Source organism: Nuphar pumila, chromosome 6 (genome assembly GCF_984573655.1).
Source record: "Nuphar pumila chromosome 6, dmNupPumi1.hap1.1, whole genome shotgun sequence".
Lineage (NCBI taxonomy): Eukaryota > Viridiplantae > Streptophyta > Magnoliopsida > Nymphaeales > Nymphaeaceae > Nuphar > Nuphar pumila.
In genome coordinates, this window is record NC_143254.1 from 78786790 (window position 1) to 78858878 (window position 72089).

Genomic DNA, 72089 nt, shown 5'->3' on the forward strand with positions numbered 1-72089 from the left:
TCTAGTGTAGAATTTGAAAATGTAATTTTGAAAGAAATCTAGATTGTTTTTCTCGAGAAAATGCTTCCAACAAAATGAGCTATTTTTGGCAGTTTTTGAAACGAGCTCGGATTTTGAAGTTCAATACTCCGTTGCGAAGCAAATCCAGTGTAGAATTTGAAAATGTAATTTTGAAAGAAATCCAGATTATTTTTCTTGAGAAAATATTTCCAAATTTAGACTCCTGGGGGTAAAATGTCAATTTTGGAAACCCAGAGTTTGAAATTGATTTCTGAAAGCTTTTAAAACTCGATCTGGATTGAAATTTATAAAACTGGAGTTCTGGACTTCGAAAATGAAATGAAATGTGATGAAATGTTATGAAATGCTGAGAAATGATATGAAATTATGAGAAATGACATGAAATGCTATGCGAAATGCTAACCTTGAATAAAGAATTTTGGATGTCAGACCCCAATTGACACTTGTATCAGTTTAAAAAGCATTAAAATTGATAAAATTTGCAAAATAGCTCAAGAAATGGTTTTCGGGACTCTATTGGGTCAGAGTGACACTGAAAATTGGGTTCGAGCTGGATTGAACTGAGATGAACTAGATTGAGCTGGGTTTTAGAGTTTCAGAACTCAAATAAAATGACCAGGCACTGACTCAACTGACTTTCCGACTGAATTTTCAAGAAAAGCTGCCATTTTTTAGAGAAATGGTACGGAATGGTCACTAGAGTGAAGTGAATTACGAACTTGAGCTGACTTTGAGCTAAAAAAAAACGTCAATAATACTGACATGAACTAAAATCGAAGCTTGAACACTAGCTCAATTGGCTGAACTCAGCTCAATTTCAGCTGAAAGAGCTGAAATGGACTAAAATGGACTCCTGAACACTTAGAAATGGTTTTGAACTGAAGCGGAAGCACTCGAACTCCTGGTGAGCTCAAGTTAGACTCTGGGGAGTATGACTGACTATGAATGACTGACTCAGAGATAATTGGCTTGGATTTGAGTGAGAAATGAGCTTATTTCTGAAGAAATGATCCCATTTTGGCAGGAATTGTCAAAAATGAAAATGACTTTCTCACTGTGAGCTCAAATGAATTTGAAATGACTGATATTCTAAATGTTCTGAACTAACCAATGAGCTTAATTGACTCCGACTGACTGGGGTTCAGGATGACCTAGGGGTAAAATGGTAATTTTCCTAATGAAAGTAAAGTGGTGATTTTCTAAAACTGACTCGGGGTTTGACTCCTACACTAACCTAACAGGGTTGGCACTGCACGAGGAGGGTTATTTGAGAATGGATGAGGAAAATTTGGGGTGTTTACAGATGCCCCTCTTTGCTACTAAGCCGGCTTGAAGACGAGCTTAGTGGCAAAGAAAAACACACCAAATTTAGGCTATAAAAATGCCCCAGTTAGAAAGATCTGACTGGATATGAAAATATTAGCCCTTATGAAAATGATAGATATGAAATGGAGAATGAAGAAGAGAAATTTACTTAAACAGAAGATTCAGGTTTTCCCCTTAACCTGGATGGGACGGGAAATACCTCATGTAGAAACAAAGCTCAGGTTTGACCCTTAACCTGACCGGAAAAATGAAATACCTTATCAAAGGAGGCTCAGGTTTGTACCCTTATCCTGATTGGGAGGGAAATGTAATACCTCATCAAAGGAGGCTCAGGTTTGTACCCTTATCCTGATTGGGCAGAAAATGAAATACCTCATCAAAGGAGGCTCAGGTTTGTTCCCTTATCCTGATTGGGCGAAAAATGAAATACCTCATCAAAGGAGGCTCAGGTTTGTACCCTTATCCTAATTGGGAGGAAAATGAAATACCTCATCAAAGGAGGCTCAGGTTTGTACCCTTATCCTGATTGGGCAGAAAATGAATGGAATCCTCGAAGGAAGAAACCATGATGGAACCTTCGGATTTTCGCACAATGAATCCGATAGGGGTTTTGCAAAAGGATGAAATTGGGGTCCCTAAAGCTTGAAAAGGGGTTTGATTTTGGGCGCCTCATTGCTGAGACTAAATAACTTTTGAAATTGATGACCTTTTGCGAGAAAATTATTGATGGCTTAACCTCAAGCCGAAATTGGACTCTCTATGGTGGGACAGTGGGGACACAGGGAAGTGTGCGAATCTGAGAGCCCATGCGCTCAAATTATACCAACAGAAGGGAAGGAATCTTGAAAACTCCCGTTATCAAGTCCTTAAAAGGGATAACAACTAATGTCAGAATGCGCCAAAGAGGAACCTCAAACTCGCGCTTCACGTCAGGATGGCTAGAAAATATTGTCAAAATGTTGAAAATTGTTGTTGATTCAAAATAATTTAAAATGATGCACATTGTTTTGAAAATATTCCCTCTTTTCTACCTGAAGTATTACCTCCAACTGGGCTTAACTCCGTAGAATCAGGATTCAAATTCAAATTTCTTGCAATTGACTTTCTTTCAAGGAAGCTATCAATTTCCTTGATATGAGCAGAAAAGAGAGTATTCTTGATATTGTGAAAGCAATTGGCGAAAGAATATTAATAATAGAATTTCACAAAATTTAAAGAGGATTCTTTGGCAAATTTGGCGGTCTGATATCCTGGGATTCTTTCCTCATGATGATCTTTCTGCCCACTTTTTTTTTTGGCAGAATTGGAGCTCTCTTGGATTTTTTGGGGATTACATCATCCTTCATTTTGAATATGTCCTAACTTTTCTCTCTCTTTTTTTTTGGAAGGGTACGTCACAAACTCCTTCATCTCAGAGATGCTTCGATCCTTCTTTTCTCTCAGGGATTATATTGACGGTTATTGGCTCTTTGGTTGGAAATCTCTTTGTGATAGCAGAAATTAAATATCCTTTAGGGTTTGTCGGGAGGCTCATCGCAGTCGCCTTCATCTTGACGGTGCTTTAAACTTTCGCTGGAAGGATCCGTCACAAACTCCTTCATCTTGGAGATGATCCGAATCTTTTTTGGCCCCGGGGGTCTACTTGCCTAATTCGCCTTCATCTTGACGACAGTTGAGAGATCCCTTTTACAGATATTTAATTGCAGCTTTAGGTGATTGAGGAGATATAGGGATTGAATGGATTTTTCTGTATCACCCAGGATATTTCGACTGCTTTATTTTCCAAGAATGATCTTTAAAAATGTGTCATTGACTGTGATCAATACCGATCACTTATGGCTTTGCAACAACATTGATTTTCCTTTGCTGGCCATATCGAGGATTTATTCTTCATCCTTTTGGTCGGCCAATAGAAAGATTTTGAATTTTAAATCCTTTTTCGCGAAAGCTTTGTCCTTTCGGAAGTAATACTGAAGGTATTCTGAGGTAATGTTTTTGTGCAATAAAGATTTTGAAATCAACAAATATTTAATGACAAATTGACAAAATTTTCCTGAAATCCTTGGTGAGAGCGAGCATCTGAAGCACTACACAATGCATCCATGAGAGAAATTTTCTTCTCCTTTCCCTAAAGGAGAAGATTTAGAAATTGGAAATAGAAATTACTCCTCTCTTCCCTGAAGAGGAGGTGTTTGCAAAACGAACTTTCGAAGAGAAATTAAGCTTTCGTCAAAACTTCCTAACATTAGGCTTCTCTTATGGAAAGGGGGCCGGTAATGGTGAGGTCGGTAAATTGGTCATGAAGGAACGAGTCCATCACACCCTCCCTGAAAAGAGGGTCCTTCATGATGAAATGACCTAGTATGAAATTGTGATCACAAGAAAAGCGAACTTCCGTCGAAGCTCTCCCTGAACTAAGGGTTCCTTGTATGAAATTGGAATTTTGTTTTGCAAGCGGTTCACATAGACACGAGTCCCTTCAAACTCTCCCTGAAAAAGGGCTAGGTGAACAAAGGATAGCATGCGAAAAGAACGAGCTCCCTTGAACTCTCCCTGTAAAAAGGGTCTCTCGCAAAAAGAAATGATTGGAATTGGTATTGGGTGACCAAAAGGTCGAAATTGGAATTTAGAAAATTTGAAATTTTAAAATTTGAAATTGGAAATTTAGAATTTGGAATTTGGAAATTGAAAATTGATTGACCCGAAGGTCGAAATTGGAATTGATTGACCCAAAGGTCGAAATTGAAATTGGTTGACTCAAAGGTCGAAATTAGAATCTTGGAAATTGGGTGGCTTGAGGGCCAAAATTGGTAATTGGAATTTTGAAATTTTGAAATTTGATATTTGGAAACTGGAAATTGATTGACCCGAAGGTCGAAATTGGAAATTTGGAAATTGTTTGACCTGAAGGTCGAAATTGGAATCTTGGAAATTGGGTGGCCTGAGGGCCGAAATTGGTAATTGGATGGCCCGAGGGCCGAAATTGGAAATTGGATGGCCCAAGGGCCGAAACTGGTAATTCGAATTTGAACTTTGATGAATTATCAACACAAAGACTGAACCCGAGAGGTTGAGTGATACGACCAACCAGGGAGACACTAACCACGAGTGCTCAACTTTGAAAGAACACCAGCATGAATACCGGGTTTTGAAACTATGTCAACATAGACATTGGATTTTGAAAATGTACCAGTTCGAGCACTGGATTTTTAAAAACACACCAGTTCGAGCACTGGATTTTGAAAATATACCAGTGCGAGCACTGGATTTTAAAAAAACCTACCTTGTTTTTAAATTGAAATTTGAATTTTTGAAAGAGACCTATGCTATTAAAATATTTGGGAATTGTAACGAGAATGATTGTTGGGGTCTCAGGATTATCCCTTATTCTGAATGAGTAACAAACTTGATGCAAATGCATGCCAATGAATGCAGATGTATGCAAATATGAAAATGATATAAATGAGTGCACATGCATGCAAACTGAGAGATTTGTTTATCCTGCCTGCATATAGGATATTTGTAGATAAAGACAAAGTTTTTTTTTTTTTAAATGCCCCAGTATAACTGGGAAAGGAGAATCTGATCATTATTTGAAGAAAAATTGAGGAATTACAAAGAATAATTTAAGTATAGAATTTTTTCAAATGTCGAGCATTGATGGGATCTGGTAATTCCACTCCGTCGGCATTGATGAGCCGATATGAATTACGAGGTAATGCCTCTTTGACAACATAGGGACCTTCCCAATTTGGTGACCACTTGCCACCTGGGCGGTGCTTGAGATAAATCGTTGATCTGAGCACTAGATCATTGACTCGAAATTTTCTTTCAATGACGGATTTTGCATATTGTCTGGCTATCCTCTGACGATATGATTGAGCGTGCTCTGCTGCTCAGAGTCTTCTTTCATCTAGCAAATCAAGTTGTACTAGCCGCTATTGCTGATACTGATCAAGAGGTAATTCGAGAAGTGATGCAAATTTCAGAGCAGGTTTCTGAACATGTAGAGGCAATACTACTTCGGTTCCGTAGACAAGTTGTGACGGAGTAGCATTAGTTGGAGTTCGAATGGTGGTTCGATACGCCCACAATGCATCATGAATCTTCTCATGCCAGTCACGACCTGTTTCCAAAGTTCGCTCCAGGATTCGAATCAAAATCTTATTGGTGGCCTCTGCTTGGCCATTTCCTTGAGGATAATAAGGAGCGGAGAAATGATGATGGATTTTGAACTTCAAACAGAAAGTCCTCATTCTCTCATTCTTGAAATGACTACCTTTATCTGACACAATATCATGTGGTATGCCAAAACGACATAGGATATTCTTATGGATGAATGAGACCACATGTCGACCTTCTACTGTGCGTAGAGTGACTGCTTCTACCCATTTAGTAAAATATTCTGTTGCAGCAAGAAAATATTTATGGCCATTTGAAGCAAAAGGGGTAATGGGGCCAACAACATCAAAAGCCCACATAGAAAATGGCCATGGCGAGATGACATATTGCAAATATGTCGCTGGCGCATGAATGGAAGGTGCATGCATCTGTCATTGAACGCACTTCTTCACAAAACGATAGCAATCTTGTTGCATAGTTCTCCAGTAATATCCTGCTCGGATGATTTGTTTGACAAGAGTTTGGTAGCCAACATGACCACTGCAGATACCTTCATGTGCTTCTTGCACAACTTCTTTGGCTTCTTCTTCGTCCAAACATCTGGAATATTCAGAGTTGAATCCACGACGATAAAGGGTGTCAGCAAGAATAAAATATCGAGTAGACATGCGCTGAATTGCTCGCTGCTCTTTCTTTGAGAGTTCTGAAGGAAATTCGTCAGTTTCAATGAAATTCTTGATGTCATGATACCAGGGCTTCTTCTTTTGCTCAGTCTGGTTTATCTGCTCTACTGATACGAAAGCAGGTTGATCAAGTCTACCAATTTCAAAGGAGCGACAAGATTCTCCGCTCTTGAAAGACATGATGGATCCCAGATTGGCTAAACTGTTTGCAATTTGATTGAAGTCTCTCTTGACATGAAAAAGTTGGAATTCTTCGAAATTGCTGACAAGAGCTAAGACGATCTTCTGATAAGGAAGTAATTTCTGATCCTTCACTTGCCATTCGGCTAAGACTTGATTGACGACGAGCAAAGAGTCGCCATAAGCATGCACTCTTTTGACATTGAAGTCTTGTAGAATTTTCAGACCTTGTATCAAAGCTTCATACTCGGCCATATTATGATTGCACTGAAAATCTAATTTGAGAGAAAAGGGGATCATCTTCTTCTCAGGTGTGATCAACAGAATCCTGATTCCTATGCCTGCCATATTCTTGGAACCGTCAAAGAAAAAATTCCAAATTGGGGATTGTTGAATATTGCAGATCCGCTCATCGGGGAAATCATCCTCGGCTTTAACATCCTCTGCTAGAGGAAAATCTGTCAATTGATCTGCAATTGCTTGGCCCTTGAAAGATTGTTGAGAGACATATTCTAAATCGTATTGCATCAATAGAACCTGCCATTTGGCAATCCGTCCACTGAGGAAGGGTTGCTCTAGAATGTACTTGAGATGATTTAATTTGGATAGGATCTTGACTTCAGATGCCAACAGATAGTATCTCAATTTCTGACACATCCAAACCAGAGCTAGACATGTCTTCTCTATCTGAGAGTATTTCTTCTCATAATCAATGAAGGTTTTGGTTACATAGTAAATGGCATGATCTATCAGGTTGCCTTCTTCGTATTGCGCCAAGAATCCACCACAAGCCACTTGATTAACTGAAATGTATAGCAGTAGGGGTTTCCCCAATTCTGGCGGCTTTAACACAGGAGGTTTGAGCAAATATTTCTTGATGCGTTCAAATGATTGCTGACACTCTGGTCCCCATTCGAATTTCACTCCTTTTCTGAGCAAATGATTGAAAGGCTCACATCTCATGGCCAAATTGGATATGAATCGCCGAATTGATTGCATACGTCCCTGAAGGCTACGCAATTCTTTCAGATTAGTCGGGGGAGACATGTCAATGATAGCTTTGGTCTTAGCGGGATCAACTTCTATCCCCTTTTTGCTAACTAGAAAGCCTAACAATTTGCCAGATTCGACTCCAAAAACACATTTTTGTGGATTGAGTCTTAGCTTGTAAAGAATGAGCCGCTTGAAAACTTGATTGAGAGCTTCGATGTGATCTTCCTCTTCTTTGGACTTTACCAGGATATTATCGACATAGGCATCCATGATTTTGTGCATCTGATCATGGAAAATGACGGCCATAGCATGCTGATAAGTGGCTCCAGCATTCTTAAGCCCAAATGGCATGACTGTATAACAAAAAGTGCCCCAAGGAGTAGTGAAAGACGTCTTGGACTGATCACGAGTGGACAACTTGATCAGATTATATCTGGAATATCCATCCATAAAAGAAAACATAGCGTGACCTGTTGTGCTATCAATCAAAAGATCAATATTAGGAAGTGGATAATCATCCTTAGGAGTCGCTTTATTGAGATCTCTGAAGTCGATGCAAATTCGAACTTTACCATTTTTCTTGGGAACAACGACAATATTTGCTAGCCAATCTGGATAGTCAATGGTTCGAATGAACCCTGCTTTGAGTAGGTCTTCCAGACATTCCTTAACTTGTCGTTCCACTCGAGGATCCATCTTTCTCAGTTTCTGCTTAACCGGCTTGACATCTGGTTTTAAAATGAGACGATGCTCAACCAATTTGGTATCTAGACCTAGCATGTCCTCATACGTCCATGCGAACACTTCTTCATGTTGCTTGAGAAAATGGGTGAGCCTTTCTTTCTCTTCCGGGCTCAAACTGCTGCCAATCTTGAGAATTTTAGGATCGTCTTCTGATCCAATATTGATATCCTCAGTCGGATCCTGAACTAAGGATGATGGCTCATCTTGTTTCTGAATTGCTGCAAATTCTGGTAATTCTTGAAGAGCTGAATCAAATTCTGCAGGTTCTTCTGACTGCTTTGTAATCTAAGTACATTCTGCTCTTATTTTAACCTGATGAATCACTGTTGGCTTCGAAAAGGCCTCTGGATTAAGAACGAGCTTATTGATAGATCGGGAAGACATTCTGAAAATTTGAAGAATAAATCGATTCAGGGAAATTTCCCATCATAAAACAAACTGCTTTTATTGAGAAAATAATTGGAAAAATAAAAGAGCAAAATAATGGCAATTTTGTAAAGATTTGATAATGAGAAGTAAAGAGACATATGGCATCTAGACAAACAAAGGAAATTTGCAACTTTATTGAAAGATTGAATTGAGGACAATGATTGAAATGAAATAGGATATCATCCTAAATGTGAAAACAAAAGAATAGAAATGAAAGACAAGCAGATGCCCTTAGTGGGTTCCTTTGACAAAAATAGTGCCCTTCTGAGATCTTCTGCCATTAAAGCCCAATCCGGCCCTCTGAGGATAGTGCTGAGGAATTACTAGCTCGAGACGACCATCTCCATTTTTTCCCAGGCCTTGAAAAGGCTGATAGCCATGCTTACCAACAGATCAAATCCCTTTTTGGCTTTCATGAATTGAGAGAACAGAGGATGATCTTTGAATGTGCTATAATCAATTCGTCCTCCAATCTTGAAAAACTGATGGCCTCTCCATCGAGTCATGGCCACTGTATGCTCTGGCTGTTCTATCATCTGCAGTATTCCTGAGTTTTCTTTGAAACTGGTCTCATCAATGCCCCTAATGCTAGGGATATCAGTAGTGAAAGTGAGCCTAGGAACCATGGGTTGTGCAAGCCTCTGTTCTAGATCCTCGCCCAAGACTGTTGTGATCATTCCACCTTTTGACCATTTGACACACTGATGCAGAGTAGATGGCACAATGTTCGTATTGTGAATCCACGGTCTCCCGAGAAGCAGATTATAGGTGGGTGGCATGGCACATTGACCACATGAAAAAGGACAGAGTGGACTGAATAGTCGATGAAAATCTCCAAGAAAATTTTTCCTTTCGCTGACTGACCATGATTATCAAACCCGTAGATAGTGATCGAGTCCGGGATATATTCCTCTTCTTTGATGCACAAAGCTTTGGCTGTCATTTCTAGGCATATATTGAGGTTGTTGCCTCCATCTATCAGCACATGAGGAACCGTCATTCCTCGTGCTCAAATCATAACGTACAAAGCATTGTTGTGAAATACATGAGGCTTGGGAAGATCTTCATCCGAGAAAGTTATCAGAGCATTTGTCATGGCCTGATTGACTATCTGGGCCATGTCTTTTGGAGTTATGCTCGGTTTCACTTTGATTTTCCGCAACAGATCATTCAACACCTGCTGGTGTTTGGTGGAATCTTGAGCTAAGTCCAAAATTGAGACATTGGATAATGTTGTTATCGGCTTTGGTGTGGATGTCTCACTTTTCTCCGGGGCGGGCTTAATAAAGTGTTTGGGGAGCCATGGCATTCTTTTAGCCACCTCAGGAGATACCCCAGCGGGTTTATCAGATACTTTCATTTTACCAAAAGCTGCAATGAGATCCATTTTCTGAGCTTTGGACTGAGCCTGCTGCAGTATAAGGACCTGATGTTGGATTTGCATATCCCTTCTAGAGCATGGCCTAATATGCTCCTGCGGCTGAAAAGGCTGTTCAGAGATGACTGTCGTAGAATAATGGGGAAAGGGTTTCTTTAGAATATCCATATTTTCATCTTCGACACCCTCTACCAGAAGATTCTTGTCGATGAGATCCTGAACAATATTCTTGAGAATGAAGCAGTTCTCAGTATTGTGCCCCACTGTTCTGTGAAATTTACAAAATTGATCTTTGAATTTCCCCATGGGAACAGAGGGATCAGCCCACCTAGGCAGTTTGACCATCTCCTTGGTCAACATATATTCGAGCACAGTCTCGAGTGATTGGTCTAGTGGAGTGAATTTCCTGTCATAACTCCACCCTTCATACTTTACTTTTTCTCAGGGCTTCAGTCCCTGCTCTAGTTGAAGTGGCTTATTGTATTGAGGCACTGACTTGCCTTTTTGGTCATTCTTGTTGGAACTTCCTGCCCCACAACAGAAATCTTTGTTTTGCCCCTTACGGTGATTCCAATTATTATTTCTGACAGAATGAGTGAAGTGAGTCTGTTTCTTCTACTCAGTTTGGCCGTTGCTTTTAGTGAAGGTGAAACCTTCATAGAAACCATTTTCCATACTCAATTCGAGCCATTCGGCTCGCTCTGTCAAATCAATGAATGTCCTTGATGGTGCAGTAGAAATGAGACCTCTTAGAGGCTGTGAGAAGTTACTCAGAATTAGGGATATAGCATGTCCTTCTGATATGGGGTCCCTCATCTTGTTGCAAGCTGACCTCCAACGGTGAATGAAATCTCTGGCCTTCTCATTTTCTCTCTGTTTGAAGCCACATAGGTGACTGAGGGTGGGAAGCGCCTCGGCATTAAAGAGGAATCGCTCGATGAACATGTTCACCACTTTGTCAAATTCTTTCAGTTCGATAGGATTGACATGTTCTGAATACCATTTTGCTGTTGTTCCCTCCAGACTGCGAGGGAAACAAAGGAAAAGTGCCCGGTTGTCTCACTTGAATTTGGAGCATTCAGCGAAGAACATGGCGAAATGAGCTTCAGGATCGCCAGAATTATCGAATTTGATGAACTTTCTGGGGAGATTCTCGAGATTGTCGTCCCCATCCAAACCATCATAGAAGTCTTCACTGGTGAAGACTTTCTTGCCCTTGTCGCGGGCCTGCAGGTCTCGAAGCATTCTGACCACATCTTTGAACTGCGACTGGTCAGAGTCATTGACAGACTACTCTTTGAATTTGTGGGCTGACCCCTGCCCCTGAGTAGATTTGTGGAATGCCTGATGAGTCTCAAACTCTTCATCTGAATCCTCTGCTAATCCCTCTTCATCAGTTGTATCAATATTCTGGGTAGGCTTTTTAGATATCTTCGCGGCTTTCTTGACTGCCCGACCTTTTGTCTTTTGCTTTACCTGTGTTTTCTCTGTACTGGCTTCAGTTTGCTCTGCCAGCATCTTGGTCATCATCTTCTTGAACATGGCATACATCTGAGGATCAATGTCATCCTCAACCTGCTGCCCCTGATTTTTGCCCGAGCGCGGGGATTTCATCTCTTTGTCCGAAGCTGTTGAATATGCGATGCCTTCAACTGGTGCAGTTTTCTTCCCTGACCTTGTCTGAACCATTGAATGTCATGAATGCTCTCTGCAGAGCAAAATTGAGGGTTAGGCTTTCGAAAGAGATTTTGACTGGAAGAAAGATATTTGCTGAGAATTTTGGTAGACAATTGAAAGAATATCCCATTACTAGGGATTGAGTCATCGTTGGGATTACGACAATTGTGTTGTCATTCCTTTGCAAAGAAAATAAACAACTGAAAATCATGCCTTGTTACCTAGGCGAGGTCGTCAAACCAAGAATTGAAGAATTTGCAAGATTTTTATTTATTGAAAGAAAAACATGATTGCATCAATAATAAACTTGGGAAAGAGGGGGCAGACAGATAATTTGCCACGACTTCTTATAACTGGCAAAGACACGAGGACCGGAAAAAAGTGGAAGAGTAACAAAAGAGTCCCAGCCATATCTGGCAGAATGGTATGTTCCGGACCACTGTGCTGATATAAGGTCGAACTCTGGCACGACTCCTGATAGCAGCCGCATCTCAATGTGCTTCTGTCTCTGAGAAAACTGTCGAACACACCACTCCGGATGATAGTAAGCACAGAAGAATGGACCAAGCAACTTGAATCTCTTGCCATATGCATAGGTGTATCTGGGAGGCGATAATTCTCGATCAAAATAGTCCCATACCACTTCTTCTTCCTGCAGATAATCGATCATGAATCGGTACCGCGCAACTAGAAGAAGTTCCTTGCCATTGTATCTGAACGAACTAACTCTGGCCGGTACATGCTGATGGAACCAAGACTGAAGAGCATAAGTACATCCCTCGACTAAGATGGACTCTCCAAGTGTGAATCGGGTCAGTCCTCTATATAGAAAAGCAAGCGCGGCCATGGCTATCGAAAGACGGCTGGTCTGTCGACTTCCCCATCTCCTCAGAAGCTGATATATTCTCACATCCACATAGTTTTGTCCGTCTGGAAAGAAAGCAAGTCCCACAGTGCACAAAACCATCGTATGCTGAATTCTCTCTCGAGCTGTTTTGGACAGCGAGCTGACTTCTGCAAATTCTCCATACTGTCGGTAGATCTCGATCAGGCTCACGTACTCATTCCCATTTTCTTCAATCAGTGGCCAAGACTTGCGCCCTGTCATGCGAGCTACGGCATCTTTGGGGTCCAGACCCTTGACATTGATCAGAAACTGCTGCTCTAACGGATCTCCAGGCTGACCGGCTGGCTCAGGCAATCCCATAATCTCTGAAAATTCATCCATCAGTAGTGTCATCTCGCCCCACGGGAACCAGAACGTGCAAGTGCGCGGATTCCACCGCTCTGCCAGTGCATGAATCAGATTGTTGTTGACTGTCAACTTTCCCACTGCAGATGCCAATTCCAACCCGCAATCGCTCAAGTGGTCTGGAAACATACGAGAGAAGTTTTTGAACCAGACATAGTACCACCGGGGGAAGAAGGGTCCGGTGCTAAGAGATCGATGCTCAGGAAGACTTTGTCGCACCTCGTAGGAGATGTGACCCTCAGGAAAAACAGAATCGAGCTGACTGGATGCCATTGGACTGAAAGACAAGAAGACTGGAATTAAACTTTGGAAAAATACAAGAATTTTGAAAATTGCAGGCAGGATAAAATGAAAGCTGGAAATCCGAAGTCTAGAGGAACGAAAGAATGGAAAATCTCCTGGAGTTTTGAAGGAAAAGGTGGATAATTTAGAAAAATCGTCCAGGGTTTTTAAGAAAAAGGAGATATTTCATAAAAGATGAAAAATGAGGTATTTTGGAAAATTGTTCGGTATTTTGGAAAAATTGGGAAAAATATGAGAAAATAAGGCGAAAATGAATATCATACATTCAATTACAAACAATTATGCACATACAACAATCCCTAAGAAGCCAACCCTAAATGCATTGATTTTGAAAGAGCTTTAGGACCCTAATCCTGACTCTAGGCTCAGATCAACTGTGTCCAATCATGCTATGCCGATATACTCGAGCCGAGGCTCGATGTACGTGGCATAAAACTCATCTTCGGGTCTAGGCTTGTGTTTTCCCAACATCCTTGAGCGCCTGCCGATATACGTTGGACTATGACCCTTGGTACGTGGCAGGGGGGCGTTAGCCCAAATAAGTGGCCCAGTTGTGAGGCTCTGTCCCGAACTATGGTTCTGGAAGAGAGCCCAGCAACGTGAAGACCGGGTAGACATAGGTGGGGTGGTTTTTGAAATATGATCACATGCAGGCAAACAGAGGGCTCTAAGTCCTAAAGAGATAGAATTTTGAAAACTTTTGAAGAAGCAAACATTGTTTTCATACCAGTCCTAGATTGAGGAGTGTTGTATTTCAGACCTAAGTCTATGTGAGCATGAATAATTCTCCTCAATATGGTCCTACCAAACCATGCCTAGTCTACATGCAATCCATGTCAGCTGGGTTCAAGTCTAGGCTCCTAGGTTCACATGATAACAGGAATTAAAGTTGACATTCCATAGAACATAATTTTGATAATTGAGCTAAGTTAAAGCACATAATTGATCAGGCGAAGACAGGTCCCATCACGGTCGCCAAACCTGTTATCATCGCAAAAATTTTCCCCTCCCTTGCGAGAGAGAAACGAATTTTGCGAGTCAAACTCGACCAAAGTTTTGAAAATTGTTTTGAAAATTTACTCGCCTCCGTTTTGAAAATTTGTGGGAAAATTCCATGGAATGGGATCTGCCTGTCGGTACGAGGTTCAACCGTTCCTGGCGCTTTTACTAGGGGTAATTGAACCAAGGACCAATTATGTGCTTTAACTTGACTCAAATATCTAAATTCTGCTCTATTTTTCCTAGAATGCACAAAGAATCAGGCTTGTGCTATGGAATTTTGAAAAATGCAAGTTTGAGAAAATATGATGTTTGCTTTGGAAAATTGAAATGCATTTAGAAAAGGACTGGAAAATGCTTGAAAATGGAATTCCTGGGAAAATCATTAAATTTTATTGGAAATCAAAAATTTGCATTGGAAAGTGATTTCTCAGGAAAATTTGAACTTTAGAAAATCGATTTTGAAATTTGGAATTGCTTTTCTGAGAAAATGGATTTGAGAATTCTGAGAAAATCTAAGAAATTCATTGGAAAATGACTTTTGAAATGGAAAATGAATTCTCAGGAAAACTGGAAAATATGAGAAAATCGATTTATGAAAACTTGGGATTTTGAAATTTGAGAATTTGAAAACATAGGAAAATCTTGATTTGAACTTGGGAAATGCTTTGAAATGTCATTTGAAAACTTAGGATTTTGAGAAAATCAGATCCTGAGAAAGACTTGGAAATTCTTGAGAAAACTGATTTTTTTTTAAATTGAAATTGAAAAATGAATTTGAAAACAATGCAATTTGAATAATTATGAATGAATGAATATGAATTTGAAAAGGGAATTTCATTGAGGAATTGAGAAATCCTTTTGAAGTTTTAAAAAAAATGCAGTGCATTTTTGAAGTTAGCCTAAGTGTGTAGGCTGAATGTGGCTAATATGAAGATCATAAATCTTGGTTTTCTTCGTATTCTGACTATGGCCATAAATACGAATCCCACCGAGTTTATAAACTCCATAAGAGCTTGTGCACGTGTCATTCGTGTAAACCATAGTGAATTTGAAATAATGTGCATGAATCATACATCACATATTGAAATTTGCATAAATTAAACTATATGCAATGCAACCCTATTCTAAGCAGAAAAGTAACTCTTATTCCAAATTATTACATTTGAGGTTAGATTGAATTGAAATAAAAAAAATAAAAGCTAAGTCTTCTTCTTGAATGTTCCTGCAAAACTAGAAAACAAGGTTAGCACAAAAATGTAGGTTTTTCTGAATTTATCCGAAAATATGAGAAATTATCGGATATTATTCAGATATAAACCCAAATTCATACCCCCTTTGATATAAACATGATAAATAATGAATAAATTTCAAAAATAAACTTGAAAATTCGAAATTGGGGTCAAAATGACCAAAATACCCCTGATGACCTTGAAATCAGGGTTTTCTGAAAGAATTTTTCTAAATTTTAGAATTTTGAAAATCAAATGAAATAAATCAAACATATTATGATAAAATATGATGATATGCATGAAATTTTGGAGAATTAGAAATTGAAATTTCGAAATTTAGGTCAAAATGATCAAAATACCCCCGATAACAAGACTATGGCTTTGAAACCAGGGTTTTCTAAAATAAATTTTGCAAAATTGAAAAATATGAAATGCAAAGGAGATTAAAATTAACCCTAATATGATTCTACATGCTTATGTACATGATAAAAACCCTAAAATGGCGAAAATATCATAAAATATCGAATTTAACCTGATTTTCGCTTCTGAATTTAAAGATAAACTAACACATGGAACAAATGTACTTGGAATTAAACAAAATTTAGCATGGACACCTAAAATAACTCTAGAAACATAATGGAGCTCGAAAATCTATTTTTTTTTGTATTTTTAAATATGGAAATTCAAATAAAAATCCTAAATTTTGTGATTTTTGCCTAAAATGTTGATTCTAAAGGGGATTTAGGATATCAAATTTCCATAACAATTTCCCAACTTTTATGAGGTGACAGAGGACAGTAAGGCAAGGATTGTTTATTTTTACACTTTCTGGTTTTGACCTATGGTCGGAGCTGTACCACTCCGGCAAGTCGGATCGGAATCCGGCGACTCTAGTAAATGAAGGAAACAGACAGGTTTCGGTAGAAAATATGAGAAAAATAGTAAACAGATGGGAAAAAGGATGAAATTGTGGTAAAATGTTTCTGACAAACAGAGGAAGATTTTATCTTTTTACACCATTAGGATTCGGGTTATGGTTTGGAAAAAGTCATACTGTTATCAGAGACCTAAATCTCTGAGATTTCTGGACATTGGAATCTGTTAGACAGAAAAGGAAAATCCGGTAAAAATAATGAAACAGATCCAAAAATTCCCAGATTTTGGGAAATGATAGGAAATTATGTTAGAAACAACTTTCATGTTAAAAGTTTTTTCCAACAAGCTACAGATTGGGCAGACTTGATGCATTAGGGTCTGTCTATACCCTGACAAAAGAGAATCAATATTTTCCCAAAGGTCTGAAAAATCCAATTTTTTACAGAGACCAAAACTGCTTGGAAAAACCTAAACATTTTCAGATCATTAGTAGATTCAATCATAAATCCACTGTGATTTTTGTAGGACAATTCAAATCTTTCATGAGGGTAAATTCTAAGGTTCTTGTCTGCTAAAGCAGAAATTGGAATTTCTGAGAAGTCCAAAACCCAAATTAGGATTTTGCTTTGTTCATGGGGTTACAAAACTTGAATGAAACCAATTTTTTTACAGGAAAGTAAGAACATATAAATCTAACAATATTAAAATTTCAAAAATTTATTGATGGAATGTTAAACAAGAAATGATGACTGGACTGAATGCTTAAGATTCAAACCTATAGACTCTAGTCAAAGCACTAACAAAATATGCTATATGAATAAAACATTAATTAAAATAACAAAATGAACTTAAATGCAATGTAAAAACTATATGGGAAAAAATAAAACAAAAATGTAGAGAGGCATAAAGTATTTCATTGATTTTGGCTATTGAGAGGAGGGACTTGATCCATTCGTCGGACATATCCCTTCCTCTATGCAGCCCACAATCATGAGAAGCCCATGGAGTTCTAATAAAAAAAAAACAATAGAGCATATGCAGGCTTACCTTAGATTGGTTTGGATCAGCTGGAGGTCCTGCTGCTATGGTGAAGGTGATGAAGGCTGAACCTTAGCCATATGATGTGGTGTTGAAGTGGTGGCTGGATCGGTTGAGGGGGAGGCAGCTGCTAAAGGAAGGTTGCCGCCATGCGTGGAGGTTGCTGCTGGTGGTTGGAACCGATGGAGGAAGTTGCTATGCTGTTGGTGAAGGCTGTTGTGGGAGCCTTTGGAAGAGGTGGCACCGGCTGTAGCTGCTTCCAAAAGGGGGCTGCTGGAGGAGCTGAAGGAGAGGAGCTTCACTTGCTGCACCGGCTGGAGCTTGAAGACTGCTTTGATATGGAGGTAGTAGCTGTAGCAAGGAGATGTGGCAGTGATGGTTGGCTGTTGTCCAAGTGAAGGAGGCTGGAGGTGTTCCTTGGTGGCTGCCAAAATAATGGATGTTGTTGTGGCTGCAGCAGCCAAGGGGAGGGAAGGAGAGAGATAGGAAGAGATAGATGATCAGCCGTAGGTTTCTCCTTTTTTTTCCAAAAAATCAAAACTTAGCCCCTCATGTCCCTCCACTTAGGTCTTAATAGCTTAATGAAAAAAAGAAGCTCCCAACAGCCTACGTGAATGGGAAAGGGAAGTGCGTGAATGGCTCTCTTGGGCAGCCATAGGTTTCCTCTTTTTTTGTTTTTTGGACTTAGGGCTTAATAGCCATTTGCCCTAAGCTTTCTAGGTTTAATTTTTCTAGGAATGAGAGAGTGAAATCATCTTTTACGTGAATGGTTGGCAGCCATACGGCTGTGGAGGGAAATGGCAAGGGAGTAAGGAAGAAAGGGGAAAGAAGGAAAGAAGAGGAAGAAGAAAAAGAAAGAAAAGGAAAAAAGAAAGGAAAGAAAGAAAAGGAGGGAAAAAGGAAAAGGGAAAGAAAAAATGAGAAAAAAATGGAAAGTGGGGCTGGAGGTTTGGGTGACCACCTTGTGGGTCCCACCTCTCTAAAATGAAATAAATAAATAAAAATCAATAAAAACAAAAAAAACAAATAAAAAGAATCTTTTTTTTTGTTTTTCTAATAAAATAGAAATGTAAATGAATGGGCCATCTCAGAGCGGGTCCAAATTTCAATTTTGAAATTCATTTTGAAGATTAGAGGGGTAAAATAGTCTTTTCAAAAAGTTTCTAGACGAAACGAGCTATTTTTGGCAGTTTTTAAACGAGCTCGGATTTTGAAGTTTAATACCCCGTTGCGAAGCAAATCCAGTGTAGAATTTGAAAATGTAATTTTGAAAGAAATCTAGATTGTTTTTCTCGAGAAAATGCTTCCAACAAAATGAGCTATTTTTGGCAGTTTTTGAAACGAGCACGAATTTTGAAGTTCAATACCCCGTTGCGAAGCAAATCCAGTGTAGAATTTGAAAATGTAATTTTGAAAGAAATCCAGATTATTTTTCTTGAGAAAATATTTCCAAATTTAGACTCTTGGGAGTAAAATGTCAATTTTGGAAACCCAGAGTTTGAAATTGATTTCTGAAAGCTTTTAAAACTCGATCTGGATTGAAATTTATAAAACTGGAGTTCTGGACTTTGAAAATGAAATGAAATGTGATGAAATGTTATGAAATGCTGAGAAATGATATGAAATTATGAGAAATGACATGAAATGCTATGCGAAATGCTAACCTTGAATAAAGAATTTTGGATGTCAGACCCCAATTGACACTTGTATCAGTTTAAAAAGCATTAAAATTGATAAAATTTGCAAAATAGCTCAAGAAATGGTTTTCGGGACTCTACTGGGTCAGAGTGACACTGAAAATTGGGGTTGGAGCTGGATTGAACTGAGATGAACTAGATTGAGCTGGGTTTTAGAGTTTCAGAACTCAAATGAACTGACCAGGCACTGACTCAACTGACCTTTCCGACTGAATTTTCAAGAAAAGCTGCCATTTTTAGAGAAATGGTACGGAATGGTCACTAGAGTGAAGTGAATTACGAACTTGAGTTGACTTTGAGCTAAAAAAAAAGGTCAATAATACTGACATGAACTAAAATCGAAGCTTGAACACTAGCTCAATTGGCTGAACTCAGCTCAATTTCAGCTGAAAGAGCTGAAATGGACTAAAATGGACTCCTGAACACTTACAAATGGTTTTGAACTGAAACGGAAGCACTCGAACTCCTGGTGAGCTCAAGTTAGACTCTGGGGAGTATGACTGACTATGAATGACTGACTCAGAGATAATTGGCTTGGATTTGAGTGAGAAATGAGCTTATTTCTGAAGAAATGATCCCATTTTGGCAGGAATTGTCAGAAATGAAAATGACTTTCTCACTATGAGCTCAAATGAATTTGAAATGACTGATATTCTAAATGTTCTGAACTAACCAATGAGCTTAATTGACTCCGACTGACTGGGGTTCAGGATGACCTAGGGGTAAAATGGTAATTTTCCTAATGAAAATAGGTAAAGTGGTGATTTTCTAAAACTGACTCGGGGTTCGACTCCTACACTGACCTAACAGGGTTGGCACTACACGAGGAGGGTTATTTGAGAATGGATGAGGAAAATTTGGGGTGTTTACAATATACTACTTTTATGGAAAAAAGACTTTTTCGTAAAACCATAAAGTGTTGTTTTAAATGACTTGACATCTCACATCCCAAAAGAACAATCATTTCAAAAAGGCAACGACTATTTTTCTACAGCTATATAAACACAAACAAATTACTTATTTCACATGGACATGTGAGCCTACAACGAGAAAAATTCTTATTCAATATTCGAAAGAGAGCCTTGAAAAAGAAAAAGAAAAGAAAGAGAAAAAGTCAAGAAAAGCTCTTTGACAAAGAGTATCTTCTGAGTGAAAAGAACAGAACATTCTGAGAATCCTTCATTCGTGCATTCATATCATTCTGAAGGTTCTATAGGAAGTATTGTAACCTTCTGTTGTTCACGGTTTTCCTTCTTTGTTGAAAGAAGTAGACCTCTGAGAAAGAGGGTGTTGTCCTTCTCTGTTGAGAGAAGAAGACCTCTGTGGAAGAGGGTGTGCCCCTTCTCTGTTGAGAGAAGAAGACCTCTAAGTTAGACGGTGTTGTACTATTTATCCGGTAACTCGGATGTTATAGTGGATAGCTCAAGTGGTTTGCTTGGGGACTGGATGTAGGTCTGGGAATTGACCGAACCAGTATAAATTTTGTGTTTTATGTGTTGTGCCTTATTGCATTTTATTTTTATTTTATCGATCTTTATCGTATTTCACTATTCACCCCCCCTCTAGTGGAATTTCATTTGGTATCAGAGCAGGTTTGCTGGTTTCGACATAACAAGTCTTCTGGCACAAATGGGATCTACCTCTTATGCTCGTGATATTGAAGGTCAACACGCATCTTGTTCTCCTTTCTTTAACGGCTCCAACTATTGATACTGGAAATGCAGAATGGCTATATTTCTCAAGTCCATAGATTTTGCTATATGGAAGATTGTTGAGCATCCATACACATCTCCATCCGCAGACTATAGCTTATGGTCTGATGAAGAAAAGAAAATGGCAAATTTAAATGCAAAGGCTATGAATGCCTTATATTGTGTCATTGATCAGAATGAATTCAATAGAATATCTATTTGTGAATCTGCTTATGATATTTGGCATTCTTTGGAGGTTATTCATGAAGGAACCAACAAAGTGAAAGAAGCCAAAATCTCATCTTTTGTCAGAAAATATGAGTTGTTCAAAATGAACAAAGATGAACCCATCATAGAGATGTTCACCAGATTCACCAACATCACCAACGATCTGAAATCTCTAGGTGTAACCCATTCCCAGACAGATAAGGTGAAGAAAATCTTGAGATCTCTCACAACTGATTGGGAGAAAAAGACTACTGCTATTGAAGAAGCTCAAGATTTATCCAAGCTTACCCTGGACGACTTAATAGGCAATCTTATGGCTTATGAAGTCCATATGAAAGAAAGAAGGAAAGAGGAACAACCTTTAAAGAAAACTCTAGCCTTCCCAGCTCTTTCTGAGAATGAGGACTCAGAAAAAGAATATGAAATTGCGCTACTCACCAGAAAATTCCAACGCTTTATGAGAAAGAACCGTCTTCCAAATAAGCACAAGGAAAGAAAAGACCCTTAGGAAGACTCCATGTGCTATCAGTGTAATAAGCCAGGTCACTTGAGACGTGATTGTACTCTTCTCAAAAGAAAATCCAAGACTGAGGAACCAAAGAAGAGGTTCTTCAAGAAAAAGGCTCTGCATGCTTAATGGGATGATTCAGAACCATCCACAAGTGAAGAGTCAAGTGATGATGAAGCAGAAACCGCCAACATGTGCTTCATGGCAGAAAGCTCTGTAAGTGAATCCCTTAATTTCTCCTTTGAAGAACTTCAAAATGCTTTTCAGGAACTTTTTGAAGAATCGAGAAAAACGATTCTTAAAAATAAACATTTGAAATTTGAAAATCTAGAGCTTATGTTGAAAAATGAAAAACTCAGTATTGAAAATTCTGAGTTATAAAAGAAAAAAATTTTGATTACTTCTGAAATCTCTTCTACTAGCTTAAAGACTAAAAATCTGCAAGTAAAAATTTCAGAATTAAAAAGTAAAACTGAGAACCTTATGAAAACGGTTTTCAAGTTTACTAAAGGAAAAAAGAACCTAGATAAACTCCTATCCTCTCAAAAAGTCTCTTTCTACAAGAATGGTATTGGCTACTCTCATTTCAACAAATCTTCTTGTATGAATCAAAAGATCATTTTTGTCAAAGGTTCTTCTGAACCTAAAAAGGAGTATTATATTTTTAATTCCTTGAACACCTCTAAAGTTATAGAAAAACCCAAATCAAAATGGATATGAGTTCCAAAGTCTAACAAAAAGGGACCCGACTGGGTACCAAAAAGAAGTTTTACTTAATGTTTTGCAGGCTCCAAAGAAGAAGAACAGATGGATATTAGACAGTGGATGTTCAAAACACATGACAGGACATCCAGATCTTTTTGCTGTTCTTCATCATAAAGAAGGAGGAACTGTCACCTTTGGAGATAACAACAAAGGTTTGATAATTGGTAGTGGTAATATTGGTAATATTGATAAACCTCTTATCAAAGACGTTCTTCTTGTTAAAGGCTTAAAACATAACCTTCTGAGTATTAGTCAAATGTGTGACACAGGTTATAATGTTAGCTTTAATCATGATGCATGCCTTATAGCAGACACCAACGAAAACATCATTTTAAAAGGTATAAGAAGAAATAATATATATGAATTATACCTAGAAAACATTACTGAACATTGTCTTATAGTTAATAATGACACTCAACATTTATGGCACATGAGAATGGGTCATGTCAACTCCAAATACATGTCTAAATTAGCTAAAGATAATTTAGTACGTGGGTTACCCAAAATATCTTTTAAAAAGGATTACTTTTGTGATGCATGTCAACTAGGAAAACTGTCAAAATCATCTTTCAAATCAAAAAATATCATTTCAAGCAAAAGATCCTTAGAGCTTCTTCACCTGGATCTTTTTGGTCCTTCTAGAGTAGCTAGTCTTAATCATAATAAATATGCTTTTGTCATTGTAGATGATTACTCAGGATTTACTTGGGTAATATTTTTGAAAAACAAAAGTGATACGTTTTGTCAATTTGAAATTTTATGTAAAAAATTACAAAATGAAAATCTTGTTCTATTGTAAAAATTCGTAGTGACCATGGCAGAGAATTTGATAATGAACTTTTTATAAAGTTTTGTAACTTGCATGGTATTTCTCATAATTTTGCCTTTCCTAGAGCTGCACCTCAAAATGGTGTAGTAGAAAGAAAGAATAGAACCCTACAGGAATCTGCTAGAACTATGCTCCAACATAATAATCTTGCTAAATCTTTTTGGGCAGAAGCTGTTAATACTGCATACTATATAACAAATAGAGTTCTTATCAGACCCTTATTAAATAAAACTCCCTATGAATTATTCTATGACAGAACTCCAAGAATAGACTATTTTAAAGTCTTTGGGTGTAAGTGCTTTATCCTTAACACAAAAGATAGCCTAGATAAATTTGATGCTAAATCTGTTGAAGGCATATTCTTAGGATATTCAAGTCATAGTAAAGCATACAGAGTTTTTAATAAGAGTTCATATACTATTGAAGAATCTATGCATGTCAGTTTTTGTGAATCTATTGATCAATCTGTTCTTAAGCAAACTAACGATGATGATATTGAAAGTACAGATTTGTTCCTAGATAACACAGCTAAATATAATGAAGATGATCATCAAAGAACATTTGTTGAAATCAGAGATCATCCTCAAAAGCAGATTTTGGGAGACCTGACAAAGGGAGTCCAAACTAGAGCTCAACTGGAACGGATTGCAAACATGGCATTCGTTTCTCAACTTGAACCAAAGAAGATTGATGAAGCCATCATCGATGAGTTTTGGATGCTAGCCATGACTGAAGAACTGAATCAATTCCAAAGAAATGATGTTTGGGATCTTGTACCAAGACCAAAGGATCATCAAATCATTGGGACAAGATGGATCTTCAGAAACAAGCTAGATGAAACAGGTAATGTTATAAGAAACAAGGCAAGACTAGTAGCTCAAGGATACAACCAGGAGGAAGGTATTGACTTTGATGAAACATTTGCTCTTGTTGCTAGACTTGAATCTATTAGGATGTTTTTAGCATATGCAAGCTATATGGATTTTAAACTATATCAAATGGATGTTAAAAGTGCCTTTCTAAATGGTTTTATAAATGAAGAAGTTTATGTAAAACAACCTCCAGGCTTTGAAAATGAACAATATCCAGATCATGTTTTCAAACTAAAACGTGCCTTATATGGACTAAAACAAGCTTCTCGTGCTTGGTATGATAGACTCAAAACTTTTTTATTAAAAACTGGTTTTTCTGTAGGCAAAGCAGACTCTACTCTATTTGTGAAAATAGTGAATAATCATACCTTAATTGTTCAAATTTATGTGGACGATATCATCTTTGGATCTTCTAACAGCACTCTTTGTGAAGAATTTTCTAAGTCCATGCAGAAAGAATTTGAAATGAGTATGATGGGAGAACTCACCTACTTTCTTGGACTGCATGTTAAGCAAACCAAGGATGGAGTTTTCATCAATCAATCCAAGTATGCTCATGAACTTCTAAAGAGGTTCAACATGAACTCAACTGCATCAAAAACCACTCCTATGAGCACAACCACTGTTTTGGACAAAGATGAAGATGGTAAGTCTGTTGATACAAAGGTATACCGAGGTATGATAGGATCACTACTCTATTTAACTGCTAGCCGTCCAGATATCATGTTCAGTGTTTGCTTGTGTGCTAGATTTCAGTCAAATCCAAAAGAATCACATCTTAAAGCTGTAAAAAGAATAATGAGATATCTAAAAGACACAGTTGAGTTTGGATTATTTTATTCAAAATCATCTACATTTGATTTAATCTCATACAGTGATGCTGACTTTGCTGGAAGTAAATCTGACAGAAAAAGCACAAGTAGAACATGTCATATGCTAGGGCACTCACTAGTTTCATGGTTCAGCAAGAAACAAAACTGTGTATCATTGTCAACTACTGAAGCTGAATACATAGCTGCTAGCCTAGCCTGTACACAAGTCATCTGGATGAAACAAACTTTGAAAGATTTTGGTTTAAATTTTGAAAATACAACTATTTTCTGTGATAATACTAGTGCTATAAATCTATCTAAAAATCCTATTTTACACTCACGAACTAAGCATATTCAAATAAGACACCACTTCTTAAGAGAACAAGTCTTCAACAACATAATTAAACTCGAATTCATACCCACTAATCAACAGTTAGCAGACATCTTCACTAAACCATTGAAACATGAAGACTTTACACGAATTAGAAGAGAATTATGAATATGCAAACTAAGTGACTTATAAATTAATCACACTTATTAAGATTAAAACATCTTATAAGTTATGTTTTTCCTTCTTATCGATTTTTTTTTTATACACTCTTTTTTTTTGTTCCCACTATTCAAAGTCAAACTATGTTTCTATATTCACGTATACTCTAAACACTTATAAGTACACATTAATAATGATTCCTTGTCCTATTTCCTTTCACTCATATCCATAAGAACTATTTATATTAAGTAAAAGCTATCATGACATTGTTAACATCACTCATCTCATAACACCTTTTATCACTTTTGTCCTCTTGTGAAAATCTCTCTTACAATAAGCTAGCCGAACTTCAACATGATATTGTGTTCATCACTTATTTTATCATACCTTTAATCATTGTTCTTCTTTTCTTATATTCAAGTGATATATCCCTTTTTCAGGACTTCCTTCCTCAAGACACCTCATTAAACCGTATGTAAATTCAATTGCCTATATGTAACTTAAACAAAGAATAGTATGTAATAATGATGAAACCACACTTAACCACTTTATGAGAAATCTTGCTTATCAAATTTGAGTCATAATCGAGTGTTTATCCTTCTTAGTTTTTCACCACCTTCTTCAAAAGTTAAGTTGTTGTATTTCACGTATAGTTTTACTATATCATCTGTAATATGATATCTTAAGTGCAATCTATTTTTTATCTTGTCATCCTTCACACCTTTTTATAAAAAAATTATTATAAAAACTATTTTTCGAAAACTTGTCCTCCATTCTTTATTCTCATAAGTACTATTAAGTACCACCCCTTCTTTTTTCTCTCTCTCCATCTAATTTGAAGTGAGCCTCCATCCATGTTCACTACATATTTTAAGCTTATATTTTTTAAAATATACCATGTCCTCTAAAACAAAATATCAAGTCATATCAATCATAACTTTACTTTATGTCATACATCAAGTGATTGTTGTCCTTTATGACCTCTATGATCTCTCTCTACAAATTTGTATATTGAATCACCCTTCTTTATGACTATTCACACTCCTTCCACGCATACCTATAAAAATACTTCTTAAATAAGAAATTATTGCTTCTCACTCATATGTCCTTGTTTGTCTTATTCACATCTCATTCTTCACGTATTTAGAATGTTTTCTCAGAAAGTAAAATTTTGTATGAAAAGTTGCTTGTTTTATTAGGCCATTATTTCCTTCACTCCATAACTATTCTTACATCTCTTAACTTCACAAAAATCTTTAGAGTATTCACCTTCTTGACTTTATTCATTCATCACACGTGAAGTCCAATAGGACACTCCATACTCAATACATGACACATCTCACAATTTGATAACTTCTCCCATAGAAAATTTTTCCTCTTTATAGAAAAGTTATTCAAATCTATGTCCTTCTTGTCATTTACACTAATATAATACACTATCTTCCAAAATTTGATTTGATTTATCATTCACAAGTTTCTCAATCCACAACTCACGAATTTCTTCATTCAACTACAATCTAAAAATCATTCACTTCAAATGTCATTCATTTTTTATCACAATTATTTTCACCCTTCTATTTAATAGATCGATTCATCCCTCACCAAATTCCCCACGAATTTCTCTTACAAAGTACTACTCCTTCCAAGCTCTTCTTTCTTAGCCTTTTTTTTCTAAAACTCTTGTAATGGCTTCTTCCTCAAACAATGTGATCACTACCGCCGATCTAAGGTTTCCAGATCTATTTCATCACTACAACTCTCTTTGCTCACGTCCAATTCATGAAAGTGAATTGGTTCACTACGAAGACTTCGCATCATTTGACCTCGAAAGATCTCTCCCCAAATTTAAACACTAACTAAGATCTTCATCACAAGCTGCCTACTATCCCGAACTTGTCCGACTCTTCTACACAAATCTTTCCACCAATCATAACCAAACTACCATCACCACCAAGGTCCGAGGACGCATGATTTTCTTCAATGCTTCCTCACTAGGCAACATTCTCAACCTTCCTTCCACCGGCACAGATCTAACTAACATAGTACCACTCGACCACTCGGTACTTCCGAAAATTCTTCTTTGTAACCACTTCACACACCTTCCCTGGCACATGAGCAATCTCCAACCTCATGCTCAACTGCTTGTCCAAATTCTTCTCCACAATCTCTATCCCAAGCCTCCTCACAAGGGATTAGTGCCAAGAAAAATCTCTCTCCTCCTCTACGCAATTTTCTGCTCCACTTCGATAAATTGGTCCAACATCATCTTCGCCCACTTTATTCGCTATAAAAAATTCCAGCATCTTCTTTTCGGGTGTTTTATAACTCCCATTTTAAAATTCTTCAAAGTCCCCCTTTAAAATGAAGTTATCCTCTATCCCAAGCAGATCCTCAATGCTACTTCCTTCAATCCAAGGTCCCTGCACACTGCCAACCACGGCTCTGATGAAGCAGATCCCTCATCCGAATTTGATTACCTTTATGCAATCATGGATGTTCAGCAAACTCAAGAGCTTATACTTCAGAATCAAGCCTCGATGCAGCAGACCCTACAAACCCTCCAGCAGGATCACGACGCCCAAACACATCAATCATCTCCACCTTCGGAGTAAACTTATTATTTTGGAATGTAATAACTTTATATTATTTTGGCCTGTAATAACTCTGATAAATCTCCTTTAGAATCAACATTTTAGGCAAAAATCACAAAATTTAGGATTTTTATTTGAATTTCTATGTTTAAAATACAAAAAAATAGATTTTCGAGCTCCATTATGTTTTTAGGGTTATTTTAGGTGTCCATGTAAAATTTGGTTTAATTCCAAGTTTATTTGCTCCATGTGTTAGTTTATCTTTAAATTGAGAAGCGAAAATCAGGCGAAAATCAGGTTAAATTCGATATTTTATGATATTTTTGCCATTTTAGGGTTTTTATCATGTACATAAGCATGTAGAATCATATTAGGGTTAATTTCAATCTCCTTTGCATTTCATATTTTTCAATTTTGCAAAATTTATTTCAGAAAACCCTGGTTTCAAGGCCATAGTCTTGTTATCGGGGGTATTTTGGTCATTTTGACCAAAATTTTGAAATTTCAATTTCTAATTCTCCAAAATTTCATGCATATCATCATATTTCATCATATTATGTTTGATTTATTTCATTTGATTTTCAAATTTCCAAAATTTACAAAAATTCTTTTAGAAAACCCTGATTTCAAGGTCATCAGGGGTATTTTGTTCATTTTGACCCCAATTTTGAATTTTCAAGTTTTTTTTCGAAATTTATTCATTATTTATCATGTTCATATCAAAGGGGGTATGATTTTGGGTTTATATCTGAATAATATCCGATAATTTCCTATATTTTCGGATAAATTCAGAAAAACCTACATTTTTGTGCTAACCTTGTTTTCCAGTTTTGCAGGAATATTCAAGAAGAAGACTTAGCCATTTTATTTATTTATTTTATTCAATTTAATGTAAAAATCAATGTAATATTTGGAATAAAAATTACTTTTCTGCTTAGAATAGGGCTGCATTGCATATAGTTTAATTTATGCAAATTTTAATATGTGATGCATGATTCATGCACATTTATTTCAAAATCACTATAGTTGACACAAATGGCACGTGCACAAGTTCTTATGGAGTTTATAAACTCGGTGGGATTCGTATATATGGCCATAGTCAGAATACGAAGAAAACCAAGATTTATGATCTTCATATTAGCCACATCCAGCCTACACACTTAGGCTAACTTCAAAAATGCACTGCATTTTTCAAAACTTCAAAAGGATTTCTCAATTCCCCAATGAAATTCCCTTTTCAAATTCATATTCATTCATTCATATTATTTAAATTTCATTATTTTCAAATTCATTTTCTAATTTCAATAAAAAAAAATCAATTTTCTCAAGAATTTCCAAGTCTTTCTCAGGATCTGATTTTCTCAAAATCCTAAGTTTTCAAATGACATTTCAAAGCATTTCCCAAGTTCAAATCAAGATTTTCCTATGCTTTAAAATTCTCAAATTTCAAAATCCCAGGTTTTCAGAAATCCATCTTCTCAGAATTTTCGTTTTCCTGAGAATTCATTTTCCTTTTCAAAAATCCTTTTCCAATGAATTTCTTGAGTTTCTCAAAATTCTCAAATCCATTTCCTCAGAAAAGCAATCTAAATCTCAAAATCAATTTTCCAAAGTACAAGTTTTCCTGAGTATTCATTTTCCAATGCAAATTTCTGATTTCCAATGAACTTCAATGATTTTCCCAGGAATTCAATTTTTAAGTACTTTTCCAATCATTTTCCAAGCATATTTTCTAAAGCAAACATCATATTTTCTCAAACTTGCATTATTTTCAAAATTCCATAGCACAAGTCTGATTCTCTGAGGATTCTAGGAAAAATAGAGCATAATTTAGATATTTGAGTCAAGTTAAAGCACATAATTGGTTCTTGGTTCAATTACCCCTGGTAAAGGCGCCAGGAATGGTTGAACCTCATACCGATATGCGGATTCCATTCCATGGAATTTTCCCGCAAATTTTCAAAACGAAGGCGAGTAATTTTCAAAACCAATTTCAAAACTTTGGTCGAGTTTGACTCGCGAAATTCATCTCTTTCTCGCAAGAGAGGGGAAAAATTTTGCGATGATAACAGGTTTGGCGACCGTGATGGGACCTGTCTTCGTCTGATCAATTATGTGCTTTGACTTAGCTTAATTATCAAAATTGTGCTTTATGAACTGTCAGCTTTTAATTTCTTATATCATATGAACCTAGGAGCCTAGACTTGAACCCAGCTGACATGGATTGCATGTAGACTAAGCATGGTTTGGTAGGACCATATTGAGGAGAATTATGCATGCTCACATAGACTTAGTTCTGAAATACAACACTCCTCAATCTAGGACTTGTATCAAAACAATGTTTTCTTCTTCAAAAAATTTCAAAATTCTATCTCTTTAGGATTTAGAGCCCTCTGTTTGCCTGCATGTGATCATATTTCAAAAACCACCCCACCTATGTCTACCCGATCTTCACGTTGTTGGGCTCTCTTCCAAAACCATAGTTCGGGACAGAGCCTCACAACTGGGCCACTTATTTGGGCTAATGCCCCCCTGCCACGTACTAAGGGCCATAGTCCAACGTATATCGGCAGGCGCTCAAGGATGTTGGGAAAACACAAGTCTAGAACCGGAGATGAGTTTTATGCCACGTACATCGAGCCTCGGCTCGAGTATATCGGCATAGTATGATTGGACACAGCTGATCTGAGCCTAGAGTCAGGATTAGGGTCCTAAAGCTCTTTCAAAATCCATGCATTTAGAGTTGGCTTCTTAGGGATTGGTGTATGTGCATAATTGTTTGTAATTGAATGTATGATATTCATTTTCGCCTTATTTTCTCATATTTTTCTCAATTTTTCCAAAATACCGAACAATTTTCCAAAATACCTCATTTTTTATCTTTTATGAAATATCTCCTTTTTCTCAAAAACCCTGGGCGATTTTTCCAAATATCTCCTTTTTCTCAAAAACCCTGGGCGATTTTTCCAAATATCTCCTTTTTCTCAAAAACCCTGGGCGATTTTTCTCATTTTTCTTCAAAACTCCAAGAGATTTTCCATTCTTTCATTCCTCTGGACTTCGAATTTCCAGCTTTCATTTTATCCTGCCTGTAATTTTTAAAATTCTTGTATTTTTCCAAAGTCTAATTCCAGTCTTCTTGTCTTTCAGTTCAATGGCATCCAGTCAGCTCGATTTTGTTTTTCCTGAGGGTCACATCTCCTACGAGGTGCGACAAAGTCTTCCTGAGCATCGATCTCTTAGCACCGGACCCTTCTTCCCCCGATGGTACTATGTCTGGTTCAAAAACTTCTCTCGTATGTTTTCGAACCACTTGAGCGATTGCGGGTTGGAATTGGCATATGCAGTGGGAAAGTTGACAGTCAACGACAATCTGATTCATGCACTGGCAGAGCGGTGGAATCCGTGCACTTGCACGTTCTGGTTCCCGTGGGGCGAGATGACACTACTGATGAATGAATTTTCAGAGATTATGGGACTGCCCGAGCCAGCCGGTCAGCCTGGAGATCCATTAGAGCAGCAATTTCTAATCAATGTCAAGAGTCTGGACCCCAAAGATGTCGTAGCTCGCATGACAGGGCGCAAGTCTTGGCCACTGATTGAAGAAAATGGGAATGAGTACGTGAGCCTGATCGAGATCTACCGTCAGTATGGAAAATTCGCAGAAGTCAGCTCGCTGTCTAGAACATCTCGAGAGAGAATTCAGCATGCGATGGTTTTGTGCACTGTGGGACTTGCTTTCTTTCCAGACGGACAGAACTATGTGGATGTCAGAATAGTTCAGCTTCTGAGGAGATGGGGAAGTCGACAGACCAGCCGTCTTTCGATAGCCATGGCCGCGCTTGCTTTTCTATACAGAGGACTGACCCGCTTCACACTTGGAGAGTCCATCCTAGTCGAGGGATGTACTTGTGCTCTTCAGTCTTGGTTCCTTCAGCATGTACCGACCAGAGCTAGTTCGTTCAGATACAATGGCAATGAACTTCTTCTAGTTGCGCGGTACCGATTCATGATCAATTATCTGCATGAAGAAGTGGTGTGGGACTATTTTGATCGAGAATTATCGCCTCCCAGATACACCTGTGCATATGGCAAGAGATTCAAGCTGCTTGGTCCATTCTTCTGCGCCTATTATCATCCAGAGCGGTGTGTCTGACAGTTTTCTCAGAGACAGAAGCACATAGAGATGAAGAGTTTGACACTACTGATGAAGAGGGATTAGCAGAGGATTCAGATGAAGAGTTTGAGACTCATCAGGCATTCCGCAAATCTACTCAGGGGCAGGGGTTAGCCCACAAATTCAAAGAGCAGTTCGTCAATGACTCTGACCAGCCGTAGTTCAAAGATGTGGTCAGAATGCTTCGAGACCTGCAGGCCCGCGACAAGGGCAAGAAAGTCTTCACCAGCGAAGACTTCTATGATGGTTTGGATGGGGACGACAATCTCGAGAATCTCTCCAGAAAGATCATCAAATTTGATGGTTCTGGCAATCCTAAAGCTCATCTTGTCATGTTCTTCGCTGAATGCTCCAAATTCAAGCGAGACAACCGGGCACTTTTCCTTTGTTTCCCTCGCAGTCTGAAGGGAACAACAGCAAAATGGTATTCAGAGCATGTCAATCCTATCGAGCTGAAAGAATTTGACAAAGTGGTGAACATGTTCATCGAGCGATTCCTCTTCAATGCCGAGGCACTTCCCACCCTCAGTCACCTATGCGGCCTCAAACAGAGAGAAAATGAGAAGGCCAGAGATTTCATTCACCGTTGGAGGTCAGCTTGCAACAAGATGAGGGACCCCATATCAGAGGGACATGCTCTGTCCCTAATTTGAGTAACTTCTCACAGCCTCTAAGAGGTCTCATCTCTACTGCACCATCGAGGACATTCATTGATCTGACAGAGCGAGCCGAATGGCTTGAGTTGAGTATGGAAAATGGTTTCTATGAAGGTTTCACCTTCACTAAAAACAACGGCCAAACTGAGCAGAAGAAGAAGACTCACTTCACTCATTCTGTCAGAAATAATAATTGGAACCACCGTAAGGGGCAGAACAGAGATTTCTGTTATGGGGCAGGAAGTTCAAACAAGAATGACCAAAAAGGCAAGTCAGTTCCTCAATTCAATAAGCCACTTCAACTAGAGCAGGGACCAAAGCCCCGAGAAAAAGTAAAGCATGAAGGGTGGAGTTATGACAGGAAATTCACTCCGCTGGATCAATCACTCGAGACTGTACTCGAGTATATGTTGACCAAGAAGATGGTCAAACTGCCTAGGCTGGCCGATCCCTCTGTTCCCATGGGAAAATTCAAAGATCAGTTCTGTAAATTTCACAGAACAGTGGGACATAATACTGAGAACTGCTTCGTTCTCAAGAATATTGTTCAGGATCTCATCGATAAGAATCTTCTGTTAGAGGGTGCCGAAGATGAAAATATGGATATTCTGAAGAAACCCTTCCCCCATCATTCTACAGCGGTCATTTCTGAACAGCCTTTTCAGCCACAGGAGCATATTAGGCCATGCTCTAAAAGGGATATGCAAATCCAACATCAGGTCCTTGTACTGCAGCAGGCTCAGTCCAAAGCTCAGAAAATGGATCTCATTGCAGTTTTTGGTAAAATGAAAGTATCTGATAAACCCGCTGGGGTATCTCCTGAGGTGGCTAAAAGAATGCCATGGCTCTCCAAGCACTTTATTAAGCCCGCTCCGGAGAAAAGTGAGACATCCGCACCAAAGTCGATAACTGCATTATCCAATGTCTTAATTTTGGACTTAGCTCAAGCTTCCACCAAACACCAGCAGGTGTTTAATGATCTGTTGCGAAAAATCAAAGTGAAACCGAGCATAACTCCTGAAGACATGACCCAGATAGTCAATCAAGCCATGACAAATGTTCCGATCACTTTCTCGGATGAAGATCTTTTCAAGCCGCATGTGTTTCACAACAACGCTTTATATGTTGTGATTTGAGCCAGAGGAATGACTGTTCCTCATGTGTTGATAGATGGAGGCAGCAGCCTCAATATATGCCCAGAAATGACAGCCAAAGCTTTGGGCATCAAAGAAGAGGAATATATCCCCGACCCGATCACTATCTACGGGTTTGATAATCATGGTCAGACAGCGAAAGGAAAAATTTTCTTGGATATTTTCATTGACTATTCAGTCCACTATGTCATTTTTCATGTGGTCAATGTGCCACCCACCTATAATCTGCTTCTCGGGAGACTGTGGATTCACAATACGAATGTTGTGCCGTCTACTCTGCATCAGTGTGTCAAATGGTCAGAAGGTGGAATGATCACAACAGACTTGGGCGAGGATCCATAACAGAGGTTTGCACAACCCATGGTTCCTAGGCTCACTTTCACTACTGATATCCCTAGCATTAGGGGCATTGATGAGGCCAGTTTCGAAGAAAACTCAGGAATACTACAGATGATAGAACAACCAGAGCATAAGTGGCCATGACTCGGTGGAGAGGCCCACAATTTTTCAAGATTGGAGGACGAATTGACTATAGCACATTCAAAGATCATCCATTGTTCTCCCAATTTATGAAGGCCAAAAAGGGATTTGATCTGTTAGTAAAGCATGGTTATCAGCCTTTTCAAGGCCTGGGAAAAAATGGGAATGGTCGTCTCGAGCTAGTAATTCCTCAGCACTATCCTCAGAGGGCCGGATTGGGCTTTAATGGTAGAAAATCTCAGAAGGGCACTATTTTTGTCAAAGGAACCCACTAAGGGCATCTGCTTGTCTTTCATTTCTATTATTTTGTTTTCATATTTAGGATGATATCCCGTTTCATTTCAATCATTGTCCTCAATTCAATCTTTCAATAAAGTTGCAAATTTCCTTTGTCTGTCTGGATGCCATTTGTCTCTTTACATCTCATTATCCAATCTTTACAAAATTGCCATTATTTTGCTCTCTTATTTTTCCAATTATTTTCTCAATAAAAGCAGTTTGTTTTATGATGGGCGATTTCCCTGAATCGATTTATTCTTCAATTCTCAGAATGTCTTTCCGATCTATCAAGAAGCTCGTTCTTAATCCAGAGGCCTTTTCGAAGCCAACAATGATTCATCAGGTTAAAATAAGAGCAGAATGTAGTCAGATTACAAAGCAGTCAAAAGAACCTGCAGAATTTGATTCAGCTCTTCAAGAATTACCAGAATTTGCAGCAATTCAGAAACAAGATGAGCCATCATCCTTAGTTCAGGATCCAACTGAGGATATCAATATTGGATCAGAAGACAATCCTAAAATTCTCAAGATTGCCAGCAGTTTGAGCCCGGAAGAGAAAGAAAGACTCACCCATTTTCTCAAGCAACATGAAGAAGTGTTCGCGTGGACGTATGAGGACATGCCAGGTCTAGATACCAAATTGGTTGAGCATCGTCTCATCCTAAAACCAGATGTCAAGCCGGTTAAGCAGAAACTGAGAAAGATGGATCCTCGAGTGGAACAACAAGTTAAGGAAGGTCTGGAAGACCTACTCAAAGCAGGATTCATTCGAACCATTGACTATCCAGATTGGCTAGCAAATATTGTTGTTGTTCCCAAGAAAAATGGTAAAGTTTGAATTTGCATCGACTTTAGAGATCTCAATAAAGCGACTCCTAAGGATGATTATCCACTTTCTAATATTGATCTTTTGATTGATAGCACAACAGATCACGCTATGTTCTCTTTTATGGATGGATATTCTGGATATAATCAGATCAAGTTGGCCGCTCGTGATTAGTCCAAGACGTCTTTCACTACTCCTTGGGGCACTTTTTGTTATACAGTCATGCCATTTGGGCTTAAGAATGCTGGAGCCACTTATCAGCGTGATATAGCCATCGTTTTCCATGATCAGATGCACAAAATCATGGATGCCTATGTCGATGATATTCTGGTAAAGTCCAAAGAAGAGGAAGATCACATCGAAGCTCTCAATCAAGTTTTCAAGCGGCTCATTCTTTACAAGCTAAGACTCAATCCACAAAAATGTGTTTTTGGAGTCGAATCTGGCAAATTGTTAGGCTTTCTAGTCAGCAAAAAGGGGATAGAAGTTGATCCTGCTAAGGCCAAAGCTATCATTGACATGTCTCCCCCGACTAATCTGAAAGAATTGCGTATCCTTCAGGGACGTATGCAATCAGTTCGACGATTCATATCCAATTTGGCCATGAGATGTGAGCCTTTCAATCATTTGCTCAGAAAAGGAGTGAAATTCGAATGGGGATCAGAGTGTCAGCAATCGTTCGAACGCATCAAGAAATATTTGCTCAATCCTCCTGTGTTAAAGCCGCCAGAATTGGGGAAACCCCTACTGCTATACATTTCAGTTAATCAAGTAGCTTGTGGCGGATTCTTGGCGCAATACGAAGAAGGCAGTCTGATAGAGCATGCCATTTACTATGTGAGCAAAAACTTCATTGATTATGAGAAGAAATACTCTCAGATAGAGAAGACATGCTTAGCTCTGGTTTGGATGTGTCAGAAATTAAGACACTATTTGCTGGCATCTGAAGTCAAGATCCTATCCAAATTAAATCCTCTCAAGTACATTCTAGAGCAACCCTTCCTCAGTTGACGGATTGCTAAATGGCAAGTCCTATTGATGCAATACGATTTGGAATATGTCTCTCAGCAATATATCAAAGGACAAGCAATTGCAGATCAATTGGCAGATTTTCCTCTAGTAGAGGATGTTAAAGCCGATGATGATTTCTCCGATGAGCGGATCTACAATGTTCAACAATCTCCAATTTGGAATTTATTCTTTGACGGTTCCAAGAATATGGCAGGCATAGGAATCAGGATTCTGTTAATCACACCTGAGAAGGAGATGATCCTTTTTTCTCTCAAATTAGATTTTCAGTGCACTCATAATATGGCCGAGTATGAAGCTTTGATACAAGGTTTGAAAATTCTACAAGACTTCAATGTTAAAAGAGTGCATGCTTACGACTCTTTGCTCGTCGTCAATCAAGTCTTAGCTGAATGGCAAGTGAAGGATCAGAAATTACTTCCTTATCAAAAGATCGTTTCAGCTCTTGCCAACAATTTTGAAGAATTCCAACTTTTTCATGTCAAGAGAGACTTCAATCAAATTGCAAACAGTTTAGCCAATCTGGGATCCATCATGTCTTTCAAGAGCGGAGAATCTTGTCGCTCCTTTGAAATTGGCAGACTTGATCAACCTGCTTTCGTCCCAGTAGAGCAGATAAACCAGGCTGAGCAAAAGAAGAAGCCTTGGTATCATGACATCAAGAATTTCATTGAAACTGACGAATTTCCTTCAGAGCTCTCAAAGAAAGAGCAGTGAGCAATTCAGCGCATGTCTGCTCGATATTTTATTCTTGCTGACATCCTTTATCGTCGTGGATTCAGCTCTGAATATTTCAGATGTTTAGACGAAGAAGAAGCCAAAGAAGTTGTGCTCTGAAGGTATCTGCGGTGGTCATGTTGGCTACCAAACTCTTGTCAAACAAATCATCCGAGCAGGATATTACTGTTGAACTATGCAACAAGATTGCTATCGTTTTGTGAAGAAGTGCGTTCAATGCCAGATGCATGCACCTTCCATTCATGCGCCAGCGACATATTTGCAATCTGTCGTCTCGCCATGGCCATTTTCTATGTGGGCTTTTGATGTTGTTGGCCCCATTACTCCTACTTCAAATGGCCATAAATATTTTCTTGCTGCAACAGAATATTTTACTAAATGGGTAGAAACAGTCACTCTATGTACAGTAGAAGGTCGACATGTGGTCTCATTCATCCATAAGAATATCGTATGTCGTTTTGGCATACCACATGATATTGTGTCAGATAATGACAGTCATTTCAAGAATGAGAGAATGAAGACTTTCAGTTTGAAGTTCAAAATCCATCATCATTTCTCTGCTCCTTATTATCCTCAAGGAAATGGCCAAGCAGAGGCCACCAATAAGATTTTGATTCGGATCCTGGAGCGAACTTTGGAAACAGGCCGTGACAGGCATGAGAAGATTCATGATGCATTATGGGCATATCGAACCACCATTCGAACTCCAACTAATGCTACTCCGTCAGAACTTGTCTACGGAACCGAAGTAGTATTGTCTCTACATGTTCAGAAACCTGCTCTGAAATTTGCATCACTTCTCGAATTACCTCTTGATCAGTATCAGCAACAACGGCTAGTACAACTTGATTTGCTAGATGAAAGAAGACTCAGAGCAGCAGAGCACGCTCAATCATATTGTCAGAGGATAGCCAGACAATATGCAAAATCCGTCATTAAAAGAAAATTTTGAGTCAATGATCTAGTGCTCAGATCAACGACTTATCTCAATCACCGCCCAGGTGGCAAGTGGTCACCAAATTGGGAAGGTCCCTATGTTGTCAAAGAGGCATTACCTCGTAATTCATATCGGCTCATCAATGCCGACGAAGTGGAATTACCAGATCCCATCAATGCTCGACATTTGAAAAAATTCTATACTTAAATTATTCTTTGTAATTCCTCAAATTTTCTTCAAATAATGATCAAATTCTCTTTTCCCAGTTATACTGGGGCATTTTTAAATTTTTTTTTTTTTATCTACAAATATCCTATATGCACGCAGGATAAACAAATCTCTCACTTTGCACGCATGTGCACTCATTTATATCATTTTCATATTTGCATACCTCTACATTCATTGGCATGCATTTGCATCAAGTTTGTTACCCATTCAGGATAAGGGATAATCCTGAGACCCCGACAATTATTCTTGTTACAATTCCCAAATATTTTAATAGCATAGGTCTCTTTCAAAAATTCAAATTTCAATTTAAAAACAAGGTATGTTTTCAAAATCCAGTGCTCGAACTGGTACATTTTCAAAATGCAGTGCTCGAACTTGTGTGTTTTTAAAAATCCAGTGCTCGAACTGGTACATTTTCAAAATCCAATGTCTATGTTGACATATTTTCAAAACCCGGTATTCATGCTGGTGTTCTTTCAAAATTGAGCACTCGGGGTTAGTGTCTCCCTGGTTGGTCGTATCACTCAACCTTTCGGGTTCAGTCTTTGTGTTGATCATTCATCAAAGTTCAAATTCCAATTACCAGTTTTCGGCTCTTGGGCCATCCAATTTCCAATTTCGGCCTTCGGGCCATCTAATTACCAATTTCGGCCCTCAGGTCACCCAATTTCTAAGATTCCAATTTCGACCTTCAGGTCAATCAATTTCCAAATTTCCAATTTTGATCTTCGTGTCAATCAATTTCCCAATTTCCCAATTTCCCAATTTCCAATTTTCAAATTCCAAATTTCTAATTTCGACCTTTGAGTCAACCAATTTCAATTTCGACCTTTGGGTCAATCAATTCCAATTTTGACCTTCGGGTCAATCAATTTTCAATTTCCAAATTCCAAATTCTAAATTTCCAATTTCAAATATCAAATTTCAAATTTCAAAATTTCAAATTTTCCAAATTCCAATTTTGACCTTTTGGTCACTCAATACCAATTTCAATCATTTTCTCTTGCGAGAGACCTTTTTTATAGGGAGAGTTCAAGGGAGCTCGTTCTTTTCGCATGCTATCCTCTGTTCACCTGGCCCCTTTTCAGGGAGAGTTTGAAGGGACTCGTGTCTATGTGAACCGTTTGCAAAACAAATTAATAATTTTATACAAGTAACCCTTAGTTCAGGGAGAGCTTCGATGGAAGTTCGCTTTCCTTGTGACCACAATTTCATACTAGGCCATCTCATCATGAAGGACCCTCTTTTAGGGAGAGTGTGATGGACTCGTTCTTTCATGACCAATTCACCGACCTCACCATTATCGGCCCCCTTTCCATAAGAGAAGCCTAATGATAGGAAGTTTTGACGAAAGCTTAATTTCTCTTCGAAAGTTCATTTTGCAAACACCTCCTCTTCAGGGAAGAGAGGAGTAATTCCTATTTCCAATTTCTGAATCTTCTCCTTTGGGGAAAGGAGAAGAAAATTTCTGTCATGGATGCGTTGCGTTGTGCTTCAGATGCTCACTCTCACCAAGGATTTCAAGAAAATTTTGCCAATTTGTCATTAAATATTTGTTGATTTCAAAATCTTTATTGCACAAAAACAATACCTCAGAATACCTTCAATATTATTTCCGAAAGGTCAAAGCTTTCATGAAAAAGGATTCAAAATTCAAATTCTTTCTGTTGGCCAACCAAAAGGATGAAGAATAAATCCTCGATATGGCCAGCAAAAGGAAATTCAATGTTGTTGCAAAGCCATAAGTGATCGGTCTTGATCACAGTCAATGGCACATTTCTAAAGATCATTCTTGAAAAAAAAAGCAGTCGAAATATCCTGGGTGATACAAAAAAATCCATTAAATCCCTATATCTCCTCAATCACCTAAGCTGTAATTAAAAATCTGCAAAAGGGTTGTCTCAATTGTCGTCAAGATGAAGGCGAATTAGGCGAGTAGACCCCCGGGGCCAAAGAAGATTTGAATCATCTCCAAGATGACGGAGTTTGTGACGGATCCTTCTAGGGAAAGTTCAGAACACTGTCAAGATAAGGCGACTGCGATGAGCCTCCCGACAAACCTTAAAAGATATTTAATTTCCGCTATCATCAAGAGATTTCCAACCAATGAGCCAATAACTGTCGATATAATCCCTGAGAGAAAAAGAAGGATCAGAACATCTCCAAGATGAAGGAGTTTGTGACGTACCCTTCCAAAAAAAAAAGAGAGAAAAGTCAGGACATCTCCAAAATGAAGGATGATGTAATAAAATTCCCAAAAGCCCAAGAGAGCCATAATTCTGCCAAAAAAAAAAGAATGGGCAGAAAGATCATCATGAGAAAAGAATCCCAGGATATCAGACTGCCAAATCTGCCAAGAATCTTTTTTAAAATTTGTGAAATTCTATTATCAATATTTCTTCACCAATTGCTTTCACAATATCAGGAATACTCTCTTTTCTATTCATATCAAGGAAATTGATAGCCTCCTTGAAAGAAAGTCAATTGCAAGAAATTTGAATTTGAATCTTGATTCTACAAAGTTAAGCTCAGTTGGAGGTAATACTTCAGGTAGAAAAGATGGAATATTTTCAAAACAATGTGCATCATTTTAAATTATTTTGAATCAACAATAATTTTCAACATTTTGACAATATTTTTTCTAGCTATCCTGGCGTGAAGCGAGAACTTGAGGTTCATCTTTGGCGCATCCTGACATCAGTTGTTATCCCTTTTAAGGACTTGATAACGGGAGTTTTCAAGGTTCCTTCCCTTCTGTTGGTATAATCTGAGTGCCTGGGCTCTCAGATTCGCACACTTCCCTGTGTCCCCACTGTCCCACCATAGACAGTTCAATTTCGGCTTGAGGTTAAGCCACCAATCATTTTCTCGCAAAAGGTCACCAATTTCAAAAGTTATTTAGTCTCAGCAATGAGGCGCCTAAAATCAAACCCCTTTTCAAGCTTTAGGGACCCCAATTTCATCCTTTTGCAAAACCCCTGTTGAATTCATTGTGCGAAGATCCGAAGGTTCCATCATGGTTTCTTCCTTCGAGGATTTCATTCATTTTCCGCCCAATCAGGATAAGGGTACAAACCTGAGTCTCCTTTGATGAGGTATTTCATTTTCCGCCCAATCAGGATAAGGGTACAAACCTGAGCCTCCTTTGATGAGGTATTTCATTTTCCGCCCAATCAGGATAAGGGTACAAACCTGAGCCTCCTTTGATGAGGTATTTCATTTTCCTCCCAATCAGGATAAGGGTACAAACCTGAGCCTCCTTTGATGAGGTATTCCATTCCCCGGTCAGGTTAAGGGTCAAACCTTAGCTTCGTTTCTACACGAGATATTTTCCGTCCCATCCAGGTTAAGGGCAAAACCTGAATCTCACTTCCTTTTGAAGTAAAATTTTCTTCTTTATTCTTCACTTCATATCTACAATTTTCATCAGGGCTAATTTCTTCATACCCAGTCAGATCCTTCTAACTGGGGCATTTTTATAGCCCAAACTTGGTGTGTTTTTCTTTGCCACTAAGCTCGTCTTCAAGCCGACTTAGTAGCAAAGAGGGGCATCTGTAAATACCCCAAATTTTCCACATCCATTCTCAAATGACCATTCTTGTGCAGTGTCAATCCTGTTAGGTCAGTGTAGGAGTAAAACCCTGCGGCAGTTTCAGAAAATCACCACTTTACCAACTTTTATTAGAAAAATTACCATTTTACCCCTAGGTCATCCCAGACCTCAGTCAGTCGGAGTCAACCAAGCTCATTGGTCAGTTCAGAACATTTAGAATGTCAATCATCTCAAGCTCATCTGAGCTCACAATGAACAAACCATTTTCATTTATGATCATTCCTGCCAAAATGGGATCATTTCTTCAGAAATGAGCTCATTTCTTGCTCAAATCCAAGCCAATTGTCTCTGAGTCAGTCATACTCCCCAAAGTCTAACTTGAGCTCATCAGAAGTTCAAGCGCTCCAGTTTCAGTTCAAAACCATTTCCAAGTGTCTAGGAGCCCATTTTAGTCCATTTCAGTTCTTTCAGCTGAAATTGAGTTGAGTTCAGCCAATTGAGCTAGTGTTCGAGCTTCAGTTTTAGTTCATGTCAGTATTATTGACCTTTTTTTAGCTCAAAGTCAGCTCAAGTTCGTAATTCACTTCACTCCAGTGACCATTCCGTACCATTTCTCGAAAAATGGCAGTTTTTCTTGAAATCTGGTTAGTTCACTTGAGTTCTGAAACTCTAAAACCCAGCTCAATCCAGCTCATTTCAGTTTAATTAAGCTTGAACCCCAATTTTCAGTGTCACTCTAACCCAGTAGAGTCTTGAAAACCATTTCTTGAGCTATTTTGTAAATTTTATCAATTTTAATGCTTTTTGAACTGGTACAACTGTCAATCGGGGTCTAACATCCAAAATTCTTCATTCAGGTTCTGCATTTCGCATGTCATTTCTCATCATTTCATATCATTTCTCAGCATTTCATAACATTTCATCACATTTCATTTTATTTCATTTCATTTTCAAAGTCCAGAACTCCAGTTTTATAAATTTCAATCCAGATTGAGTTTTAAAAGTTTTCAGAAATCAATTTCAAACCCCAGGTTTTCAAAATTGACATTTTTACCCCCGGGAGTCTAAATTTGGAAATATTTTCTCAAGAAAAATAATCTGGATGTATTTCAAACTCAAATTTTTAAATTCTATATTGGATTTGCTTTGCAACGGGGTATTAAACTTCAAAATTTGAGCTCATTTCAAAAACTGCCAAAAATAGCCCGTTTCGTTTGGAAATATTTTCTTAAGAAAAACAATCTGGATTTCTTTCAAAATTAAAATTTCAAATTCTACACTGGATTTGCTTCGCAACGAGGTATTGAACTTCAAAATCCGAGCTCGTTTCAAAAACTGCCAAAAATAGCTCGTTTCGTCTGGAAATAAATTTGGAAGAATTTTCTTGAGAAAAACAATCTGGATTTCTTTCAAAATCAAATTTTAAAATTTTACACTGGATTTGCTTTGCGATGGGGTATTGAACTTCAAAATTCGAGCTCGTTTTAAAAACTGCCAAAAATAGCTCGTTTCGCGTGGAAATTTTCTGAAAAGACTATTTTACCCCTCTAATCATCAAAATAAATTTCAAAAGTAGAATTTGGACCAGCTCTGAGATGGCCCACTCATTTACATTTCTGTTTTATTAAAAAAAAAATATTCTTTTATTCCTTTCAATTTTCTTTTATTTGTTCATTTTTTTCTATTTATTTATTTTGCATTTTAGAGAGGTGGGACCCACAAGGTGGTCGCCCAAGCCTCCAGCCCCACTTTCCATTTTTTTCCTCATTTTTCTTTCCCTTTTCCTTTTTCCCTCCTTTTCTTTCTTTCCTTCTTCCCTTCCTTCCTTCTTTTTCCCCAACCATAGCCATTCACGTATGGCTCTTTAGATAATAATAGTAACTTAGGTTTTGATGAAAATCAAAACCTAAGTTCCATAAAAAAAAAGAAAATAGCCATACGGCTGCCAAGAAACCCCATCTCACGCCTCTCTTTTTCTCTCACTCTCTCTCCCTTCAGCTCTCTCTCCTTCTCTCTTTTGCTGCTACAGCCACAACAATTTTTTTTTTTCCCCATTACACAACTCTCCAACCTCTTAACAGCAGCCTTGGCTGCAACTTCCAGCAAAAAGGGACACAGCCCATCAGCCCTTGGCTCCAGCCCATCCACAACGTGCAGCCTCTCTCAGCCCAGCCCTTGCAACCTCCCTTCAAACTTCAGCCAGCACCATTGGCAGCAAGACCAGCCTGCAGCCCTTCTTCAGCCACCACAGCAACCAGTACCAACCAGCTTGCAGCTTTTCTTCAGCCACCACAGCAACCGGTACCAACAAGCTTGCAGCTTTTCTTCAGCCACCACAGCAACCAGCACCAACCATCCCCAGCCAGCTTCCCCTTAGAAGCTTCAGCAACCTCCTTCATGCCCAGCTACTGCCCAACTCCTCATCACCATCGTCTGCAGCTCCACTAGTTCCAGAAACAGCCCTTCCATAGCCATCTCCACCTTCATCAAGAGTCCAGCCGGCGCAGCAACCGTTGCTCCATCACCACCACTTCCAGCCGGTTTGTCCACGTTGAAACAACGCTTGTACCACAGCACCACACAAGACACCAACCACTTTCTAGCTCCTTCCTGCAGCCATCAACATTGCTTTAGCCATCCATAACGTGCAACCACCACCAGCTGGTCCATCATCTCCAACTCCATCAACGGCTTCAACTCCGCCTTCGGTCAATCCCAGCAAACACCAAGGAAAACCATCTTTAGTCTTTGCTTCAACCGATCCAAGGTACTTCCTCTTCTCCTTATGCTTGCTCTCTATAAAATAAAAAATAAAAAATCCTATAGCCATTTTCTTTGAAGAAATCAGTTTCGAGATAGAAGTCCATGATTTAATCCTGGATTTATTTGGATGAATATGCATTTGATGGGTTTTTGTGTTTCAATGCTATTAAATGAAAGAGATCCGTCCAATCCATGGACCGGATCCTTCATTTCTTTTCTTTTTTTATATAGCCAAAAAAATATATATTATTCATACCTCTCTAAGATCTTTCTTGATATTTTAATGCGTAGACTCCATGTTTTAGTCGTTGTTTAAGTCCTACTTTAACAGTTTATACGTATTTTATTTATTTAGTTAGTCTCATTGAAATAAAGTTATTGGTTTGTAATTCTTGGTTTTAGACATCCAGTCCCATCATTATTTCATGCATGCTTTTTTTTTTTGTTTATAAAATTCTAAAAAAATTTAGGATAGTTATATTTACTTGTCTGCGTTTCCCTGCCAAAAACCTAGATTCATTTGGATTTTGTAACTCCTTCTAATAAATCAAATCCCGAACTAGGATTTTACATTTCCAGAACTTTCAGTTCCTATTTTAGCAGAAAAGAACCTCCATCACCACCTTTGTGGGAGATTCAAATCGTCCTTCAAAAATCACAGTAGATTCATGATTGAATCTACTAATAATCTGGAAATTTTGAGGTTTTTTAAGTTAGTTTTGACCTATGTAAAAAATCGGATTTCCCAGCTCCCTAGGAAAATCTCGATTTTCCTTCGTCAGGGTATAGACAGACTTTAATGCACCGAGTCCACCCAATCCGTAGCCTGTATGAAATAACTTTCAACATGAAAGTTGTTCCTAACATTATTTCCTGTCATTTCCCAAAATTTGGGAATTGTTGGATATGTTTCAGTATTTTTTCTGGATTTTCTCTTTCTGTCTAACAGATTCCAATGTCCAGAAATCTCAGAGATTTAGGTCTCTGATAACAGTATGGCGTTTTTCAAACCATAACCTGAATCCCAATGGTGTTAAAAGATCAAATATTTCTCTGTTTGTCAGGGACATTTTCCCATAATTTCAGTTTTTTTCCCATATGTCTGCCATTTTCCCCATGTTTTCTATCGAAACCTGTCTATTTCCCCTAAATCCTAGAGTCGTCGGATTCCGATCCGACTTGCCGGAGTGATACAGATACGACCATAGGTCAAAACTAGAAAGTGTAAAAGAAAAAATCCTTGCCTTACTGTCCTCTGTCACCCCATAAAATTTGGGAAATTTTTATGGAAATTTGATATCCTAAATCTCCTTTAGAATCAACATTTTAGGCAAAAATCACAAAATTTAGGATTTTTATTTGAATTTCTATGTTTAAAAATACAAAAAAAATAGATTTTCGAGCTCCATTCTGTTTTTAGGGTTATTTTAGGTGTCCATGCCAAATTTGGTTTAATTGCAAGTTTATTTGCTCCATGTGTTAGTTTATCTTTAAATTCAGAAGCGAAAATCAGGTTAAATTCGATATTTTATGATATTTTTGCCATTTTAGGGTTTTTATCATGTACATAAGCATGTAGAATCATATTAGGGTTAATTTCAATCTTCTTTGCATTTCATATTTTTCAATTTTACAAAATTTATTTAAGAAAACCCTGGTTTCAAGGCCATAGTCTTGTTATCGGGGGTATTTTGGTCATTTTGACCTAAATTTCGAAATTTCAATTTCTAATTCTCCAAAATTTCATGCAGAAGTACCTTGATCCTAATATCAAGCAGACTAGAACATGATCGATTAAGAAGGATTCAACATTTGCAGTAAAATCCTCCAAACTGGTTCTAAGCCCAGCATTATTCCTCCCTCTGTATTAAAAACTCAAATCCAAGCTCGACAAAAGTTGGATAGGGCAGATTTGAAGATGATTAAAATGATTAGGGGCCCTAATCTAGTTCATGGATCTGGCAATGTCCTTTTCTAGGGCTGTGAATATGAATTTTATTCCTGTCTTGTTAAGAAATTGTTCTTTTCCATAATGTCTGCTCTCTTTAGTCAATGGAAAGAATCTGTATATTGGCACAACAGGTAGCTCTCAAATAAGGAGTTTCCATCCCACGATGGAGGCAGGTATCTATGTGATGTTTTGGAAATACCTTCATGGCCCATTCCTTTCCAGAAAATAGATACAATGGAATCCCCATTTTGTGGGCATTAGCAGTTTCTACCAAGGTTAATTGGCTTGGGGGAGCTGCATCGGATGTGGCAGGATGAACAGGGAAGGGGCTGCACTTTGGGTTCATTTTGTTTGCTTCACCCCTAAAAACCTGTGCTGCAAGGTAAGTATCATAACAGTCGGAAGGTAAAGCTTGGCCTAGGGCAAGAACAGGCACCTAGTTGAAATATTCATTCAGTAATCTGTGCACATGGCATCAAATTTATTATTAAATATGTTTCTTCGGTATTCATTGGAATGCTTGTTGTGATTTCCATCCATGGCTTCCTCACAAATTTAATGAAGTTCTTCTTTGCCATTTCTAGAGTTGGAAGCAAATCAACAACAAATGTCGTCCTCTTCTTGTCAGAGATAATGAAGATGTATTTTGTTTCTCCAACTCTTTTGATTAGAAAAAATCTTGCAACTGAATATAGGATGATAATCACAGATATGTTGGATGGAGACATACAGTTTGATTTCTATCATCGGTGGTTTGATGCTATATTTGCTGCTAGTGCTTTCCTGTCTTTGCTTCTGCTCTCTGTGCACTACACTTCTCGGAGTCAGCTGGTAAGCGAGTTTCGTTAAATTCTTCTTTGAGGAATGTGATGCTACCAGTTCCATTGAAACAAAGGACTTGGCCTCTGTCTCTGGGCTATAAATATGGGGAATCCAATGCTGGCAAGTTACCTGGTAATGCAAGGTATATCCTCTGGTTATGGGAGGTAAGAAGAGGAAATTTCCTTTATCTGTCATTTTTTTTTTCAATATCTAATTTATACTCATTAAAGCTTTATTTCTAATCAATTAGTTAGATTAATTATGTTTATCATGTACATGACATCTGGAACATCTCACTGTGACTTATCATATCCAGCCATCTGATCACAGTTTACTAAATAAATTTGCTCACTTTCGGATCTACAGTAAGACCTTCTGTCACTATTTGTTTGGGTAAGTGATCTTGCTTTGCTCTCTCTCTCTCTCTCTCTTATATAAATATTCAGATTAGGCAATCATGGTATACAGGTTATAGCAGCTGTTTTCATATGATTAAATGTTCACACCATTATCACCTTATTATAACATGAGTTAGTTCCAGCTATTTACATTCTGTAGCACACACAATACTCACCTGTGCACATGTCCTATGTCGCGCCATTTGCTATCCTAGTTTACCAGCTGCACATCTTCTGCAAATGTCACTGCAGCAGCTCCATGAAATCTTCCATCATGTGTGCACAATCTCACAGTATATTCACTGCACCCATCCTTCCAACCAATACTCTTCTAGCTCCAGCACATGCCACTGTGACACTCATGTGTATACAACTCCAGCCTTTGCTGTCATCACGTTCAGCTACTTACCAGCTGCCCCACCTTCGTCATTACAGTCATTTCCTGCACCATTCCAATACCATCACCCACAACACAGGTTCGTGCTAATCAGCTCTAGATACAAGCATTCAACTTCACTCTTTCATCATGATCTGCCACTCACCTACTTTATATCCATGTTATACATATATATACATATATGTATACGTATATATATATATATATACATATATCTATATATACATATATACATATACCTATATATACATATATACATATATATACATATATACATATATATATATACATATAAAACACATTTGGCTATCCTTCCATACCTTAGATCATCCATGTTGTCTCATTAGGAGCTAAACACAAGGTAGGTATATGAGTGTCTCATCGCTTGCATCTCTGAAATCCATGTGATATATGTCATTTCTCCTCTATTTTTCCATACTAACCAAGTGTTTTGCAGGGAATATGTGGAAAAGGGTTATTATTTGGAGTTGTAAATTCCATTTCATGTATTGCAATAGTTAGATCTTAAATGAGAAGCTTACATTTCCTCTTTTAGATAGAATAAATGAGCATTATAAATATCATGAATTACTTGTTGTCATATTTTCTCCTTTATTTTCAAAAATTCACAAATGGGAACACGAATGGCACGTGCACTATTTCGTAAGAGGTAATTAGATCCTAAGTTGATGATTTACAGCAATGACCATAGTCAGGATGTAAACAAAACTTAGGATTTTTATCTTTTATAAAATAACACTGGATCCACACTGGATCCTCTTAAAAAATCATCATATTTTCAAATATTTCCTTCTTTTATTAGAGTTTAACTTAAAATTGGCTCAAAATATATACTAATGGCCATAGTCAGCGTATATTGAGAGTTAATTTCATTTTAAACTCTATAAAAGCACAAAAATATGTTTTATTCTTCACCTGAATTTAAATATAGATCATTATACAATACATTCAATGACCATAGTCAAGGATGTATTATATTTTTAATCTTATTTCAATTCATGTAAAGAATGAAATATTATTTTCAAAATCCAATTTCAAAATTCTTTAAATTCATTCTTCACTTAGGATAGAACTACATCATATTTTCCAAATTCCTTTTTTCAAAACTCCAAGTGATGTAAAAATCTTCTTCAAATCAATCTTCAATTCTTGTAAAATCCAATTCATCTTTTCATTTTCAATTCTATTCCATTTTTAATCTCAAAGTCCAATTTAAACTTTGAGATTTCAAGTTCATTTTATATTAAAAAAAATTCCAATTTAAATCAAAATCAAAGTCCAATTTGGCTTTGAAATTCATTTATTCTCAAATCAAGTCTGGAATTCCAACTCCAAAGTTAGATCCAAATTACATCTCGGATTCCAGATTTTGGATCCAATTCCCATTTAGGATTCTAGATCCAGAATCCAACTTCACATTGGATTTTAGACTTCAGATCCAAATTCCACTTTAGGATCCAGAATCCAATTCTACATTGGATCTCAGACTTCAAGATTCAATTCCACTTTAGGATCCAGAATCCAATGCTACTTCGGATCTTAGATTCCAAATCCAAATTCATCTTAAGATCGAAACTTCAGATTTGAATTCCATATTTCAAATCAAATTCTATTTTCAAATTCCAACTTTAAAATCCCATTCCATTTCATTTCCAGATTTCAAATCTAAAATCCATTTTTCAGATCTCATCCAAACTTCCTAAATCCATTTCCATTTTTTAATACCATTTGGACTTCTCAAATTCACCCTGATTTCAAATTTTAAATTCAAATTCCATTTCAAGTTTTATCCTCTCTCCTAAATCTAAATTCAAAGTCTATTTTCTGACTTTGGAATTTCTTTCCTTTTTCCTTTTTATTTCATCTTCAAACCATTCTTTCCCAATTCAAAAGAGCTATTTTCCCAACTCCGATCATTTCAAAGACTTAGAACTTTTCTGATCTATCTCAAGTTCTAAGTTAGATTCTACCATTCAAAACCATTTCTTCACTCCATTATCAAGCACTTGGGGATTTTTCAAATCATCTTTCAAAAGAGCATACATCCTTGCATTGCACAAGCATGATTCTTTGTGCATTTAGACTTAAGATAAATTCTTAGATAATATTTAGGCAAAGAAAAAGGCAAAAATTTGATCCTTGGTTCGATTACCCCTGGTAAAGGCGCCAGGAACGGTTGAACCTCGTACCGACGAGCGAATCCCGTCTCTCCATTTTCTCGCAATATATTTCAAAACGGAGGTGAGTTATTTGCTAAATATTTTCAAATCAAGGTCAAGTGAAACCCCGCAAAAGAGTTCCTCTCTCTCTTCTTTTCTTTCTTTTCTCTTCTCTCTTTCTTTTCTGTCTTTTATTCTTCTCCCTTCAAAAAGGAGGAAAATAGAGGCTAGAAAAGGAAAAGAGAAGGAAGAGAGAGAAACTACAAGAGAAGAAAATTTTTGCAATGATCACAAATTTGGGGACCGAGATGGGACCCGTATCCGTCCGGTCGAATTTGTGCCTTTTTGCTTTGCTTTGATATTATCTAAGTCTTTATTCTTCTATGTCAGCTTCATTTTCATGCAAACCTTAGGAGCCTAGACTCTTTCCTAAAGCTGACATCATTGCATATAGGATCTAAGTATGGTTTGGTAGGACCATATTGAGGAGATTATTCCATGCTCACATTAGACTTAGGTCTGAAATACAACTCTCCTCAATTCTAGGGATTGAATGTAAACAATGTATGCTTCTTTTCATTTAAATCTATCTCTTTAGGATTTGCATTAGAGCCTTCTGGTTTTATCTGCATGTTGATCATGTTTTTGAAAAACATCCCTACCTATATTGTCCCGGTCTTCACGTTGCTGGGCTGTCTTACTGAACCGTAGTTCGGGAGAGAGCCTCACAACTAGACCACTTATTTGGGTTCGCGCCCCCCTACCACGTACCTAAGGGCCATAGTCCGAGGTATATCGGTAGGTGCTCAAGGATGTTGGGAAGCCATTACCTTAGAACCAGAGAGATATCTTATATGCCATGTACTTCGAGCTTCGGCTTGAGTATATCGGCATATCTTGATTGAAATCAGATGATATAAATCTTAGAGTTAGGATTAAGGTCCTATCAGCCATTTCAAAATTTGCATATAGAGTCAGCTTTAGGGAGTGTTGTATGTACATCCTTGCCTGTATATCTATGATTGTCTGATATTTTATATTTCCCTCACATTTTCCAAAACCCTGGGTATATATTATTCAAAATCTCTTCCTTTTAAAACCCAGGTGTACTTTCTTTTTATTCTGATTTCTTGAAATTCTTTTTTATCCTGCCTGCTATTTTTCAAAAATTTTAAATCCTTGTCATCTATTTTCAAAATTTGTTTTCCTCCATCATGAGAGAAATGATATTGCCTATGAGGATTTTCAAAATCATAAAATCTCAAAAATTCTTGCCAAAATCTTTAAAAATTCAAATATTTTGATCTAAATCCCTTTTAAATAAACTAACATGTTGATTTTCCTTTTTCAAATTAGGTTTTTAAAACCATTTGTCTTCAAAATTATCACCTCGTGTTTGTTTTCTTTTTCAAAATTGGTTTTAAAACCACTATCTTCAAAATCAAACCTCATGATGATCTCTCATGATGATTCCCTTTTTTAAAGGATCAGATCTCGCGTTGATCATTCTTCTTGCAGTGGATTTTCTTTCCAAAAATGATTTTTCACCTATCTTTTAAATAAACCTTTTTCCTTTCAAGATCCCATATGCAGGCAGGATCAGAAAAACTTCTTTTTCTCTTAAATCTTATAAATTTTCAGTTAATTTATCTTTATCAGTTTCATATTTTTATCAAGTTTACATCAATTTTATCAAGATTTATTAAGTTTTTCCTCAATTCTATTTAAATTTTTTATCAAAATCCATTTGCCCTTTCAGGTTAAGGGATAAACCTGACACTCGTTGTCCGAGGTGTTCCCATTCAGGATAAGGGAAAATCTTGAGACCCCTCGTAGGATCAATGGCGCTACCTACGAGGATTCTTTTGTAAATACAAGTTTTATCAATCTTTATTATTTTTCTAGATTTATATCGATTTCCCTTTGTTAAATTTTCTTAAATTTTATTCTTTTCCCATTCAAGATAAGGGATAATCCTGAAACCCCTCGTAGGAGCCACAACGCTACCTACGAGGATTCTTTTGTAAATACAAGTTTTATCAATCTTTATTAATTTTCTAGATTTATATCGATTTCCCTTCGTTAAATTTTCTTAAATTTTATTCTTTTTCTCATTCAGGATAAGGGATAATCCTGAAACCCCTCGTAGGAGCCACAATGCTACCTATGAGAATTCTTTTAGTAAATACAAGATTCATCAATTTTTTATTGTTTTTCTAAATTTATATTTCTCTTCATTGATTCTCCTTAAATTTCATTCTTTCCCATTCTGGATAAGGAAAAATCCTGAGACCCCTCATAGGAGCACCATTGCTACCTGTGAGAATTCTTTTCCAAAATAAATTCTCAATAAATTTCTTTAATTCTTCTCCATTTTTATAAATTTTATTCTTTACCCTTTCAGGTTAAGGGATAAACCTGATGCCTCTTTCCCATGAGGTATTTTCTAAATCTTGTTTTCCCCTCAGGTTAAGGGATAAACCTGACCCTCGTTGTCCGAGGTGTTCCCATTCAAGATAAGGGATAATCCTGAAACCCCTCGTAGGAGCCACAACGCTACCTATGAGGATTCTTTTGTAAATACAAGTTTTGTCAATCTTTGTTGATATTCTAGATTTATATCAATTTCCCTTCATTAAATGTTTTTAAATTCTATTCTTTTTCCCATTCAGGATAAGGGAAAATCCTGAGACCCCTCGTAGGAGCAATAACGCTACCTATGAGGAATCTTTTGTAAATACAAGTTTTATCAATCTTTATTGATTTTCTAGATTTATATCAAATTTCCATTCGTTAAATTTTCTTAAATTCTATTCTTTTTCCCATTCAGGATAAGGGAAAATTCTGAGACCCCCCATAGGAGCACCATTGCTACCTGTGAAAATTCTTTTCCAAAATAAATTCTCAATAAATTTCTTTAATTCTTCTCCATTTTTATAAATTTTATTCTTTACCCTTTCAGGTTAAGGGATAAACCTGATGCCTCTTTCCCATGAGGTATTTTCTAAATCTTGTTTCCCTCTCAGGTTAAGGGATAAACCTGACCCTCGTTGTCTGAGTTGTTCTCATTCAGGATAAGGGATAATCCTGAAACCCCTCGTAGGAGCCACAACGCTACCTATGAGGATTCTTTTGTAAATACAAGTTTTGTCAATCTTTGTTGATTTTCTAGATTTATATCAATTTCTCTTCATTAAATCTTTTTAAATTCTATTCTTTTTCCCATTTAGGATAAGGGAAAATCCTAAGACCCCTCACAGGAACACTAGTGCTACCTGTGAGAATTCTTTTTCAAAATAAATTTTCAACAAATTTCTTTTCTTCTTCTCCATTCTTATAAATTTTATTCTTTTTCCCTTTTTAGGTTAAGGGATAAACCTGAATCATTCTTCTCTAGATTTTCATCAAATGTCTATTCTATTTTCCCTTCAGGATAAGGAGAAATCCTGAAAACACCGACAATCATTCTCGCTCAATTCTCAAGTATCTTAAAGAATGTCGGTGTCCCTTTTTTCTTCAAATCTCCGCTAGACAACCCAATACTCATACTGGGGCATTTTTGAAAAATCTAGTACTCATACAGGTAAGCCTAGCACTCGTGCTAGTGTCTGGCTGACCGATCAGTTAGCCATCAGGCCACAATCTTTCCTTAATTTTCCTTAAATTCTATCAATCTTCCATCAATTTCTATCTGTGAACACCCCAAAATTTTCAAAATCTTTTAAATATTCCCTTTTTTGCCTCTGATTTCATTTTCTAAGCAATTGAGCCACTTTTAAATATAAATTCCAGTTCATTTCTCAAGTTTTACTAAAATTAAATTCATTTTATATGTCTGACGTGATTTCGGATCTGGATCCATTGTCCAGATCCAAATCTGAGTCTCGTTGTCCAACTTTGAAATTAAAATTACAGAAAATACAAAAAATAAATTTTAAATAGCTCAGACAGTCCCTCCGACATCCGTTTGGATCCATCATGTTGTATTTCTCGATTCGAGTTCCAAAACTTGAACATTTTTTCAAAACTTGGGTCCAAACCCATTCTTCTGAAGAAATTTCCCCGAAATGGTCGGAAAATCTCAGAAAAATACTTTTGTAAATATTTCTCTGAAAAATATAAAAAAATTAGTGTTTAATCTTTGTTTTCGCGTAAAATCTTAGATTTTCATTCCAAAAATACAAAAAATAAAAATATTGAGAAAAGAACAAAAAAAAATCCGAAATAAATGAAGGAAATTTCAAAAATAGTTTTAAGAAACCCGTTTTTGGAAAAAAACTTTTTAAAGAGGCCCATTTTGTGAAAAACTTTATTTTTGTTTAAGAGTCGAGTTAGGGTTTTGAAAACCCTAACTCTCGCCTTCTCCCTCTCTCACCCTTGAACCTCCATGGCCGATGGCCCCTCTCCATAGCCTTCTGGAAGCACCCATGTGCCGCCAAGCACTTCTCGAAGCCTCCAGCCACCCATCGCCAACAGCTCCATCTTCAGCCTCTCATCCCCCAACCGAATCCTCCTCCTCTCCCTTTAAGAGAAGCACGCATGGGCCTCTTCTCCCCATCCGTTCTCACCCCAGCACCCTTCTTCACGATCGCATTACCGCGTTTCACCCCTCCATTGGCGTTCTTCTCCCTTCTTCTTTTCTCACTTTAGATCGATTGAATAGAAGCCTGCACGGAGCCAAGCGAACCTGGTTTTTCCTCTAATCGGTTGAAGGGATCGACTCCAGCCCACCATCAACCCACCTCGCCGTACTCTGCCATTCCACCCGGAGTCCCTTTTGCTCGATTCCTCTCTCCTCTGGCTATTCCCCTCCCCATTGAAGGAAATCCTCCCTTCTTCTGCCTTCAGAACCTCTGTGAAGTTACAGGTAAATAACAATTTCATTATTGTTCCTCCCTTAATTCTCTGTTAAAACTCTTCATTTATTTTCCTTCTTCCTCTATTTTACGATATTATCTCATTTTAAATTCCATTCTTTTTCGTTGTTATCTTTTTATATATCTTGAAGCACGAACGGAAGGGTCGATCTGTAGATAGCATGATTGACCCTCCTATTGTTGCTACATCAATGGAGTAATCCAACTCCGACATTGGCCTTGTTCTTTTTTTTTTTAATAATAGAAAATTTTCCTTATGTTTCAATGATTCAACATTATTTTCTCTAATCTTAAATTTCTGTTGATGTTGTCGGTATCTTGTTTCTTTACCATATGTCGATTTATAGTTTCCTATTTTGATATCCTGCTTATATTTAAATTCCTGTTTAATAAAGCTCAATTATTATCCTCTTCCTTTTGCTATGAATTGATCATTGTAGCTTCATTACTTGCAGTCGTTACCATTTCAGGTTAGCATATAGCTAAATTTCTGGAAAATGTTCTTTGGATAGTCGTCATTTTCATATCTATTTCGTGACATTTTTCTTCTTCTTTTTTTTTTTTGGGATTTGATGGCTGTAATCTTCTTTATCCCTAATTTGAATCAATATTTCCTATTTTGCGTCACTCCCTGTATCTTTATGCACTCATGCTACAGCGTTTGCTTACCTTCAGTAGATTTCCTATAGATGCTTCGATGGTGTCATCATGTGTTATGTAAACCAGGTATGATTCTCTATGTAATCTCCTGTATACAGTTTTATAAATTCCTGCGTATGAGTTATTATGCTTCACAAAGTCATTGGTGGCTGATTATGGCATTATCATTTTTGATCTTCTGGGATGGTAAATTCAGCTGATAGAAATGAGTCTGAGTCAGTCACAAAGTCAGTAAATCTGTGCTTATAAATCAACGATGGCTGACATTCAAGTATCTCTAATACTTGAGAGAGAGGTGTCCTGACGTCTGCAATAGGGCTGTTGGTGAATCTCGTTGATCCCTCTACAACAAATCTTCGACAAAGAAGGAAGATCAGTGAGTTCCTGCATGATAACGCCATCAGATCTGAGTCCCTAATATCCACTGCTGATCAAAGACAAAGTTCATAGTTCGTGATGGAGTCCCTCCGATTCTATTGAAATCTTTTCTATAATTAGTTTTGCGCTTTTAAAAGCCATGATCAATCCAATTAAATGGGGCTTCTGGAAGTAAAAAAAAAAATGGCAACCTCATTGGTACAAAATAACATTTAAGAGGCAATAAGGATGACTCGCTGGGGTGTCCCAGCATGTGGGTCTGTGAGTTTTGGTATATATACAAGAGTTACTGCAAAATCTTCCTTACTGCATCATTTTTTTCTTATTTCTTTTTGTTTTTTCTCTTTCCTTATCGTTGGTTCGTTGCAATGTTCTAATGAACTTATTGATTGTCCAGCATACATTTGATTATATAAAATAACTTCTAAGGATAATGTATTGTTAGAATGGCTCCATACAATCAGCAGGTGTCGTGATGCATATGTTCAACAGAGGAAGAGATAAAAAGAGTCATAACAGGAGTTTTGTTAATGTGATAACCTGTTACTATCTTCCACAGCTCATGTTCTTTGAAGGATATTACCCAGTTGGAACCTCCAAACAAAGGAAATGATATTGTTGATTCCTCCTTTAGACTCACTTTTGTTAATGGTAAGTTTTAATGTTTGTGATATGCTTCTTTCATATCTTTTATTTCAACATTTTAACTGCTTCAACACAATTATGTCTCACCTGGTATATCTGACATGAAGGCTTCATTGATTTTAGTTTCAGTCATCCCCTGATTAAATCTCTGTCATATGCATATTCATACCATTCATTTTATCGCATCCTGTACCCTCCATTAACTGATGTCTACACATTTCAGCAACTCTCACAATGCTCATTCTGTACATAGCCTGCAATTATTGCATTCCAAGAGATAATGTTTTTCTCTGATTTAGTTAAAACAATTCCAACGCTTCTCCTAAGTCATTATTGAAGTTGTAACAAGAAGTCATAGAGCTCCACCAAACATGCTCAGGTGAGTCGGCTGGATTTGGTTATCATAAAAAGGTTGGCTGAATGATTGCATGAGAATAGCTAGTAAAAAAAAAAAAAAAACAACTCAGCCACATGGGCATGAGCCGATCAATAGGAGATCAATACAGTTTTTACATGTTTTTGAAGCTGAGCAATCCCAGCCAAGATCACCTCGATGATATCATCAGAATTATGGATAAAATCGTGAAGCCTGTAGTGCATGTTTTAATGACAGCATTAATGGTCATAGCATCATTCTAAATAATCATCAATCTTAATTCATTTGACTCGGGTTTATTTTCTGAGATTTACAGGGCTATTTAGAGGTTGATAAAGGTAGGAAAATGAGGTCAGCAAAACCTGTCTGACCCATCTAAATCGTTCCTTCACCCAATGAGGGAATCCCATTTGGCATGAGTGAGGAATTCTCTGGGTCGCTGGCAGACCTATGTAAAAACTCATCTCAGGAAGGTTGTATCACTGAGGCAGTTAATACAGGACTTGGTGAAACGTAATTATGTAGTGATGTTATCAAAATTATCTTATCCTCCTCTCACTATGCTGATATTTTTGATTTTTTTAAAGCTCAAAACTGAAAACAATACATGGTTATAATGATGTTTGCTTATATCTAAAATCATTTGGGTTCATTTGTCAAACACCCACTTACCTGCTGGGATGGATCAATGCAGCAATGGACGAAGTAGCCTTGAGGGAAGTTCTGTCTTTGAGTGACAATTCACCAGTTGTGCTTGCTAAATATGATACAATAGTGTTGGGTTGTCCTTTACCATCCGGACAAGTGAAATTCATTCCCCAACCAAAAACGTGTTTCCCTGGATCGCTGAATCTGAAATATAATTGCATGTTACTTTGTTTCAGCTTGTCCTCAGGGATGAGGTGACTTTAATGGAATCTCTGATTTTGAACAGTAATCAACAAGCTCTAGTCAATAAGTGTGATAAAACATCATCAAATTCTCCTCTACCATCTTACCCTACACCATTCACATTTCACACACCCTGTAGCTTTCTTTACTGCATTCATTATGTTGGCACTACCATAGTTTCACATATCTACCCCCATCTCCCATGGTGTGCACACACAGCGTGTATACACCTTATGTGATGCTATCCATTCACAGTACCACATACATAGCCCAATGGTTGTTGTAATACACAACATCCCCATTACATTCCCCACCTTATATAGTTACAACCACTTCTATTGCAAATACCAATCTCCTTTCATCGGCTGCACATTGGCCCTGTTTGCATAACATCAGCTACATGTTCAGTAACGGGTTTAGCATAACATCACTTTCTAAGCACTAAGTTTTCACCAACCAGCTGTTGTAGGTCTTTTTACCTCCCATTTACCATCCTTGTCGGTATACTATATCCTCATGAGCACCTTCATAGCAACCAACTTATCACATAACACTTCTACTTCATTTTCACAAATTTTCGCATATATATCATATGAATACCCCCACGTCCATTAGTAATATGATGCATTATATAGATATTTTCGGGTAAATATTGCTCATTGGATTAGATTTCATTGTATGTATATAGGGTTTCTAAAGCATAGCGGTTTTTCTCATTATTTCCTTTGCTGGTGCTAACTCTATTTTGCAAGATTATAGATTTCGCTTTTTCAAGATAGATATTTTCCATCTCTTCAGAATTCATTCTCATAATGTAACAGTTAGATATAATGAAAATATTTACATTTCCAGTTCTAGATTAGAATGAATGAGCATTGTAAATATCATAAATTGCTTGTTTTTCATGCTTTTACCTTTATTTCTCAAAAATCTCACAATGGTGAAACACGGATGGCACGTGCACCATTTCGTAAGAAGCAATTAATCCTAAGTTGATGATTTACATCAATGGCCATAGTCAGGATGTAAACAAAACTTAGGATTTTTATCTTTTATAAAATAACATTGGATCCACACTTGATCCTCTTCAAAAATCATCATATTTTCAAATATTTCCTTCTTTTATTAGAGTTTAACTTAGAATTGGCTCAAAATATATACCAATGGCCCTAGCCAGGGTATATTGAGAGTTAATTCCATTTTAAACTCTATAAAAGCACCAAATATGTTTCATTCTTCACCTGAATCTAAATATAGATTATTATATAATACATTCAATGACCATAATCAAGGATGTATTATATCTTCAATCTTGTTTTAAATTTATTTAAAGAATGAAATATGATTTTCAAAATCCAATTTCAAAATTCTTTAAATTCATTCATCATTTAGGATAGAACTGCATCATATTTTCAAAATTCTTTTTTCAAAACTCCAAGTAATGTAAATATCTTCTTCAATCGATCTTTAATTCTTGTAATCCAATTCATCTTTTCATTTTCAATCTCAAAGTTCAATTTAACTTTGAGATTTCAAATTTATTTTATATTCAAGAAAAACTCCAATTCAAATCAGATTTCAAAGTTCAATTTGACTTTGAAATTCCAAATTCGTTTTATATTCGAAAATCAAAATTCAAAGTTCAATTTAACTTTGAAATTCTTGATTCATTTTCTAAATTCCAAGTTCCAAATTCAGATCCACTCCATTTTAGGATCCAGAATCCAATTCTACTTTGGACCTCAGGCTTCAGATCCAAATCCATTTTAGGATACAGAATCCAATTCTACTTTGGATCTTATGCTTCAGATCCAATTCCATTTTAGGATCTATAACCCAACTTCACCTTGGATCTTAGACTTCAGATCCAAATTCCACTTTAGGATCCAGAATCCAGTTCCACTTTGGATCTCAGACATCAGATCCAAATTCCATTTTAGGATCTAGAACTCAACTTCCATCTTGGATCTCAGACTTGAGATCCAATTCCATCTTAGGATCCAGAACTCAACTTCCATCTTGGATCTTAGATTTTAGATCTTAAATCCATTTTTAAAATCCAATTCCATTTCATTTCCAGATTTCAAATCTAAATCCATCTACAGATCACATCTGAATTTCTTAAATTCATCTCTATTTTTAAATACCATTTGGATTTCTCAGACCCATTCTAAATTTCAAACTTCAAAATCTAAATTCAATTCCATCTCAAGTATTCATTTCCTTTCCTAAAATCAAGTTCAAATTCAAAGTCCATTTCCGACTTTGAAACTTCATTTCCTTTCATTTTAAAGCTTCAAGTCATTCTTTCTCAAAATCAAGATTTATTCTTCTAACTCTGATTTACTTCAAAGACTTAGAACTTTTCTGATCTATCTCAAGTTTTAAACTTAGATTCAATCATTTTCTTCACTCCCTTACCAAGTTCATTTCATAATACTTGGAAATCTTCAAAATATCTTTCAAAAAGAGCATACATCCTTGCATTGCACAAGAATGATTCTTTGTGCATTTAGATTTAGAATAAATTCTTAGATAATGTTTAGGCAAAGCAAAAGGCATAGATTCGATCCTTGGTTCGATTACCCCTGGTAAAGGCGCCAGGAACGGTCGAACCTCGTACCGACGAGCGAATCCCGTCTCTCCATTTTCCCGCAAATATTTTCAAAACGGAGGCGAGTTAAATTTCTAAATATTTTCAAATTAAGGTCAAGTGAGACCGCGCAAAAGAGTTCCTCTTTTCTTTATTTTCTCTTCTCTTTCTCTTTTCTTTCTTTTATTCTTCTCCCTTCAAAAATGAGGAAAATAGAGGTTAGAAAAATGAAAAGAGAAGGAAGAGAGAGAAAGATACAAGAGAGGAAAAATTTTGCGATGATCACAGTTTTGGCGACCGTGATGGGACTCATCCCCGTCTGGTCGAATTATGCCTTTGCTTTGCTTTAATATTTTCTAAGTCTTTATTCTTTCTATGTCAGCTATATTTTTCATGCAAACCTTAGGGGCGTAGACTCTGTCCTAAGCTGACATTATTTTGCATATAGGATCTAAGTATGGTTTGGTAGGACCATATTGAGGAGATTATTCTATGTTCACATTAGACTTAGGTCTTAAATACAACTCTTCTCAATTCTAGGGATTGAATGCAAACAATGTATGCAAGTCTATGCTTCTTTTCATTTAAATTCTATCTCTTTAGGACTTGCATTAGAGCCTTCTGATTTTATCTGCATGTTGATCATGTTTTTTAAAAACCTACCTACCTATATTGTCCCGGTCTTCACGTTGCTAGGCTGTCTCTCTGAACCATAGTTCGGGAGAGAGCCTCACAACTGGATCACTTATTTGGGTTCGCGCCCCCCTACCACATACCTAAGGGCCATAGTCCGAGGTATATCGGTAGGTGCTCAAGGATGTTGGGAAGCCATTACCTTAGAACCGATGAGATATCTTTATGCCACCTACTTCGAGCTTCGGCTTGAGTATATCGACATACCTTGATTGAAATCAGATGATCTAAATCTTAGAGTTAGGATTAAGGTCCTATTTGCCATTTCAAATATTGCATATAGAGTCAACTTTAGGGAGTGCTATTTGTGCATCCTTGCTTGTATGTCTGTAATTGAATGATATTATATATATATATCTTCCTTATATTTTCCAAAACCCTGGGTATATATTATTCAAAATTTCCTCTTTAAAACCCAGGTGTATTATCTTTTCTTTTGATTTCTTCAAATTCTTTTTTTATCCTGCTTGCTATTTTTCAAAATTTTAAATCCTTATCATCTATTTTCAAAATTTGTTTTCCTCCATCATGAGAGAAATGATATTGCCTATGAGGATTTTCAAAATCATAAAATCTCAAAAATTTCTGCAAAAGTCTTGAAAAAAGTTCAAATATTTTGATCTAAATCCCTTTTAAATAAACTAACATGTCGATTTTCCTTTTCCAAATTAGGTTTTGAAAACCATTTGTCTTCAAAATCATCACCTCATGTTTTGTTTCTTCTTTCAAAATTGGTTTCTAAACCACTATCTTCAAAATCATCACCTCATGTTTGTTTCTTCTTTCAAAATTGGTTTCTAAACCACTATCTTCAAAATCAAATCTCATGATGATTCCCCTTTTTAAAGGATCAGATCTCGCGCTGATCATTCTTCTTGCAGTGGATTTTCTTTCCAAAAATGATTTTTCACTTATCTTTTAAATAAACATTTTTTCCTTTCAAGATACCATATGCAGGCAGGATCAGAAAAACTTCTTTTTCTCTTAAATCTTATAAATTTTCAGTTAAATTGGATATCTTTATCAGTTTCATTCATTTTATTCATATTTTTATCAAGTTTACATCAATTTTATCAAATTTTATCAAGTTTATCAATATTTCCTCAATTCTATTTTTATCAATTCTATTGCCCTTTCAGGTTAAGGGATAAACCTGACCCTCGTTGTCTGAGGTGTGCCCCTTTCAGGTTAAGGAAAAAACCTGACCCTCGTTGTCCGAGGTGTTTCCCTTTCAGCTTAAGGGATAAACCTGACCCTCATTGTCCGAGGTGTGCCCTTTCAGGTTAAGGGATAAACCTGACCCTCGTTGTCCGAGGTGTACCCTTTCAGGTTAAGGGATAAACCTGATGCCTCTTTCCCATGAGGTATTTCCTTTACTCTTCTTTCCCGCTCAGGTTAAGGGATAAACCTGACCCTCATTGTCCGAGGTGTTCCCATTCAGGATAAGGAAAAATCCTGAGACTCCTCGTAGGAGCAATAACGCTACCTATGAGGATTCTTTTGTAAATACAAGTTTTGCCAATCTTTATTCATTTTCTAGATTTATATCAATTTGCCTTCACTAAATTTTCTTAAATTTTATTCTTTTTCCCATTCAGGATAAGGGATAATCCTGAGACCCCTCGTAGGAGCAATAACGCTACCTACGAGAATTCTTTTGCAAATACAAGTATCATCAATCCTTATTTTCTAAATTTATATCAAATTTTCTTCATTAATTTTCCTTAAACTCTATTCTTTTTCCCATTCAGGATAAGGGATAATCCTGAAACCCCTCATAGGAGCAACAACGCTACCTGTGAGAATTCTTTTCCAAAATAAATTCTCAAATAAATTTCTTTTCTTCTTCTCCATTTTTATAAATTTTCTTCTTTTTCCCCATTCAGGTTAAGGGGTAAACCTGAATCATTCCTTTCTAAATTCTCATCAAATGTCTATTCCATATCCCCTTCAGGATAAGGGAAAATCCTGAAAACACCAACAATCTTTCTCGCTCAATTCTCAAGTATATTAGAATGTCGGTGTCCCTTTTTTTCTTTAAATCTTCGCCAGAAAACCCAATACTCATACTGGGGCATTTTTGAAAAATCCAGTACTCATACGGGTAAGCCTAGCGCTCGTGCTAGCGTCAGGCTGACCGATCAGTTAGCCTCTTAGGATCAGTCTTTGCACTGACCCTTCATCAAAAATCAAAGCTCTAAATGCAATGTTGACCTTCGGGTCTGATGTCTTCTTTATAATCGTTGTAATTTTGAAAAGATTTTTAAATGAAAAACATGTGAAAACCAGACATCAAATAATAAAAACCGGTTCTCACTAGTGGATGAGACCGGGTCGAACTCAGGGAACGGGAATATTTTTTATTCAAATACACAAATCTAAACTAATCTTTATTGCCAAATTATTGAAATGTAAAATGTTCAAGAAGAGTAAAACAACTAACTATTACAACAAATGAATACCCTTCGCAGAGGGCGTAAAGTGCAATATTTACAAACTCAATTAAATTCCTAATTCTAAAAATAAAAGCAAAAAGAAGCTTTATTCTTCGTACTTCGTGTCACGTAATCGCTTCCGCTCCAGTCTTGTGCTATCCTGCATAATTCAAAGGAACACGAGCAGTACTAGAGATAAAAGTAAAAACTGAATTAAGCAAATTATACTAATTATTTACTAAAACAAAATATACTATGAGAGAAATCTAATGACATTCTTAACTAAAATTAACTTCTAATTAAAACTAACTACTATCTAATATTAGAGTATACTAATTACGAAAGCAAATGAAAACTAAACAAAAAATCAATGAATGAACAAAAAAAATGAAGAATACATGCAATCAGTGAATGAAAAAGATAAGAACTAAAACACTTAAACAGAATGAACACACATGAATTTGGTATTAAGAAAAACAGGAAATCGAATCAAATAAAAACATGAAATGCAATCAAATGAAAACAAGAAATGGAATTATAAAACAAACAAAAGAAACATTAATGAAATCAGAAAATGCAAAACTAGAAATTCAAAACAGCAAAACAGAAAATTAATGAACCGAATGCTTAACTAAAAAAAAAACAGGAAATGGAATTATGATAGAACATGAAATATAAACTAAAAAAAAACAGGAATTCTAAAATTCAACAAACAGTAATTTGAATGGAAGAAAAGAAAAACAGGAAAAATTAGAAATAAAAAAAAAACAAGAGATTAAAACCTATTCGGCAAAACAAAAATTCAAAGTTAAGAAATCAAACAAGAAGTTAATGCATAATCAAAATAGAAAATACTGAACTAAAACCAGAATTAGAAAAAAATATTTACTGAACTGAAATTTATAACGAATTTGCTAAACTAAAACAACAAAACAGGAATCGAACAAAAATTATGAAAATATGCAAAACAGGACAATCAAAACAGCACACCGGGAATTAAATGCATACAAGAAAAAAAAAAACTAAAAATCAGATGCATAACAGGAAATTCAAGGAATGAAATAATCTGAAAATCAAACACTAAACAAAAATTAGGCAAATCGGCAAAAACAGGAACACAGAATTATTTAGTTTTTTATTTTTTTCATTTTCGTTTTTTAGTTTTTTTATTTAATTTTCGTTTTACAGAAATAACAAGAACAATAAGAAGAAGATGAAGAAAATCAGAAAACGAAGAAGAAGAAGATATGAAGATGAAAGAAGAAAAAGAAGAAGAAGAATCTGAAGGAGGAAAAGAAGCTGAAGAAGAAGAAGTAGATGAAGAAGAGGAAGTGAAAAAGAATCCGATCAGAAGAAGAATAAGAAGAACGGATGAAGAATAAGAAGAACGGATGACTTACCGTGAATCACCTGGAAGGATTAGAAGAAGAAGTGGCGACCTCCACCACGCTGTCGCCGGAATGAGGAGCTTCCACCACTGCCGCCGGCTGGAGTGTAGACAGAGAAAGAGGAAGAAGGAGAAGTTAGGGAAAGGGATAGCCACCGGCAATGGTGGAGGGAGAGAAGAGAGGGAATAGAGGGAAAGAGGGGAAAGAAGGGCTTCAAGCGTGAATGGGAGGAGGCCCTGAAATTTTCGATTTTGGGGTTTTTAAAAAGTTCAAACCGGTTGGAACCGGTTTGTAACAAAATTTATTCAGTTTTCAAAAATTCCAAACCGGTTCCTGCCGATTTTGTTTTTATTATTTTTTCAATTTTCTTATTAGAAATACAAAACCGGTTCATGTTGGTTTGTATTATTATTATTTATTTTTTTCAGTTTTCCATTAATTTTCAAAAATTACAAACCATATAATGGTTTGTTTTTATTATTATTATTTTTATTTTTTTCAAAAGTAAAGAAAACCGTATAAATCGATTTATTATGAACATTTTCAAAAGCAAAACTATTTATTTGTAAAGGAACTTCAAAAACTAATCTAACTATATTTTTTTTCTTTTCTAAAACTACTATGAATATAACAAAAACTAAAATATGTATAAAAATGTAAAATAAAACTATTTTTCATGCATTTTCTATTTTTAAATCATTTTAGCACATTTACTCGAAAACTAACATAAAATTGGGTTTTTGAAACATTATTTTATAAAATCATGCATATTTAAATGTTAATAAACCCTGAATTATATGCATGATCAGGGTCATTCAAATCTCAAATTCAAACCTTCATGTTACAATCTTTCCTCAATTCTCCTTAAATTCTGCCAATCTTCTTCTATCCCTTCTCATCAATTCTCCTTTGAGATTCGAGTTTCAGCTCGAACTTCCAACTCTTTCCTTGAGATTCGAGCCTTGACTTGAATTTTTCAGCTTTTCTTTAAAGATTTGGGTCTTAACTCGAGTCTTCTTTCCTTCAAAATCTAAAATTTCCAAGTTTTCCTTCGAGATTCGAGCCCTGACTCGAATTTTCCTGCTTCCCTTCGAAAATTTGAGTTTTATCTTGAGTTTTCTTGCCTTCGATAAATGAATTTTCAAGTCTTCCTTCGAGATTCGAGCCCTGACTCGAATTTTCCTACTTTCCTTCAAAAAATTTGGGTTTTATCTCGAGTTTTCTTGCCTTCAGTAAATAAACTTTCAAAGTTTTGATTCGAGCCCTGACTCGAACTTTCCTGCTTTCCTTTGAAAATTTGGGTTTTATCTCGAGTTTTCTTGCCTTCAATAAATGAACCTTTAAGTTTTGATTCGAGCCCTGACTCGAATTTTCCTGTTTTCCTTCAAAAATTTGGGTTTTATCTCAAGTTTTCTTGTCTTCAATAAAATGACCTTCTAGTTTTGATTCGATCCCTGACTAGAACTTTCCTGCTTTCCTTTGAAAATTTGGGTTTTACAGTTTTCTTGCCTTCAATAAATGAACCTTTAAGTTTTGATTCGATCCCTGACTCGAATTTTTCTGCTTTCCTTCAAAAATTTGGGTTTTATCTCAAGTTTTCTTGTCTTCAATAAAAGGACCTTCTAATTTTGATTCGAGCCCTGACTCTAACCTTCCTGCTTTCCTTCGAAAATTTGAGTTTTATCTCAAGTTTTCTTGCCTTCAATAAATGAATTTTCAAGGTTTTCCTTTGAGATTCGAGCCTCGACTCGAACCTCCTAGTTTTCCTTTGGAGACACGTGTTTCGACTCGAATTTTCCTGTTTTCCTTGTAGAATCTGAGTCCTGATTCAGATATTCTTTCAAAAGCTTACCTTCAAAATCTTATGCCAAGCTTACCTTCAGAACTTTAAAGTTACATTTACCTTCGGAATTCAGCCTCATGTTGGATTCCTCCCAAGAATCCCACTGATATGTCAAAATTCGATGTTAAGCAAAGGTTTCGTCATTAAGGATTTCAGGAAAATCTTGCCAAAATGCCATAAAATAGTTGTTGATCTTAAACTTTTTATTACATAAAGAATTTCTTCAAATCTCCTTAGTATTTCTTCTAAAAGGGCGAAGCTTTTGTGAAGAAAGACTCAAACTTCAAATTTTCTGTTGGTCAACCAAGAGGATGAAGAAAAATCTTCGACATGACCAGCGAAAGAAATATTCAATGATGCTGAAAAGCCATAAATGAGCTGATATTGATCATAGCTATGGCACATCCTTAAAGATTATTCTTTGGCAGTAAGACAGTGGAAATATCCTGGGCAGTCAGAAAAGAACCTACCCAATTCATGTCTCCTCAAGTTAGCTAAGCTGCAAATCAAATATCCGCAAAAGAGATCTCTCAATTGTCGTCAAGATGAAGGCGAATTAAGCGAGTAGACCCCCGGGGCCAAAGAAGATTTGAAACATCTCCAAGATGACGGAGTTTGTGACGGATCCTTCAAGAGAAAGTTCGGATCACCGTCGAGATGAAGGCAGATGTGATGAACCTACCGACAAACCCTAAAAGATATTTGATTTCTGCTATCATCTAAAGACCTTTTAACATCAAGCCTAATCCCTGAAAAAGAAAAAGAAGGATCAGAACATCTCCGAGATGAAGGAGTTTGTGACGTACCCTCCTCCCCGAAAAAGAGAGAAAAGTCATGACATCTCCAAAATAAAGGATGATGTAAAAGCCCAAGAAAGCCCCATGACTCAAAAGAGTGCAAAAAAAAGATCATCATGGGAAGATGCCCAGTATATCAAACGGCCCAAACTGCAAAGAATCTGCTTTATCTATGTAAAATTCTTCTATCAATATCTTCTCATTTAATTACTTTTATGAAGCTAAGAATATTTCCTCTCCTTTCATATCAAGGAAATTGATAACATCCTTGAAGAAAACCAATACAAAATTTGACTTTGATTCTGGATTCTATAGAGTTAACCTAGTTGGGGGTAATACTCTAGGTGGAAGAGGAAACATCTTCCGAAAGTGCTTACCTTAAAAATTACCTTGAAACAACTATAAATTTTATCATTTTAGCAAAATCTTCCTGCTTTCCCGATAAGAAATAAGAACTTGACATCTGTTTTGATACATCTTGATGTTGCCTTCTTCGTCTTTCACTTTGTTGAGAGACTCACCTTCTCCTTGATAAAAGGATTGCCTTCCTCGTCTTTCGCTTTTTCGAGAGACTCGCCTTCTCCTTGATAAAAGGATTGCCTTCCTCGTCTTTCGCTTTGATCGAAAGACTCACCTTCTCCTTGATGAAAGGATTGCCTTCCCCGTCTTTCGCTTTGTCGAGAGACTCGCCTTCTCCTTGATAAAAGGATTGCTTTCCTCGTCTTTCGCTTTGATCGAAAGACTCGCCTTCTCCTTAATGAAAGGATTGCCTTCCCCGTCTTTCGCTTTGTCGAGAGACTCGCCTTCTCCTTGATAAAAGGATTGCCTTCCTCGTCTTTCACTTTGATCGAAAGTCTCGCCTTCTCCTTGATAAAAGGATCGCCTTCCTCGTCTTTCGCTTTGTCGAGAGACTCGCCTTCTCCTTGATATAAGAATTGCCATCCCCGTCTTTCGCTTTGTCTAGAGACTTGCCTTCTCCGTGATAAAAGGATTGCCTTCCTCGTCTTTCGCTTTGATCGAAAGACTCGCCTTCTCCTTGATGAAAGGATTGAATTCCCCGTCTTTCACTTTGTCGAGAGACTCGCCTTCTCTTTAATAAAAGGATTGCCTTCCTCGTCTTTCGCTTTGATCGAAAGACTCGCCTTCTCCTTGATAAAAGGATTGCCTTCCTTGTCTTTCGCTTTGATCGAAAGACTCGTCTTCTCCTTGATAAAAGGATTGCCTTATTCATCTTTTGCCTTGATAAAAAAATTTTGCCTTCTCCTTGCTAAAAGGATTGTCGTCTTCATATTTCACATTTTGCCTTCTCCTTGCTAAAAATATTGCCATCTTCATCGTCATCTTCATATTTCGCTTTCACCTTCCCCTGTTCAAAAGATTTGCCCTCTTTCATCTTTCGCCTTGTCAAGAGAGTCGTCTCCTTGATAAAAGGTTCACCTTATTCATCTTTCACCCCATCGAAAGATTCGCCTCCTGTTACCTTATTCATCGTTCATTTCGTCTCACATCTCTTCATTTTTCTATCTCTCACATTCCCAGAAGAGTTACCCCATTCAGTTGAAGTATCTCTCTTATCCCATCACGGTTTTTAAGAAATCTGTATGGTTGTACCCACTCAGGTTAAGGGTCAAACCTGTACTTTTTTGGGAGAGGTCATTAAATTCAAAAGCTATTCCCTTTTTTAAAGCTTTAGGGAATCCCATCTTCTTTTTTTCGCAAACCCCTTTGGATTTGTTCATCCAAACTCCGAATATCCCGTCATAGTTTCTTCACTCGAGGATTCCATTTGGTCGTCCCCTTCAGGTTAAGGGTTAAGCCTGAACCTCGCCCCTCGAGGTATCTTCCTTTTCAAGTTTTGGTTATACCTGAATTTCATTCCAACGAGTTTTCCCTCGTTTTGACGAGGCATTTTCTTCCAGGTCCCATCATGGTTCTTCCCATCGAGGAACTCATGCTTTGTATATTCATCCAGGATAGAATCCTACTTGAGCTTCATCTCACGAGGCATTTTCCAAAATGTCCCATCAAAGTCCTCACATATTCCTTTCCCCATTCAGGTTACTTTGAGATATATTCATCCCATCCAAGTTAAGGGCTAAACCTGAGTCATTCTAAATAGCTGATCTTGTCTCATCCGTGAGACTTGATCAAAATTCTTATCTTTCATCATTTCAGGATCTTCACCTAAAGTCCCATCGCAATTTCATCATCTCCATTATTTAGTCATATCATTTTCGAGGATTTCGTCTCCCCCAAGCCATTCAAGGATAAAGTTTTAAGCCTGAAATCATGTCTTTCAAATAAATTCTTCCACACCCAGTTCAGATCTGCTGACTAGGGCATTTTTCAAAATTTGGAGTGTTTCTTTGCCACTAAGCTCGGCTTTCAACCGGCTTAGTAGCAAAGAGGGGCATCTGTGAACACCCCAAATTTTTTAAAATCTTTAAATTATTCCCTTTTTTGCCTCTGATATTATTTTCTGAGCAATTGAGCCACTTTTAAATCTAAATTCCAGTTCATTTATAAAGTTTTACTAAAATTAAATTCATTTTATATGTCTGACGTGATTTTGGATCCGGATCCATTGTCCAAATCCAAATCTGAGTCCCGTTGTCCAACTTTTAAATTAAAATTATAGAAAATACAAAAAATAATTTTTAAATAGCTCAGACAGTCCCTCCAACATCCGTTTGGATCCATCATGTTGTATTTCTCGATTCGAGTTCCAAAACTCAAACATTTTCTCAAAACTCGGGTCCGAACCCATTCTTCTGAAGAAATTTCCTCGAAATGGTCGGAAATTCTCAAAAAAATACTTTTGTAAATATTTCTCAGAAAAATACAAAAAAATTAGTTTAAGCTTTGTTTTCTCGTAAAATCTTAGATTTTCATTCAAAAAATACAAAAAAATAAAAATATTGAGAAAAGAATAAAAAAAATCAAAAAAAAATGAAGGAAATTTCAAAAATGGTTTTTGGAAACCCGTTTTTGGAATTTTTTTTTTAAAGAGGTCCCTTTTGTGAAAAACTTTATTTTTGTTTAAGAGTCGAGTTAGGGTTTTGAAAACCCTAACTCTCGCCTTCTCCCTCTCTCACCCTTGAACCTCCATGGCCGATGGCCCCTCTCTATAGCCTTCCGGAAGCTCCCACGTGCCTCCAACCACTTCTCGAAGCCTCCAGTCACCCATCGCCAACAGCTCCATCTTCAGCCTCTCATCCCCCAACCGAATCCTCCTCCTCTCCCTTTAAGAGAAGCACGCATGGGCCTCTTCTCCCCATCCGTTCTCACCCCAGCACCCTTCTTCACGATCTCATTACCGTGTTTCACCCCTCCATTGGCGTTCTTCTCCCTTCTTCTTTTCTCACTTTAGATCGATTGAATAGAAGCCTGCACGGAGCCAAGCGAACCCGGTTTTTCCTCTAATCGGCTGAGGGATCGACTCCAGCCCACCATCAACTCACCTCGCCGTACTCTGCCTTTCCACCCGGAGTCCCTTTTGCTCGATCCCTCTCTCCTCTGGTTTTTCCCCTCCCCATTGAAGGAAATCCTTCCTTCTCCTGCCTTCAGAAACCCTGTGAAGTTACAGGTAAATAACTATTTCATTATTGTTCCTCCCTTAATTCTCTGTTAAAACTCTTCCTTTATTTTCCTTCTTCCTCTATTTTACGATATTATCTCATTTTAAATTCCATTCTTTTTCGTTGTTATCTTTTTATATATCTTGAGGCACGAACGGAAGGGTCGATCTGCAGATAGCATGATTGACCCTCCTATTGTTGCTACATCAATGGAGTAATCCAACTCCGACATTGGCCTTGTTCTTTTTTTTTAATAATAGAAAATTTTCCTTATGTTTCAATGATTCAACGTTATTTTCTCTAATCTTAAATTTTTGTTGATATTGTCGGTATCTTGTTTCTTTACAATATGTCGATTTATAGTTTCCTATTTTGATAGCCTGTTTATATTTAAATTCCTATTTAATAAAGCTCAATGATTATCCTCTTCCTTTTGCTATGAATTAATCATTGTAGCTTCATTACTTGCAGTCGTTACCATTTCAAGTTAGCATTTAGCTAAATTTCTGGAAAATGTTCTTTGGATAGTCATCATTTTCATATCTATTTCGTGACATTTTTCTTCTTCTTCTTTTTTTTTTGGATTCGATGGTTGTAATCTTCTTTATCCCTAATTTAAATCAATATTTCC